Source organism: Coregonus lavaretus (assembly GCF_964263955.1).
Source record: "Coregonus lavaretus genome assembly, contig: HAP1_SCAFFOLD_1519, whole genome shotgun sequence".
Lineage (NCBI taxonomy): Eukaryota > Metazoa > Chordata > Actinopteri > Salmoniformes > Salmonidae > Coregonus > Coregonus lavaretus.
Window position 1 is genome coordinate 14,466 of NW_028157093.1, and position 72,089 is coordinate 86,554.

Sequence of the window (72,089 nt, forward strand, 5' to 3'; positions counted from 1 at the left end):
AGATTAGCTTATCGTTGGTATGATGCAATAACACCCATGTGTACACACATTCCCCTTCCATGGAAAGGTGAACCTCTGTTTGCAGATGAGTTTATATATAATTTAATACCTTCGCGTTTGTCTGTTGTTGAAGTCATTCAATTCATAGGTCAGAGGTCAAGCCGAGCCGGACCAAGAGTGGAAGAGTGGAAAAGGTTACTGGTGAGAAGTCAGTTATGAAAAGATATTCAGTTGACTGCGTGTTAGTCTGTCAGCCCTATCTCTTTTGACATCTCTCTCTCTCTACTCCTCTTCTCTCTCACTCTCCATCTCCCCTCCCGTCCTCCTCTGTCCTGTAGCCGCAGGAAGTAGTTTGGGGGTGTAGAAATACAGCTAAACCTAGGGTTTGGCTAAATGGGGTGTGTAGAAATACAGCTAAACCTAGGGTATGGCTAAATGGGGTGTGTAGAAATACAGCTAAACCTAGGGTATGGCTAAATGGGGTGTGTTGAAATACAGCTAAACCTAGGATATGGCTAAATGGGGTGTGTAGAAATACAACTAAACCTAGGGTATGGCTAAATGGGGTGTGTAGAAATACAGCTAAACCTAGGGTATGGCTAAATGGGGTGTGTAGAAATACAGCTAAACCTAGAGTATGGCTAAATGGGGTGTGTAGAAATACAGCTAAACCTAGGGTATGGCTAAATGGGGTGTGTAGAAATACAGCTAAACCTAGGGTATGGCTAAATGGGGTGTGTAGAAATACAACTAAACCTAGGGTATGGCTAAATGGGGTGTGTACAAATACAACTAATCCTAGGGTATGGCTAAATGGGGTGTGTAGAAATATAGTTAAACCTAGTGTATGGCTAAATGGGGTGTGTTGAAATAGAGCTAAACCTAGGGTATGGCTAAATGGGGTGTATTGACCGATGGCCTATACAGGTCAGGACTGATAAACTCATTTTTATATAGTTAAGAGAGGAGAAATGAACATCAACATCACCTTTCATGATGTGATGGGGAAGATAGACTTATCGTTGGTATGGTGCAACAACACCCATGTGTTCACATATTCCCCTTCCATGTGAACCTCTCTTTGCAGATGAGTTTAAAGTTTATCTAATTTAATACATCAGCTTTTCCTCAATCGTTCAGTTCCAGAGGTCAGAGGTCAATCTGAGCTGGGCCAATAGTGGAAGAGTGGAAAAGATTACTGGTTAGGATGACATCACTGGTGAGAAGTCAGTTATAAATATATATTTCCCTTCCCTTAATCTTTCTCTCTCCTCCACAAATCTCTATCTCCCCTCCCCTCCCCTCCCCTCCCCTCCCCTCTCTCTCCACTACGCTCCCCTCCGACCCCCACCCCTCCTCTCATCTCTCGCAGCCCTTTGACATCTCCCTCTCTATCTCCCCTCCCGTCCTCTGTCCCCTCTTCTCTCTCTCCACTACCCTCCCCTCCTCTCTCTCTCTCTCTCTCTCTCTCTCTCTCTCTCTCTTCCTGACATATAGCATCAGGCTTGTTGAGCTTGACTCAGTTGACTTGGGTAACAGACCTCTAGCTACCCCCCTTCCTCTTGCTCTATTGAACCTTTAATTAAACCTTTATTTAACTATGGGAGGCCATAGAAAACATAAGACGAATATTAAATAGATACATAATATATACTCTCATTCATTTCCATAGGGACAGATACAATCAATCATTGACACACTGAATATACAACAGTCAGATGCATGCCATCATCACAACTTAACTGACATTAGTGCCTGTCCCCAGATGGACAGTTATGCTACAGTAAAGTACATTTACAGGTGATAACATCATTGTCCTGCTTTAAGACAGATTTTTACTGTCTTGTTTCCGGTTGCATGTTATTTACTAGCCCTGCAAATGATCATATATCTTACAATATCAAATAATCTCTCAGTAATTGTCATAAGTGTATATCAGTATAACAGCATCCTACCTGTTCTCCAGAACAAGATCATCAATATCACTGCAGGTATCATATCTGTCTCTAACTGGGGCTCCACTGAGCTATACAAGTCTGCTGTCATGAAGAGTGGACTGAAGAGTGGAAAAATACTGGTAGGCTATATGACTTCTATCTCATTAGTTCCTTACTTCAATGATGTGAGATAAACTTCTTAGCAAGTTATCTTCGATCAGTAGTTGAACCCAGCTACCTACAGGAAACTGATTTATTTTGAAAACCCCCCACAGGAAACTGCTGACAGAGCAGCAAAGTTACACATAGTGTGTGCTTTAATATCACCTCTAACTTTCTACTGCTTGAGTTCACCTCTTATAAGTTTATACTGGGCAACTTTAATAACGTCTGGATGCCTTATATGGAAGTCTGTATTGCCCACGTCATGTTTTCAATAGCTACTGTGTTGCTCAGTCCTGCCCTGGGGGTCTGCCGTCCTGTGAGTTGTCCCTCTGGCCTTGGCCTAACACACCTGAAACCAATAATGAATGTTTCACTAAGACCCTAAAGCTGAGTGGGGTGTGTTGGGTTGGGGCGCTGCAGGGCCGTGGACCCCTAGGGACAGGACAGGGTGACCCAGCTATATTGTGTGGATGTAAAAAAAGCTCTACAGTATTACTAGGCCATATGAGATGAATTATATGACTGTCACACAGTACACGCTTTAAGTTTTTGTTGTTCTAGGCTACCTGGCTAAAATGCTTGCTCGCTAGCCTAACTTCCTTTCAAGGGCAACGTTAGCTAGTTAACATTAGCATACTGCATCTAGCTAAATGTTGAACTTCCATCCTCTCAGCCTAGGTGCACAATGTATGAATTTATGGTTGTATCAGAATCACCATTAGAATCAGGTAGAGGTGGAGGTGGAGGATTAGGAGGAGGAGGAGGAGGAGGAGGAGGAGGAGGAGGAGGAGGAGGAGGAGGAGAGGGAGAGGAGGAGGAGGAGGAGGAGGAGGAGGAGGAGGAGGAGGAGGAGGAGGAGAGGGAGAGGAGAGGAGAGGAGAGGAGAGGAGAGGAGAGGAGAGGAGAGGAGAGGAGAGGAGAGGAGAGGAGAGGAGAGGAGAGGAGAGGAGAGGAGAGGAGAGGAGAGGAGAGGAGAGGAGAGGAGAGGAGAGGAGAGGAGAGGAGAGGAGGAGGGGATGAGGAGGAGGAGGAGGAGGAGGAGGAGGAGAGGGAGATGAGGAGGAGGAGGAGGAGAGGAAGAGGAGGAGGAGGAGGAGAGGAGGAAGACAGAGAACAAGAAGAGTAATCTCCGATGAAAGAGTGTGGGGTGACTGTGGTGGACCATGTGGTCACCATGGTTTGACCTTGATAGAGGCTGGGATGGAGGAGAGGAGAGGAGAGGAGAGGAGAGGAGAGGAGAGGAGAGGAGAGGAGAGGAGAGGAGAGGAGAGGAGAGGAGAGGAGAGGAGAGGAGAGGAGAGGAGAGGAGAGGAGAGGAGAGGATGAGGGGATGAGGAAGAGGAGGAGAGGAGGAGGAGGAGGAGGAGGAGGAGGAGGAGGAGGAGAGGAGAGGAGAGGAGAGGAGAGGAGAGGAGAGGAGAGGAGAGGAGAGGAGAGGAGAGGAGAGGAGAGGAGAGGAGAGGAGAGGAGAGGAGAGGAGAGGAGAGGAGAGGAGAGGAGAGGAGAGGAGGAAGAAAAGAGGAGGAGGAGGAGGAGGAGGAGGAGGAGGAGGAGGAGGAGGAGGAGGAGGAGGAGGAGGGGATGAGGAGGAGGAGGAGGAGGAGAGGAGAGGAGAGGAGAGGAGAGGAGAGGAGAGGAGAGGAGAGGAGAGGAGAGGAGAGGAGAGGAGAGGAGAGGAGAGGAGAGGAGAGGGAGATGAGGAGGAGGAGGAGGAGGAGGAGGAGGAGGAGGAGGAGGAGGAGGAGGAGGAGGAGAGGAGGAAGACAGAGAACAAGGAGAGTAATCTCTGATGAAAGAGTGTGGGGTAAATGTGGTGGACCATGTGGTCACCATGGTTTGACCTTGATAGAGGCTGGGCAGAGAGTGCAGCCCAATATGAGCCGTTTCACTGTAGCATCCATCATCCAGACGTCCCAAAATGACAATAGGTATGTACTGCAGACTTGGACCTGTCTACTACTTTTACTACTGGACAGTAGCACTACAAAAGCACAGTAAAGACTGTAGATTCCAATACATACTGTAAGGGGAAACAAAGTCAAGGTTTCATGTATTACTGGATGGAGGAAACTGGGAGCGATACTACTTTGGAACATGTTTATCTTGTATCCTGTATTACTCTAGTGGTTACTGTACTGGAAGCTATTTGGTTTTAGTAGAAACAGTTGTTTTAGCTCCCGACTAACAGTTATTACGCTGACGTTGCTTCCAGAGGCAGTTTGGAACTCGGTAGTGAGTGTTGCAACCTGGGACAGACCATTTTTACATGTAACGAGATTCAGCACTCGGCGGTCCCGTTCTGTGAGATTGTGTGGCCTACCACTTCGTGGCTGAGCCGTTGTTGCTCCTAGATGTTTCCACTTCACAACGGATTTGTTTTGAAAACCCCCACAGGACACTGCTGACAGAGCAGCAACGTTTCACATAGTGTGTCCTATAATATCACCTCTAACTTTCTACTGCTTGAGTTCACCTCTTATAGAATATTGGTTAATGTTCCAGCACCTAAATATAAACAGTACCAGCACCCAAAATGAGTACTGATGATGTCTCATGTTAGAGCAGGAGAAGGGGGGATGTGGTGTAGAAGCTAGAGGTCTGTTACCCAAGTCAACTCAACAGGCCTGATGCTATATGTCAGGGTCAGGCTGGGCTGGGCCAAAAGTGGGTAAGGTTACTGGTTATGATGACATCACTGGTGAGAAGTCAGTGATAATAATATATTATCTCTCTCTCCCATCTCTCGCTCTCCTCCCTCTCTCCTCCCCTTTCCCTCCCCCTTTCTCTCTATCCTTCCCCTCCTCAAATGTATATTATATAATATAAGGAGAGGGGGGAGAGAGGGAGAAGAGGAGAGGTGGAGAGAGGGAGAAGAGGAGAGGGGGAGAGGGGGATAAGAGGAGAGGGGGAGAGGGGGAGAAGAGGAGAGGGGGAGAGGGGGAGAGGGGGTACTGTTCGTCTCCCACCGTTCCACCCGTGGGACTATACCTTCTGTGATCAAGTGGGAGTTTCCACCATATTTAGTATACCAGTCATTTCAGTTTAGGGAAGTGAACAAGTGCACACTTTAAGAGAAAGGAGACATAATTGGGACAATGCATCGTTCTAGACTGCAGTCATGCGTCTGTGACACCAGATTACCACCTAGTGGCCATAATAGGAACTGTCCTGTCAGTATGTTTTTACTGCTTCCTCAAAACAACACATGACCTGCATACATGATATGATTCATGTGTGAGTACTAAAAGCATATGAATATAGTATATTATATTCTAGTATATTTATTATATATGTGGGTCTGATAAGTAAACACTCTTAATGTTTGCTGTTTTATCACTAAGAAGAACATTGGGCACTATGTAACCAAACACATGTGGAACCTCATGATATGAGAGATAAGGACTAAGGAGTGTTTAAAAAGGTGAGTCCTGAACCCTGTAGACTACTACACTACTTCTGAAGAAGACCAGACTCCTTTCAGAATGAAGACTGCTATTGTTCTGACGGTGTGGCTGTTGGGTCATGGCTAGAAAGGATCCAGCTTTTGTCAGATTAACGTCAGATTTGACTTTTCGTAGCAGGTTAGGAGAATTTGTGCAGCAGTTTAGGAGAATTACCGTAGCAGGTTAGGAGAATTAGGTTAAAGTTAGGAAAAGGGTTAGGATTAGCTAAAATGCCTCAACAAAAAATATACTTTTGACATTCATTTGACAAAATCTGGATCCCTAATTGCCATGTGGTCCTCTGTAGCTCAATTGGTAGAGAGCATGGCGCTTTTAATGCCAGGGTAGTGAGTGTTTTGAGTTTTGAGTATCTGAGATGTAGTTTCATCATACGTGTGTTAACAATTGGGGAAAACTGTAATGGTTAATCACTTAACCGTTTGGTAAAGCTATATATTTTAAACTGGTTTGTCGACTATATATGGATTTAGAGAACTACAGAAATTACATCTGTTTGTAAAGTATAAACATTTAAATTACATGTATGATACATGATGAACATACATAATGACTACTCATTATTACTAATTGATTTCACATAGTGGGAACCACAATTAGTCACCATATAAAAGGGTGTGTGAACACTTCCAGTGTCTTTCAATATGGAGCAGGACAGACAGCAAGGGAGAGGAAGACACCAAAGAGCTGGTGGACAAGAGCCCCATCAGAGAGGAGGACAAGGGGCCCGTCAGAGAGGAGGACATGGGCCACGTCAGAGAGGAGGACATGGGCCCCGTCAGAGAGGAGGACATGGGCCCCGTCAGAGAGGAGGACATGGGCCCCGTCAGAGAGGAGGACATGGGCCCCGTCAGAGAGGAGGACATGGGCCCCGTCAGAGAGGAGGACATGGGCCCCATCAGAGAGGTGGACAAGGGGCCCCGTCAGAGTGGAGGACAAGGGGCCCGTCAGAGAGGAGGACATGGGCCCCATCAGAGAGGTGGACAAGGGGCCCCGTCAGAGAGGAGGACAAGGGGCCCGTCAGAGAGGTGGACATGGGCCCCGTCAGAGAGGAGGACATGGGCCCCATCAGAGAGGAGGACATGGGCCCCGTCAGAGAGGAGGACATGGGGCCCGTCAGAGAGGAGGACATGGGCCCCGTCAGAGAGGAGGACAAGGGGCCCGTCAGAGAGGTGGACATGGGCCCCGTCAGAGAGGAGGACATGGGCCCCATCAGAGAGGAGGACATGGGCCCCGTCAGAGAGGAGGACATGGGCCCCGTCAGAGAGGTGGACATGCGCCCCGTCAGAGAGGAGGACATGGGCCCCGTCAGAGAGGAGGACAAGGGGCCCGTCAGAGAGGTGGACATGAGCCCCATCAGAGAGGAGGACAAGGGGCCCGTCAGAGAGGAGGACAAGGGGCTCATCAGAGAGGTGGACATGGGCCCTGTCAGAGAGGTGGACAAGGGGCCCCGTCAGAGAGGAGGACAAGGGGCCCGTCAGAGAGGAGGACATGGGGCCCGTCAGAGAGGTGGACATGGGCCCTATCAGAGAGGAGGACAAGGGGCCTGTCAGAGAGGAGGACATGGGGCCCGTCAGAGAGGTGGACAAGGGGCCCCGTCAGAGAGGAGGACAAGGGGCCCGTCAGAGAGGAGGACATGGGCCCCGTCAGAGAGGAGGACATGGGCCCCGTCAGAGAGGAGGACATGGGCCCCGTCAGAGAGGAGGACAAGGGGCCCGTCAGAGAGGAGGACAAGGGGCCCGTCAGAGAGGTGGGCATGTGCCCCGTCAGAGAGGAGGACATGGGCCCCGTCAGAGAGGAGGACATGGGCCCAGTCAGAGAGGCGGACATGGGCCCTGTCAGAGAGGTGGACAAGGGGCCCCGTCAGAGAGGAGGACAAGGGGCCCGTCAGAGAGGAGGACATGGGGCCCGTCAGAGAGGTGGACATGGGCCCTGTCAGAGAGGTGGACAAGGGGCCCTGTCAGAGACGAGGACAAGGGGCCCGTCAGAGAGGAGGACATGGGGCCCGTCAGAGAGGAGGACAAGGGGCCCACAAGAGAGGAGGACAAGGGGCCCACAAGAGAGGTGGGCATGTGCCCCGTCAGAGAGGAGGACATGGGCCCCGTCAGAGAGGAGGACATGGGCCCTGTCAGAGAGGTGGACATGGGCCCCGTCAGAGAGGAGGACATGGGCCCCGTCAGAGAGGAGGACAAGGGGACCGTCAGAGAGGAGGACATGGGCCCCATCAGAGAGGAGGACATGGGTCCCGTCAGAGAGGTGGACATGGGGCCCGTCAGAGAGGAGGACAAGGGGCCCGTCAGAGAGGTGGACATTGGCCCCGTCAGAGAGGAGGACATGGGGCCCGTCAGAGAGGAGGACATGGGCCCCATATGAGAGAAGGACAAAGGGCCCGTCAGAGAGGTGGACATGGGCCCCGTCAGAGAGTGTCTGGGTAATGGTGTAACTGGCTGAGATTCTCCCAGAGTGTCTGGGTCATGGTGTAACTGGCTGAGATTCTCCCAGAGTGTCTGGGTCATGGTGTAACTGGCTGAGATTCTCCCAGAGTGTCTGGGTCATGGTGTAACTGGCTGAGATTCTCCCTGAGTGTGTGGGTAATGGTGTAACTGGCTGAGTTTCTCCCAGAGAGAAATATTTCAATGTTCATCTTTCATACTCCACCAAACTGCAGTGAAGAAAGTACAGGTAAAGTTTCCCCGAGGTACAGATCTAGGATCAGCTTCTCCTCCCCCAATCCTAACCTTATCCATTAGTGGGGGAAATGCAAAACTAACCCAAGATCAGCGTGTAGGGAAAACTTCACCCTATATTCAATGGTACCCTGTTCCCTATATAGAGCACTCACTACTATTGACCAGGGCCCACGGGGCTCTACACTATACAGCTAAATGCTAATAGGTCACTATACAGCTAAATGCTAATAGGTCACTATACACCTAAATGCTAATAGGACACTATACAGCTAAATGGAGGAACTAATGACATTGGTATAATTGAACATTTATGTCCCACAACATCTAATCTGTCTTTGTTTTAAGAATTTAAAAACAAAACTTGCTTTTGGAACGACAATCAAAAGGTGTGTGTGTGTGTGTGTGTGTGTGTGTGTGTGTATGTGTGTGTGTTAATGCTGAGAAATTTGTGCTTTTTTAGGTCTGTTCGGTTTCGGTTCGTTTACTACAAAAAAATTACGGTTTTCGAATTCGATAATTAAAAAAAACATGAAATGCATTATCAAACAATTGCATTACAATGGTTTTAGAGCTTTTTAAGGGAAATTTCAAAGCAAAAAACAGTGAACATTAAATTGCCAAAAAAAAAAAAAGGAAATGACTATGAAATAATCAAATATTTCAGTTGTGTACAGTGTCTTGCGAAACTATTCACCCCCCTTGGAATTTTTCTTATTTTGTTGCCTTACAACCTGGAATTAAAAATGATTTTTTCGGGGTTTGTAACATTTCATTTCCACAACATGCCTACCACTTTGAAGATGTAAAAACATGTTTTATTGTGAAACAAACAAGAAATTTGCCCATTCTTCAAGGCAAAACTGCTCCAGCTCCTTCAAGTTGGATGGGTTCCGCTGGTGTACAGCAATCTTTAAGTCATACCACAGATTCTCAATTGGATTGAGGTCTGGGCTTTGACTAGGCCATTCCAAGACATTTAAATGTTTCTCCTTAAACCACTTCAGTGTTGCTTTAGCACTATGCTTAGGGTCATTGTCCAGCAGGAAGGTGAACCTCCATCCCAGTCTCAAATCTCTGGAAGACTGAAACAGGTTTCCCTCAAGAATTTCCCTGTATTTAGCGCCATCCATCACTCCTTCAATTGTGACCAGTTTCCCAGTCCCTGCCGATGAAAAACATCCCCACAGCATGATATTGCCACCACCATGCTTCAATGTGGTGATGGTGTTCTCGGGGTGATGAGAGGTGTTGCGTTTGCGCCAGACATAGCATTTTCCTTGATGGCCAAAAAGACCAGAGTACCTTCTTCCATATGTTTGGGGAGTCTCCCACATGCCTTTGGCAAAAACGAAACGTGGTTGCTTATTTTTTTCTTTAAACAATGGCTTTTTCTGGCCACTCTTCCATAAAGCCCAGCTCTGTGGAGTGTATGGCTTAAAGTGGTCCTATGGACAGAGACTCCAATCTCCGCTGTGGAGCTTTGCAGCTCCTTCAGGGTTATCTTTGGTATCTTTGACAACTTAATGTAGACCCTAAAAGTTTGTGGGCACCTTTTGTCACCGTTATAGTGCATGTAATGTATTGTTTAGATTAATTAATTATTATTATTATTATTATTATTATTATTATTATTATTATTATTATTATTATGTTTATTGTGTTGTGGTGTCGCTAGCATGCATCTCCCCCCAAAAAAATTGTTGTTTGCCCCACCAAGATTGGGGCGGCAGGTAGCTTAGTGGTTAAGAGCATTGTGCCAGTAACCAAAAGGTCGCTGGTTCTAATCCCCGAGCCGACTAGGTGAAAAATCTGTCGATGTGCCCTTGAGCAAGGCACTTAACCCTAATTGCTCCTGTAAGTCGCTCTGGATAAGAGCGTCTGCTAAATGACGTAAATGTAATGTAAATGTAAGATTGACATGCTAAAATCACCACTGCAAACGAGCCATCAATTTGTTTAACCACCTAACAAGCGACCACCACTCCTACCACTACAAAGACCTGAAATGCCAAGAGATAAACATAGAGAAAAGTCCCTTCTTCCAGCTTGTCCTGAAGCCAAGTTCACAAACCACTACTAACCCAACAATGCCTCAAGACAGCCCTCAGACAATCTGGCCCAAACAAATCATAACCAAACAAACATAAAATTATACTGGAAAACATTACAAAACCTCAAAGTGACCTTAAATGCTATTTGGCCCTAAACAGACAGTATACGGTGGCAGACTATCTGACCACTGTGACTGATAGAAAACGGAGGAGACAATGAACAGACTCAGTGAGCATCGCCTTGCTATTGAGAGAAGTCACCATAGGCAGAGAGGAGACAGGCTATGTGCCCACTGCCCACAAAATGAGGTGGAAACTGAGCTGCACTTCCTAACCTCCTGCCAAATGTACGATGATATGAGAGACACATATGGAAAAAGTTACTGGTTATGATGACATCACTGGTGAGAAGTCAGTAATGAAAAGATATTCAGTTGACTGCGTGTTAGTCTGTCAGCCCTATCTCTGTTGACATCTCCCTCTCTCTCCTCTTCTCTCTCACTCTCCATCTCCCCTCCTCCTCTGTCCTATAGCCGCAGGAAGTTGTTTTGTTGTGTTGAAATACAGCTAAACCTAGGGTATGGCTAAGTGGGGTGTGTAGAAATCCCCCCACCAGTTGAAGCTCATTTACTGTACTTAAAAACTCTCAAATACTATTTGGAGAACATCAGAAACTAAAAAAAATGCCCCCAGACTCTAAAACTCACTGCAATGTTAGGTTTATATTAGGTTTAAAGGTCTGTGGAATGGAGTGTACAATGTACTACTCAACTTCAGTTTTTTTTGCATGGGCTGCATTTCAATCTACTTCATCCGCCTGTATGTCTGCCTTCCACATCCCGAAAATCACCATAGGTAGAGAGAAGACAGGCTATGTGCCACACTGCCCACAAAATGAGGTGGAAACTGAGCTGCACTTCCTAACCTCCTGCCAAATGTACAATGATGTGAGAGAGACATATTTCCCTCAGATTACAAGGACCCCCAAATAATTTGAAAACAAATATAATATTGATAAGCTCCCGTATCTGTTAGGTGAAATACAGCAGCGTGCAATCATGGCAGCAAAATGTGTGACCTGTTGTGATAAGAATAGGGTAACCAGTGGAGAACAAACACCACAGTAAATAAAACCTAGGCCTAGATTTATCAGTTTATTTCATTTCCCTTGCCATTTGTACTTCTACTTTTTGCACAAGCTCACACTCTCCTACAAACACCAGTTGGCTGAGATGACCCTAGTGGAGCCACCTGGCTGAGAGGGCCCTAGTGGAGCCACCTGGCTGAGAGGGCCCTAGTGGAGCCACCTGGCTGAGAGGGCCTAGTGGAGCCACCTGGCTGAGAGCACCCTAGTGGAGCCACCTGGCTGAGAGGGCCTAGTGGAGCCACCTGGCTGAGAGGGCCTAGTGGAGCCAGCTAGTTTATATTTCATTTACAGTGTATTGACCGACGGCCTATACAGGTCAGGACTGATACACTCATTTTTATTTTTTGTTTTTTTATATAGTTAAATTATTAACATTTCAAATGACTTTCTCTTTTGAAACTTTTGTGTGTTTAAAGTTTACTGTTTGTGATTGTTTATTTCACTTGCTTTGTCAATGTTAACATATGCTTCCCATGTCAATGAAACCCCTTTGAATTGAACTGAGAGAGAGAGTGAGAGAGAGAGAGGGGGTGAGGGGCCTGTCACGCCCTGGCTCTGGGGACTCTTTAATGTTGAGCCAGGGTGTGTAGGTTTCATTGTTTAGTTTTCTATGTTTGTGTTCTAGATCGTTTAGATCTATGTTGGCCAGGGTGGTTCCCAATCAGAGGCAGCTGTTGCTTGTTGTCTCTGATTGGGGACCATACTTAGGCAGCCTGTTTGGCACTGTTATTTTGTGGGATCTTGTTCCGTTTGGTTTGTGTTATGACCTAGGACTTCACGTATCGTTTGGTTTATTGTTTTGGTTCGTGTGTGTACTAAATAAAGTATGTACGCCTATCACGCTGCGCCTTGGTCCGCTTCCGTCAACGATCGTGACAGTTATGCTACAGTAAATTACATTTACTGGTGATTACATCATTGTCCTGCTTTAAGACAGATTTTTACTGTCTGCATCCAGTTGCATGTTATTTACTAACCATGCAAATGATCATATATCTTACAATATCAAAACATATGCTCGAGAACAGGATCATCAATATCACTGCCGGTATCATATCTGTCTCTAACTGGGGCTCCACTGAGCTATACAAGTCTACTGTCATGAAGAGTGGACTGAAGAGTGGAAAATACTGCTAGGCTATATGATTTCTATCTCATTAGTTCCTTACTTCAATGATAAAATAATAATAATATGCCATTTAGCAGACGCTTTTATCCAAAGCGACTTACAGTCATGCGTGCATACATTTTTGTGTATGGGTGGTCCCGGGGATCGAACCCACTGGCTCCACTAGGCCCTCTCATGATGTGAGATAAACTTCTGAGCAACTTATCTTGGATCAGTGGTTGAGCCCAGCTAAACACAGCAAACTGATCTGTCTTGCAGCAATGTTTCACATAGTGTGTTATATAATATCACCTCTAACTTTCTACTGCTTGAGTTCACCTCTTATAGAATATTGGCTTAAAGTTCCTTAATGTTGAAAGGCAGTGAAAATACTTTAATCTTTCTTTTATATAGTTATCAAAACTCTCAGCCATTTGTACTTCTACTTTTTGCACAGACAGCTCACACTCTCCTACAAACACCAGCTGGCTGAGAGGGCCCTAGTGGAGCCACCTGGCTGAGAGGGCCCTAGTGGAGCCACCTGGCTGAGAGCACCCTAGTGGAGCCAGCTGGCTGAGAGGGCCCTAGTGGAGCCACCTGGCTGAGAGGGCCTAGTGGAGCCAGCTGGCTGAGAGGGCCCTAGTGGAGCCAGCTGGCTGAGAGGGCCTAGTGGAGCCAGCTGGCTGAGAGGGCCCTAGTGGAGCCAGCTAGTTTATATTTCATTTACAGTGTATTGACCGACGGCCTATACAGGTCAGGACTGATACACTCATTTTTATTTTTTGTTTTTTTATATAGTTAAATTATTAACATTTCAAATTACTTTATCTTTTGAAACTTTTGTGTGTTTTAAGTTTACTGTTTGTGATTGTTTATTTCACTTGCTTTTTCAATGTTAACATATGCTTCCCATGTCAATGAAACCCCTTTGAATTGAACTGAGAGAGAGAGAGGGAGATGGGGAGGGGCAAAAGAGAGGAGAAATGAACATCAACATGACCTTTCATGATGTGATGGAGAAGATAGGCTTATAGTTGGTATGGTGCAACAACACACGTGATGTGATGGGGAAGATAGGCTTATAGTTGGTATGATGCAATAACACCCATGTGTACACACATTCCCCTTCCGTGGAAAGGTGAACCTCTCTTTGCAGATGAGTTTATATATAATTTATTACCTTTGCTTTTGTCTGTTTTTGAAATCATTAATTTCATAGGTCAGAGGTCAAGCTGAGCTGTACCAGGAGTGGAAGAGTGGAAAAGATTACTGGTTATGATGACATCACTGGTGAGAAGTCAGTTATGAAAAGATATTCAGTTGACTGCGTGTTAGTCTGTCAGCCCTATCTCTTTAGACATCTCCCTCTCTCTACTCCTCTTCTCTCTCACTCTCCATCTCCCCTCCCCTCCCCCTCTGTCCCATAGCCGCAGGAAGTAGTTTGGGGGTGTAGAAATACAGCTAAACCTAGGGTATGGCTAAATGGGGTGTGTTGAAATGCAGCTAAACCTAGGGTATGGCTAAATGGGCTGTGCAGAAATCCCCCCACCAGTTGAAGCTCATTTACTGTACTTAAAAACTCGAAAATACTATTTGGAGAACAGCAAAAACTAACAAAATGACCCCAGACATGAATTATCACTGCAATATTAGGTTCATATTAGGTTTAAAGGTCTGTGGAATGGAGTGTACAATGTACTACTCAACCTCATCTCACTACTCAACCTCCCCATTGACTCATTTAGCCTACTTGTGGAACAGTGCATACAGTGCAATGAAATAGATGCATAATACACGATTCAAAGGCTGACTTCAAATACTGACATCAATGGGAAAGTAACTGGAGCATAAAACAGCTGACTGTGAATGCAAACTATCCCAGATAAATCCTACACATGCATTGAAATATAAGGCATACATCAAAGGAATTACTTTGGCCTACAATCAACAAGGAAGTATAAAGACAAACAAACTCAACCAAAGAATGAAGAAAATCATGACATACAAAATGAAAATCTACACATTAAAGGAGAAATCCACACAAAGCCACTCATTCCTTTAATTTACAGTGTTAAATAACACTAATATGTGCAAACAATTTTTGTAAACAAATGTTTCATTTTGGCGTTATAATAATGTTGGTAGCAACATGGAAACTCGTTGTGGAAATCTGTTGCAGCTCAAGTAGACTACAAAATCCACAATGCAATGCTCTCTCTATGGGCTATGGTAATAAATTATGTATCATTAAGGCAAAAAGTTGGGAAATGTCAAAGGTAAAATATAGTAAACATGATTGACATTTTGTAATCCAGATGCAGCTCAAATACGGAATATAGCCAATACAGTGTGTAAACATGCATTAATGTATGTATGTGTATTGTTTTTAAGAAAGGGTCTGCCACCAATATAATGAGATTAGGGAAGAGGCCTCATATGGAAAAGCGCCCATGGCCTTTTGGAGTAAACCACATGTGACCTCTGGACATTGAAAGATAAGGGTAGAGTGGCACTAAAATGAGTTAATAATTTGCCCTAAGGGGAGTGACTTTATATGCTATGTAACATGATTATGCATTTGTGTATAAAAGGGAGCTCTAAGCCAAAGGAAGACAGTTGCTCCATGGAGCAAGCTCGGCTTTGTTATGCGAATAATAAAAGTATAATTTCTAAATTCACAAGTTGCAGTCTCTTGAGAAATATTTTTAAGTTGACTAATTTTTGAGTCAAATATTTATACAACAGGGCTGGCTACACAAATAATAAAAATACAATATTAGCATGTGAAGTAGCTAGCTAGCTGTAAAATCGCCTAAACAAACTGCACAATCAATTTAGGAGTCTACAATCTCCTGCAGATCGATGTCGCTCACAGAGTGGAGTCTAACATTCACAACAGCAGATATACTTGGAGGAGATGGGAAACGATGCCCATACTAGGTCAATGGGCTGTGCGGTGCATTCTGAGCGATTCTGGGACAAGGAGAGCTCCCTCCTTTCTCTCCCCCTCCCCTCCTCTCTCTCCCCACTCCCTCCTCTCTCTCCCCACTCCCTCCTTTCTCTCCCCCTCCCCTCCTCTCTCTCCCCACTCCCTCCTCTATGTCCCCTCCCCTCCTCTCTCTCCCCACTCCCTACTCTCTCTCCCCACTCCCTCCTTTCTCTCCCCCTCCCCTCCTCTCTCTCCCCACTCCCTCCTCTCTCTCCCCACTCCCTCCTCTATGTCCCCTCCCCTACTCTCTCTCCCCACTCCCTCCTCTCTCTCCCCACTCCCTCCTCTCTCTCCCCACTCTCCTACTCTCTCTCCCCACTCCCTCCTCTCTCTCCCCCTCCCCTCCTCTCTCCCCCCACTCCCTCCTCTCTCTGCCCACTCCTTCCTCTCTCTCCCCACTCCCTCCTCTCTCTCCCCATTTCCCTCCTCTATGTCCCCTCCACTACTCTCTCTCCCCACTCCCTCCTCTCTCTCCCCCTCCCCTCCTCTCTCCCCCCACTCCCTCCACTCTCTCCCCACTCACTCCTCTATGTCCCCTCCCCTCCTCTCTCTCCCCACTCCCTCCTCTCTCTCCCCACTCCCTCCTCTTTGTCCCCTCCCCTCCCCTCCTCTCTCTCCCCACTCCCTCCTCTATGTCCCCTCCCCACCTCTCTCTCCCCACTCCCTACTCTCTATTCCTCTCCCTCCTCTCTCTCTCCACTTTTACTTAATTTTTTTTTATTTCACCTTTATTTAGCCAGGTAAGCGAGTTGAGAACAAGTTCTCATTTACAACTGCGACCTGGCCAAGATAAAGCAAAGCAGTGCGATAAAAACACATAGTTACATATGGGGTAAAAACAAAACAAAAAGTCATAAATACAACAGAAAATATATATACAGTGTGTTCAAATGTAAAAGTTATGGAGGTAAGGCAATAAATAGGCTATAGTGCAAAATAATTACAATTAGTATTAACACTGGAATGATAGATGTGCAAGAGATGATGTGCAAATAGAGATACTGGGGTGAAAATGAGTAAAATAAATAACAATATAGGGATGAGGTAGTTGGGTGGGCTAATTTCAGATGGGCTGTGTACAGGTGCAGTGATCGGTAAGGGGCTCTGACAACTGATGCTTAAAGTTAGTGAGGGAGATAAGAGTATCCAGCTTCAGAGATTTTTGCAATTTGTTCCAGTCATTGGCAGCAGAGAACTTTAAGGAATGGCGGCCAAAGGAGGTGTTGATTTTGGGGATGACCAGTGAGATATAGAGTGGGGAAACAAAGTATTTAGTCAGCCACCAATTGTGCAAGAGAGGCCTGTAATTTTCATCATAGGTACACGTCAACTATGACAGACAAATTGAGAAAAAAAAATCCAGAAAATCACATTGTATAATTTTTTATGAATTTATTTGCAAATTATGGTGGAAAATAAGTATTTGGTCACCTACAAACAAGCAAGATTTCTGGCTCTCACAGGCCTGTAACTTCTTCTTTAAGAGGCTACTCTGTCCTCCACTCGTTACCTGTATTAATGGCACCTGTTTGAACTTGTTATCAGTATAAAAGACACCTGTCCACAACCTCAAACAGTCACACTCCAAACTCCACTATGGCCAAGACCAAAGAGCTGTCAAAGGACACCAGAAACAAAATTGTAGACCTGCACCAGGCTGGGAAGACTGAATCTGCAATAGGTAAGCAGCTTGGTTTGAAGAAATCAACTGTGGGAGCAATTATTAGGAAATGGAAGACATACAAGACCACTGATAATCTCCCTCGATCTGGGGCTCCACGCAAGATCTCACCCCGTGGGGTCAAAATGATCACAAGAACGGTGAGCAAAAATCCCAGAACCACACGGGGGTACCTAGTGAATGACCTGCAGAGAGCTGGGACCAAAGTAACAAAGCCTACCATCAGTAACACACTACGCCGCCAGGGACTCAAATCCTGCAGTGCAGACGTGTCCCCCTGCTTACTGTGAAGCATGGGGATGGAAACATCATGCTTTGGGGCTGTTTTTCTGCAAAGGGACCAGGACGACTGATCCGTGTAAAGGAAAGAATGAATGGGGGCATGTATCATGAGATTTTGAGTGAAAACCTCCTTCCATCAGCAAGGGCATTGAAGATTAAACGTGGCTGGGTCTTTTAGCATGACAATGATCCCAAACACGCCACTCGGGCAACGAAGGAGTGGCTTCGTAAGAAGCATTTCAAGGTCCTGGAGTGGCCTAGCCAGTCTCCAGATCTCAACCCCATAGAAAATCTTTGGAGGGAGTTGAAAGTCTGTGTTGCCGAGCGACAGCCCCAAAACATCACTGCTCTAGAGGAGATCTGCATGGAGGAATGGGCCAAAATACCAGCAACAGTGTGTGAAAACCTTGTGAAGACTTACAGAAAACGTTTGACCTGTGTCATTGCCAACAAAGGGTATATAACAAAGTATTGAGAAACTTTTGTTTTTGACCAAATACTTATTTTCCACCATAATTTGCAAATAAATAAATTACAAATCCTACAATGTGATTTTCTGGAGAAAAAAATTCTCATTTTGTCTGTCATAGTTGACGTGTACCTATGATGAAAATTACAGGCCTCTCTCATATTTTTAAGTGGGAGAACTTGCACAATTGGTGGCTGACTAAATACATTTTTTCCCCACTGTACCTGCTGGAGCGCATACTACGGGTGGGTGTTGCTATGGTGACCAATGAGCTAAGATAAGGCAGGGATTTGCCTAGCAGTGATTCATAGATGGCCTGGAGCCAGTGGGTTTGGCGACGAATATGTAGTGAGGACGAGCCAACAAGAGCGTACAGGTCACAGTGGTGGGTAGTATATGGTGCTTTGGAGACAAAACGGATGGCAGTGTGATAGACTACATACAATTTGCTGAGTAGAGTGTTGGAGGCTATTTTGTAAATGACATTGCCGAAGTCATGGATCGGTAGGATAGTCCGTTTTACGAGGGCAAGTTTGGCAGCATGAGTGAAGGAGGCTTTGTTGCGAAATAGGAAGCAGATTCTAGATTTAACTTTGGATTGGAGATGCTTAATGTGAGTCTGGAAGGAGAGTTTACCGTCTAACCAGACACCAAGGTATGTGTAGTTGTCCACATATTCTAAGTCAGACCCGCCGAGTGATTCTAGTCGGGCGGGCGGGTGCAAGCAGCGTTCGATTGAAGAGCATGCATTTAGTTTTACTAGCATTTAAGAGCAGTTGGGGGCTGCGGAAGGAGTGTTGTATGGCATTGAAGCTCGTTTGGAGGTTTGTTAACATAGTGTCCAATGAAGGGCCAGATGTATACAAAATGGTGTCGTCTGCGTAGATGTGGATCTGAGAGTCACCAGCAGCAAGGGCGACATCATTGATATACACAGAGAATAGGGTCGGCCTGGGAATTGAACCCTGTGGGACCCCCATAGAGACTGCCATAGGTCCAGACAACAGGCCCTCCGATTTGACACATTGAACTCTAATTGAACACCACTCACTCCTCTCTCTCCCCACTCCCTCCTTTCTCTCCCCACTCCCTCCTCTCTCGCTCCACTCCCTCCTCTCTCCCACAACTCCCTACTCTCTGTCCCCTCACCTCCTCTCTCTCCCCACACCCTCCTCTCTCCTCGTTCTCTCTCCTCTCTCTCTCACACTCTCTCTCTCTCTCTCTCTAGTTCTCTCTCTCTTCCTGACATATAGCATCAGGCTTGTTGATCTTGACTCAGGTCACAGACCTCTATCATTGGAACAGACCTGAGTCTGTGACCTGATCACTCACACAACAGAGGACAGAACAGAAAAAGGTCTGATAAACTACAGTTCCTCACAATAAAATGAGAGCTCTTAAGATTGTTTAAAAAGAAAGAGCAGCTCTATACGACATTCAAACTAATTGTTTTGAGCTGATAGGAACTCCAGGTCCAATTCATTAAGACAGGCCTTGGAAGGCATTAAAAAAGTCCCTTGTTGTGGATCTCATCAAGGAGTTAGTCCAAAGTGTCTCAGTGTGGCTTTGTGTAAAGACATTCCCCTGAATGTGTGTGTGTGTGCGGGGTGTGTGTTTTGTGGCATCTAGCATTTACCCCCCCCCCCTCCAACAGATGACCAATATAAAATATATAATATATACTCTCTTTCATTTACATAGAGACATATACAATCAATCATTGACACACTGAATATACAACAGTCAGATGCATGACACCATCACAACTTAACTGACATTAGTGCCTGTCCCCAGATGGACAGTTATGCTACAGTAAAGTACATTTACAGGTGATAACGTCATTGTCCTGCTTTGAGACTTTGAGGTTTTTACTGTCTGCTTTCAGTTGTATTTTCTTTTACTAGCCCTGTAAATGATCATATATCTTACAATATAAATCATATCTCAGTAACTGTCACAAGTGTATATGGCTATGCTCTGTCCCCTCCCCTCCCATCTCTCCCCACTCCCTCCTCTCTCCCCTCCCCTCCCCTCCCCTCCTCTCTCTCGCTCTCTCTACTCCTCTCTCTCTCTCTCTCTCTCTCTCTCTACTCCTCTCTCTCTTTCTATCTCTCTCTACTCATCTCTCTCCCCCCTCTCTCTCTCGCTCTGCTCCTCTCTCTCTCTCTCCCCACTCCCCACTCCCTCCTCTCTCCCTTCCCTCCTCTCTCTCCACACTCCATCCTCTCTCCCTTCCCTCCTCTCTCTCCCCACTCCCTCCTCTATCTCAGTAACTGTCATAAGTGTATATCAGTATAACAGCATCCTACCTGTGCTCCAGAACAAGATCATCAATATCACTGCAGGTATCATATCTGTCTCTAACTGGGGCTCCACTGAGCTATACAAGTCTACAGTCATGAAGAGTGGACTGAAGAGTGGACAATACTGCTAGGCTATATGACTTCTATCTCATTAGTTCATTAGGTCTTTGATGTGAGATAAACTTCTTAGCAACTTATCTTGGATCACTGGTTGAACTCAAAATGAACGCAAAATGATCTGTTTTGAAAACCCCCACAGGAAACTGCTGACAGAGCAGCAAAGTTCACATAGTGTGTGCTATAATATCTTACATTATCATCAGTGCTTGACTTGGGAAAGTCACATAAAACTTTCTACTGCTTGAGTTCACCTCTTATAGAATATTGGTTAATGTTCCAGCACCTAAATATAAACAGTACCAGCACCCAAAATGAGTACTGATGAGGTCTCATGTTAGAGCAGGAGAAGTGGGGATGTGGTGTAGAAGCTAGAGGTCTGTTACCCAAGTCAACTCAACAGGCCTGATGCTATATGTCAGGGTCAGGCTGGGGTGGGCCAAGAGTGGAAAAGGTTACTGGTTATGATGACATCACTTGTGAGAAGTCAGTGATAATAATATATTCTCTCTCTCCCATCTCTCCCTCTCCTCCCTCTCTCCTCCCCTTTCCCTCCCCCTCTCAACGTCTGCCACATTACTCTCTTCCTCCTCCCTCCCTCCCTCTCTCTCTCTCTCTCCCTCCCCTCCTCAAATATATATTATATAATGTAAGGGGAGGGAAAAGAAGAGGGGAAGAGGGAGGGAGGGAGGAGGAAGAGAGTAATGTGGCAGAGGAGAGGAGAGTGGGGAGAGGAGGAGAGAGGGAGAGGAGGTTGAGAGAGGGAGATGAGAGGAAGGGGAGAGGAGGAGAGGAGGAGAGGAGGAGAGGAGATGGGGGAGAGGGGGAGAGAGGGAGAAGAGGAGAGGGTGGAGAGGAGGAGAGAGGGAGAAGAGGGGAGAGGAGGAGAGGGGGAGAAGAGGAGAGGGGGAGAGGGGGAGAGAGGAAGAGGAGAGGGGGGAGAGAGGAAGAGGAGGAGAGGGGGAGAGGGAGAGAGAGGCACCAACGATGTTAGGATGAAACAGTCAGAGGTCACCAAGTGCAACATAGCTTCAGCGTGTAAATCAGCTAGAAAGATGTGTCGGCATCGAGTAATTGTCTCTGGCCCCCTCCCAGTTAGGGGAAGTGACGAGCTCTACAGCAGAGTCTCAGCACTCAATCGCTGGTTGAAAACTGTTTTCTGCCCCTCCCAAAAGATAACATTTGTGGATAATTGGCCCTCTTTCTGGGACTCACCCACAAACAGGACCAAGCCTGACCTGCTGAGGAGTGACGGACTCCATCCTAGCTGGAGGGGTGCTCTCCTCTTATCTACCAACATAGATAGGGCTCTAACTCCTCTAGCCCCACAGTGAAATAGGGTGCAGGCCAGGCAGCAGGCTGTTAGCCAACCTGCCAGCTTAGTGGAGTCTGCCAATAGCATAGTCAGTGTAGTCAGCTCAGCCATACCCATTGAGACTGTGTCTGTGCCTCGACCTAGGTTGGGCAAAACTAAACATGGCGGTGTTCACCCTAGCAATCTTATTAGGATAAAGACCTCCTCCATTCCTGCCATTATTGAAAGAGATCGTGATACCTCACATCTCAAAATAGGGTTACTTAATGTTAGATCCCTCACTTCAAAGGCAGTCATAGTCAATGAACTAATCACTGATCATAATCTTGATGTGATTGGCCTGACTGAAACATGGCTTAAGCCTGATGAATTTGCTGTGTTAAATGAGGCCTCACCTCCTGGTTACACTAGTGACCATATTCCCCGTGCATCCCGCAAAGGCGGAGGTGTTGCTAACATTTACGATAGCAAATTTCAATTTACAAAAAAAAAATGGCGTTTTCATCTTTTGAGCTTCTAGTCATGAAATCTATGCAGCCTACTCAATCACTTTTTATAGCTACTGTTTACAGGCCTCCTGGGCCATATACAGCGTTCCTCTCTGAGTTTCCTGAATTCCTATCAGACCTTGTAGTCATAGCAGATCATATTCTAATTTTTGGTGATTTTAATATTCACATGGAGAAGTCCACAGACCCACTCCAAAAGTCTTTCGGAGCCATCATCGACTCAGTGGGTTTTGTCCAACATGTCTCTGGACCTACTCACTGCCACAGTCATACTCTGGACCTAGTTTTGTCCCATGGAATAAATGTTGTAGATCTTAATGTTTTTCCACAAAATCCTGGACTATCGGACCACCATTTTATTACGTTTGCAATCGCAACAAATAATCTGCTCAGACCCCAACCAAGGAGCATCAAAAGTCGTGCTATAAATTCTCAGACAACACAAAAATTCCTTGATGCCCTTCCAGACTCCTTCTGCCTACCCAAGGACGTCAGAGGACAAAAATCAGTTAACCACTTAACTGAGGAACTCAATTTAACCTTGCGCAATACCCTAGATGCAGTTGCACCCCTAAAAACGAAAAACATTTGTCATAAGAAACTAGCTCCCTGGTATACAGAAAATACCCGAGCTTTGAAGCAAGCTTCCAGGAAATTGGAACGGAAATGGCGCCACACCAAACTGGAAGTCTTCCGACTAGCTTGGAAAGACAGTACCGTGCAGTACCGAAGAGCCCTCACTGCTGCTCGATCATCCTACTTTTCCAACTTAATCGAGGAAAATAAGAATAATCCAAAATTTCTTTTTGATACTGTTGCAAAGCTAACTAAAAAGCAGCATTCCCCAAGAGAGGATGGCTTTCACTTCAGCAGTAATAAATTCATGAACTTCTTTGAGGAAAAGATCATGACCATTAGAAAGCAAATTACGGACTCCTCTTTGAATCTGCGTATTCCTCCAGGGCTTAGCTGTCCTGGATCTGCACAGCTCTGCGAGGGCCTGGGATCGGGAGAGACACTTAAGTGTTTTAGTACTATATCTCTTGGCACAATGATGAAAATAATCATGGCCTCTAAACCTTCAAGCTGCATACTGGATCCTATTCCTACTAAACTGCTGAAGGAGCTGCTTCCTGTGCTTGGCCCTCCTATGTTGAACATAATAAACAGCTCTCTATCCACCGGATGTGTACCAAACTCACTAAAAGTGGCAGTGATAAAGCCTCTCTTGAAAAAGCCAAACCTTGACCCGGAAAATATAAAAAACTATCGGCCTATATCGAATCTTCCATTCCTCTCAAAAATTTTAGAAAAAGCTGTTGCGCAGCAACTCACTGCCTTTCTGAAGACAAACAATGTATACGAAATGCTTCAGTCTGGTTTTAGACCCCATCATAGCACTGAGACTGCACTTGTGAAGGTGGTAAATGACCTTTTAATGGCGTCAGACCGAGGCTCTGCATCTGTCCTCGTGCTACTAGACCTTAGTGCTGCCTTTGACACCATCGATCACCACATTCTTTTGGAGAGACTGGAAACCCAAATTGGTCTACACGGACAAGTTCTGGCCTGGTTTAGATCTTACCTGTCGGAAAGATATCAGTTTGTCTCTGTGAATGGTCTGTCCTCCGACAAATCAACTGTACATTTCGGTGTTCCTCAAGGTTCCGTTTTAGGACCACTATTGTTTTCACTATATATTTTACCTCTTGGGGATGTTATTCGAAAACATAATGTTAACTTTCACTGCTATGCGGATGACACACAGCTGTACATTTCAATGAAACATGGTGAAGCCCCAAAATTGCCCTCGCTAGAAGCCTGTGTTTCAGACATAAGGAAGTGGATGGCTGAAAACTTTTTACTTTTAAACTCGGACAAAACAGAGATGCTGTCACGATCGTCAAGCATAGAGGAGGACCAAGGCGCAGCGTGTGCAAAATACATCTCTTTAATTTTGGAAGAGAGAAAAACACGAAACCGAACACTATCCAAAACTTACAAAACAACAAACGACCGTGAAGCTAAATAACGTAAGTGCACAGACAAGCAACAAACGTTCAACATAGACAATTACCCACAAACACATGATGCCCATGGCTGCCTTAAATATGGCTCCCAATTAGAGACAATAAACCACAGCTGTCTCCAATTGAGAACCAATCTAGGCAGCCATCAACATACAAACACCTAGACAAGACATTACCCCATAAACCTACAAACCCCTAGACAAACCAAAACACATACTTCACCATGTCACACCCTGACCTAACTAAAATATTAATGAAAACAAAGATAACTAAGGCCAGGGTGTGACATAACCCCCCCCTTAAGGTGCGAACTCCGGGCGCACCAGCATAAAGTCTAGGGGAGGGTCTGGGTGGGCGTCTGTCCACGGTGGCGGCTCTGGCACTGGTCGTGGTCCCCACCCCACCATAGTCACTACCCGCTTTCGTAGCCTCCTCCAAATGACCACCCTCCAACTTAACCCCACTGGATTAAGGGGCAGCACCGGACTAAGAGGCAGCACCGGACTAAGGGGCAGCACCGGACTAAGGGGCAGCACCAGGATAAGGGGCAGCACCAGGATATGGGGCAGCACCAGGATAAGGGGCAGCACCAGGATAAGGGGCAGCACCGGGCTAAGGGGCAGCACCGGACTAAGGGGCAGCACCGGACTGAATGGCGGATCCTGGCTGGCTGGCTCTGGCGGATCCTGGCTGGCTGGCGGATCCTGGCTGGACGGCTCTGGCGGATCCCGGCTGGACGGCTCTGGCGGATCCTGGCTGGACGGCTCTGGCGGATCCTGGCTGGACGGCTCTGGCGGATCCTGGCTGGACGGCTCTGGCGGATCCTGGCTGGACGGCTCATGGCTGGCTGACGGATCTGGCTGCTCATGGCTGGCTGACGGATCTGGCTGCTCATGGCTGGCTGACGGATCTGGCTGCTCATGGCTGGCTGACGGATCTGGCTGCTCATGGCTGGCTGAAGGATCTGGCTGCTCATGGCTGGCTGACGGATCTGGCTGCTCATGGCTGGCTGACGGATCTGGCTGCTCATGGCTGGCGGAAGGCTCTGGCTGATCCTGTCTGGCGGAAGGCTCTGGCTGATCCTGTCTGGCGGAAGGCTCTGGCTGATCCTGTCTGGCGGAAGGCTCTAGCGGCTCCTGTCTGGCGGAAGGCTTTAGCGTCTCCGGTCTGGCGGACGGCTCTGAAGGCTCATGGCAGACGGGCGGCTTAGCAGGCTCAGTACAGACGGGCAGTTCATGCAGCGCTTGGCAGACGGACAGTTCAGACGGCGTTGGGCAGACGGGCAGTTCAGGCGCCGTTAGGCAGACGGCAGACTCTGGCCGGCCGAGACGCCCTATAGGCCTGGTGCGTGGTGCCGGAACTGGAGGTACCGGGCTGAGGACACGCATCTCAGGTCTAGTGCGGGGAGAAGGAACAGGGCATGCTGGACCCTGGGGACGCACATAAGGCCTAATGCGTGGTGCCGGAACTGGTGGTCCCGGGCTGAGGACACGCATCTCAGGGCTAGTGCGGGGAGCAGCAACAGGACGCACAGGACTCTGGGGACACACAGGAGGCTTGGTGCGTGGTGTAGGCACTGGTGGTACTGGGCTGGAACGGGGAGGTGGCGCCGGAAATACCGGACCGTGCAGGCTTACTGGCTCCCTTGAGCACTGAGCCTGCCCAACCTTACCTGGTTGTATGCTCCCCGTCGCCCGACCAGTACGGGAAGGTGGAATAACCCGCACCGGGCTATGTAGGCGAACCGGGGACACCATGCGTAAGGCTGGTGCCATGTAAGCCGGCCCGAGGAGACGCACTGGTGGCCAGATGCGTTGGGCCGGCTTCATGACATCCGGCTCAACGCTCAATCTAGCCCGGCCGATACGTGGAGCTGGAATGTACCGAACCGGGCTATGCACGCGTACAGGAGACACCATGCGCTCTACTGCGTAACACGGTGTCTGCCCGTACTCTCGCTCTCCACGGTAAGTACAGGGAGTAGGCGCAGGTCTCCTACCTGACTTCGCCACACTCCCTTTAAGGCCCCCCCCAAGAAATTTTTGGCTAGTGCTCACGGGCTTCCAGCCTTGCCTCCGTGCTGCCTCCTCATATCGCCTCCTCTCGGCTTTAGCTGCCTCCAGCTCTTCACGAGGGAGGCGAACTTCTCCCGGTTGTGCCCAAGGACCCTTTCCATCCAGTATCTCCTCCCATGTCCATGAATCCTGTGTAGGTGGGTCCTGTTGCCGCTTGACACGCCGCTTGGTCCTAGATTGGTGGGTAATTCTGTCACGATCGTCAAGCATAGAGGAGGACCAAGGCGCAGCGTGTGCAAAATACATCTCTTTAATTTTGGAAGAGAGAAAAACACGAAACCGAACACTATCCAAAACTTACAAAACAACAAACGACCGTGAAGCTAAATAACGTAAGTGCACAGACAAGCAACAAACGTTCAACATAGACAATTACCCACAAACACATGATGCCCATGGCTGCCTTAAATATGGCTCCCAATTAGAGACAATAAACCACAGCTGTCTCCAATTGAGAACCAATCTAGGCAGCCATCAACATACAAACACCTAGACAAGACATTACCCCATAAACCTACAAACCCCTAGACAAACCAAAACACATACTTCACCATGTCACACCCTGACCTAACTAAAATATTAATGAAAACAAAGATAACTAAGGCCAGGGTGTGACAGATGCTTGTTCTAGGTCCCAAGAAACAAAGAGATCTTCTGTTAAATCTGACAATTCATCTTGATGGTTGTAAAGTCGTCTCAAATAAAACTGTGAAGGACCTCGGCGTTACTCTTGACCCTGATCTCTCTTTTGACGAACATATCAAGACTGTTTCAAGGACAGCTTTTTTCCATCTACGTAACATTGCAAAAATCAGAAATTTTCTGTCCAAAAATGATGCAGAAAAATTAATCCATGCATTTGTTACTTCTAGGTTAGACTACTGCAATGCTCTATTTTCCGGCTACCCGGATAAAGCACTAAATAAACTTCAGTTAGTGCTAAATACGGCTGCTAGAATCCTGACTAGAACCAAGAAATTTGATCATATTACTCCAGTGCTAGCTTCCCTTCACTGGCTTCCTGTTAAGGCAAGGGCTGATTTCAAGGTTTTACTGTTAACCTATAAAGCGTTACATGGGCTTGCTCCTACCTATCTTTCCGAGTTGGTCCTGCCGTACATACCAATACGTACGCTACGGTCACAAGACGCAGGCCTCCTAATTGTCCCTAGAATTTCTAAGCAAACAGCGGGAGGCAGGGCTTTCTCCTATAGATCTCCATTTTTATGGAACAGTCTGCCTACCCATGTGAGAGACGCAGACTCGGTCTCAACCTTTAAGTCTTTACTGAAGACTTATCTCTTCAGTAGGTCATATGATTGAGTGTAGTCTGGCCCAGGAGTGTGAAGGTGAACGGAAAGGCTCTGGAGCAACGAACAGCCCTTGCTGTCTCTGCCATGCCGGTTCCCCTCTCCACTGGGGTTCTCTGCCTCTAACCCTGTTGCAGGGGCTGAGTCACTGGCTTGCTGGTGCTCTTTCATGCCGTCCCTGGGAGGGGTGCGTCACTTGAGTGGGTTGAGTTACTGACATGATCTTCCTGTCTGGGTTGGCGCCCCCCCCCTTGGTTTGTGCTGTAGTGGAGACCTCTGTGGGCTATACTCGGCCTTGTCTCAGGATTGTAAGTTGGTGGTTGAGGATTTCCCTCTAGTGGTGCGGGGGCTGTGCTTTGGCAGAGTGGGTGGGGTTATATCCTTCCTGTTTGGCCCTGTCCGGGGGTTTCTTCGGATGGGGCCACAGTGTCTCCGGACCGCTCCTGTCTCAGCCTCCAGTATTTATGCTGCAGTAGTTTATGTGTCGGGGGGCTGGGGTTAGTTGGTTATACCTGGAGTACTTCTCCTGTCTTATCCAGTGTCCTGTGTGAATTTAAGTATGCTCTCTCTAATTCTCTCGTTCTCTCTTTCTCTCTGAGAACCTGAGCCCTAGGACCATACGTCAGGACTACCGGGCATGATGACACCTTGCTGTCCCCAGTCCGCCTGGCCTTGCTGCTATTCCAGTTTCAACTGTTCTGCCTGCGGTTACGAAACCCCTACCTGTCCCAGACCTGCTGTTTTCAACTCTTAATGATCGGCTATGAAAAGCCAACTGAGAGACCTGAGCCCTAGGACCATACGTCGGGACTACCGGCCGTGGTGACTCCTTGCTGTCCCCAGTCCGCCTGGCCTGCTGCTATTCCAGTTTCAACTGTTCTGCCTGCGGTTATGGAACCCCTACCTGTCCCAGACCTGCTGTTTTCAACTCTTAATGATCGGCTATGAAAAGCCAACTGAGATTTATTCCTGATTATTATTTGACCATGCTTGTCACTTATGAACATTTTTGAACATCTTGGCATGGTTCTGTTATAATCTTCACCCGGCACAGCCAGAAGAGGACTGGCCACCCCTCATAGCCTGGTTCCTCTCTAGGTTTCTTCCTAGGTTTTCGCCTTTCTAGGGAGTTTTTCCTAGCCACCGTGCTTCTACACCTGCATTACTAGCTGTTTGGGGTTTTAGGCTGGGTTTCTGTACAGCACTTCGAGATATTAGCTGATGTAAGAAGGGCTATATAAAATAAAATTGATTGAGAGGGAGAGGAGGAGAAAAGGAGAGGAGGAGAGAGAGAGGTAGAGGAGGAGAGGGGGGAGAGGAGCAGAGAGGGAGAAGAGGAGAGGGGGAGAGGGGGAGTGGAGGAGGGGGGGAGAGCGGGAGAGGGGGAGAGGAGGAGAGGGGGAGAGTTAGCAAAGAGAAGAGGGAGAGAGGGGGAGAGAGGGAGAGGAGGAGAGGGGGGAGAGGAGGAGAGAGGCAGAGGAGGAGAGGGGGGAGAGGGTGGAGAGGGGGAGAAGAGAGGAGAAGGGGGATGGGAGAGAGGGAGAAGAGAAGAGAGGAGAGGGGGAGCGGGTGGAAGAGGGAGAAGAGGAGAGGGGGAGAGGGGGAGAGGGGAGAAGAAAAGAGAGAGGGGAGAGATGGCGAGAGGGAGAGGAGGAGAAGGGGAGAGGAGCAGAGAGTGAGAAGAGGAGAGGAGGAGAGGAGAGGAGGGGGGAGAGGGGGAGAGACGAGAAGAGGAGAGGGTGGAGAGGGGGAGTGAGGGAGAAGAGGAGAGGGGGAAAGGGGGAGAGGGGGAGAGGGGGAGAGGGGGAGAACAGTAGAGGTGGAGAAGAGGAGATGGGGAGAGGAGAAGAGAGGGAGAGGAGAGGGGGAGAAGGGGAGAGAGGGAGAAGGGGAAAGGGGGAGAGGAGGAGATATGGAGAGGAGTGGAGAGGGGGAGGGGGGAGAAAGGGAGAAGAGGAGAGGGTGGAGAGAGGTAGAGAGGGAGAAGATGAGAGGGGGAGAGGGGGAGAAGGGGAAAGAGGAGAGGGGAAGAGGGGAAGAGAGATGGAAAAGAGTAGAGGGGGAAAGAAGGAGAGAGGGAGAGGAGAGGGGGGAAAGGGGGAGAGAGGGAGAGGAGGAGAGGGGGAGAGGAGGAAAGAGGAAGATGAGAGAGGGGGGAGAGGGGTAGAGGGGAGAGGAGAGGAGAGGTGGGAGAAGTTGAGAGAGGGAGAAGAGGAGAGGGGGAGAGGGGGAGAAGAAAAGAGAGGGGGAGAGAGGGAGAAGAGGAGAGGGGGAGAGGGGGAGAGAGGGAGAGTAGGAGAGTGGAGAGAGGGGGAGAGATGGAGAAGAGGAGAGGGGGGAGAGGGGAGAGAGGGAGAAGAGGAGAGGGGTGAGAGGAGGTGAGGGGGAGAGGAGAGAGGGACAGGGGGAGAATGGTAGAGGAGGAAAGGGTGGGAGAGGTGGAGAGAGGGAGAAGGAGTAGAGGGAGGAGAGGGGAGGAGAGGGAGAGGGGGAAGAGGAGGAGAGGAGGTGAGAGGGGGGAGAGGGGGAGAGGGGGAGAAGAAAAGAGAGGGGGGAGAGGGGGAAAGAGGGAGAAAAGGAGAGGGGCAGAGGGGGAGAAGAAATTAGAGGGGGAAAGTGGGAGAGTGGGAGAGGAAGAAAGGGGGAAGAGAAGGGGAAAGGGAGAGGAGGAGAGAGAGAGGTAGAGGAGGAGAGGGGGGAGAGGAGCAGAGAGGGAGAAGAGGAGAGGGGGAGAGGGGGAGTGGAGGAGGGGGGGAGAGCGGGAGAGGGGGAGAGGAGGAGAGGGGGAGAGTTAGCAAAGAGAAGAGGGAGAGAGGGGGAGAGAGGGAGAGGAGGAGAGGGGGGAGAGGAGGAGAGAGGCAGAGGAGGAGAGGGGGGAGAGGGTGGAGAGGGGGAGAAGAGAGGAGAAGGGGGATGGGAGAGAGGGAGAAGAGAAGAGAGGAGAGGGGGAGCGGGTGGAAGAGGGAGAAGAGGAGAGGGGGAGAGGGGGAGAGGGGAGAAGAAAAGAGAGAGGGGAGAGATGGCGAGAGGGAGAGGAGGAGAAGGGGAGAGGAGCAGAGAGTGAGAAGAGGAGAGGAGGAGAGGAGAGGAGGGGGGAGAGGGGGAGAGACGAGAAGAGGAGAGGGTGGAGAGGGGGAGTGAGGGAGAAGAGGAGAGGGGGAAAGGGGGAGAGGGGGAGAGGGGGAGAGGGGGAGAACAGTAGAGGTGGAGAAGAGGAGATGGGGAGAGGAGAAGAGAGGGAGAGGAGAGGGGGAGAAGGGGAGAGAGGGAGAAGGGGAAAGGGGGAGAGGAGGAGATATGGAGAGGAGTGGAGAGGGGGAGGGGGGAGAAAGGGAGAAGAGGAGAGGGTGGAGAGAGGTAGAGAGGGAGAAGATGAGAGGGGGAGAGGGGGAGAAGGGGAAAGAGGAGAGGGGAAGAGGGGAAGAGAGATGGAAAAGAGTAGAGGGGGAAAGACGGAGAGAGGGAGAGGAGAGGGGGGAAAGGGGGAGAGAGGGAGAGGAGGAGAGGGGGAGAGGAGGAAAGAGGAAGATGAGAGAGGGGGGAGAGGGGTAGAGGGGAGAGGAGAGGAGAGGTGGGAGAAGTTGAGAGAGGGAGAAGAGGAGAGGGGGAGAGGGGGAGAAGAAAAGAGAGGGGGAGAGAGGGAGAAGAGGAGAGGGGGAGAGGGGGAGAGAGGGAGAGTAGGAGAGTGGAGAGAGGGGGAGAGATGGAGAAGAGGAGAGGGGGGAGAGGGGAGAGAGGGAGAAGAGGAGAGGGGTGAGAGGAGGTGAGGGGGAGAGGAGAGAGGGACAGGGGGAGAATGGTAGAGGAGGAAAGGGTGGGAGAGGTGGAGAGAGGGAGAAGGAGTAGAGGGAGGAGAGGGGAGGAGAGGGAGAGGGGGAAGAGGAGGAGAGGAGGTGAGAGGGGGGAGAGGGGGAGAGGGGGAGAAGAAAAGAGAGGGGGGAGAGGGGGAAAGAGGGAGAAAAGGAGAGGGGCAGAGGGGGAGAGGGGGAGAAGAAATTAGAGGGGGAAAGTGGGAGAGTGGGAGAGGAGGAAAGGGGGAAGAGAAGGGGAAAGGGAGAGGAGGATTGGGGAACCAGCTGACTGAGAGGGCCCTAGTGGAGCCACTTGGCTGAGAGGACCCTAGTGGAGCCACCTAGGCAAAAGAGAGGAGAAATGAACATAAACATGACCTTTCATGATGTGATGGGGAAGATAGGCTTATCGTTGGTATGGTGCAACAACACACGTGATGTGATGGGGAAGATAGGCTTATCGTTGGTATGACGCAACAACACCCATGTGTACACACATTCCCCTTCCGTGGAAAGGTGAACCTCTCTTTGCAGATGAGTTTATATATAATTTAATACCTCTGCTTTTGTCTGTTTTTGAAATCATTCATTTCATAGGTCAGAGGTCACGCTGAGCCATACCAGGAGTGGAAGAGTGGACAAGGTTACTGGTTGTGATGACATCACTGGTGAGAAGTCAGTTATGAAAAGATATTCAGTTGAATGCGTGTTAGTTCTATATCGTGGAGCTCCGCCCCATAGGGGAGCTCTGCTCCTATTGGTTTACCCACTGCCCTAAGGCAGCATCAGCCTGAGACAAAATTATGCACACACCTGCAGCCAATAGGAGTACAGGTGTCCCTATTAGAGGGGATGCCTCCCCTCAATCAGCCTCCCTTTATCTTTAGCGACTGGACTAGACTGAAGAAGCCAAGAAGAGACGATGAGAAGACTCAGGACGAAGAAAACGCCGTTGATTTCCAGATCATCGACGTCGTCCTACAATGAGCACACCAAGCTTATCCATAGGGTAAGTATTTAACAAAAGCTCTTTTCAGAGCTCAATGTCGCTGTTTCCCTTGGTGGCTGTCGACCCCCCCCCCCCCCCGACTTATGTTTCGTGGGTTGAGGGACACAGCACGCCAGGGACGGCCTCATTAAATCCCCCACTATGCGCCAGCTGCGCCCTCCTTTTTTGAAGGAGAGGAAGCAGCGTTGGGCATTTTTAGGGAGGATATTCTTCTTGAGGATGTGCTATCAGTGTTAGCCTCAGCTTCTGAGGCATCATCTGAAGGCGCTGACTCAGGGGATGACAGGGCTATTGGGGAAGAAATGAATATTCTATTGGAACAATTCATTCCACTGACCCAGATGTTTAACACCCCTTTTCCCTCAGGAAAGTGTGAGGTCATTTACATCCCTGGATGATGACGCCATAGCCTCTCTGTGCTCTGAATTTTCAGGTCTCATTGAGTGGGCTGCTAAACAGCGGGAGATTAAGCTGCCCCCCATTCCCTCCAACCCGGAAGTGGACATGATGGAGGGCGGCCGTTACTCTCGCTACAGCATGGCGTCAGACGGCGGCCTCCAGCAGCAAGGGAGCGGGCCTCCCCCCCCCCCCCCCCGCAGCGCCAGAGGGGCCGACCATTCCGCCGGCGAGAGAGGTCATTAAAGCGTCATCCTGGCATCACCCGAAGGGCGGCCAGAAGAGACGCCGTTTATGACACGGCGAGGGGGAGAGAACGGAAGACGGCACAGCGCCTGGTGTGACTGAGCCCACTGTTCCCCGCCACCCTACCGTTGAGTGTATGGAGGAGAATGTTTTTTGTTGATGTGTAATAAAGAGTTGGCTCTACCTGACTTTGTCAAAAAAAGAGCCCCTTTTCCATAATACATCCGAGAGCGTTCGACCTTCCTCACTCTTGCTCTCTCTCTTACCACTCGAGTGCAGCTCAGCCCACCACGGTGCGTTGCTGAGCGCACACATAAGGTAGGTATAAAAAAGGATATTAATTTTAAGATGTTACCTCATAGAGACCTCCCATTACAGACTCCTAGGAGTGCTGTAGTGAGTGTGTCACATAGCAGGCTGCAGTCTCAGTCAAATAGTGACAGGATGATGCAACCGCTATTCGGGGATGGCGCACTGTCTCAGGCTAAGGCCTCTGTCAGTGCAGTTCAGACCCGTGCTGCATTCAAGGAGGGCCGGAATACTACGGTTACGGGTTTAACCAACATATCGGCGGCCCCGTTTCTCTCAGAATGCGCTGATGCTCACCACACTGAGTGTAGCTCAGCCCACCAGGGGTGCAGAGCTGAGCACACACAGGAGGTGAATGTAAATAAGGTATCAAGGCGCCGCCTTGTGTTACCTCATAGAAACCTCACATTACAGACTCCTAGGAGTGCTGTAGTGAGTGTCTCACATAGCAGGCTGCAGTCTCGGTCAGACACTGACATGATGACACAGCCGCTATTTGGGGATGGCGCACTATCGCAGACTAAGGTCTCGGTTAGTGCGATTCAGACCCATGCTGCGTTCACGGAGGGCCGGATTACTAAGGTTACGGGAATAACCAACGTATCGGCGCCCCCACCTCTCACAGAACGCGCTAATACTCACCACACTGAGCGTGACTCAACCCATCAGAGGTGCAGAGTTGAACACACACAGAAGGTGAAGGTTAAGAAGGTATCAAGGCGCCGCCTTGTGTTACCTCATAGAGACCTCATATTACAGACTCCTAGGAGTATTGTAGTGAGGGGCTCTAATAGCGAATTTCAGTCATCTACGATGACGCAATCGCTTGCTGGGGATGGTGCCCTGTCGCAGGCTGTGGCCTCGGTCAGTGCAAATCAGACCCGCGCTGCGTTCACGGAGGGCAGGAATACGACGGTTACGGGTTTAACTGACGTCTCTGCCCCTCCTTCTGGTTCAGAACACACTAATGAAACGTCAGCGTCTCTGACTGGATGGGGAGGGACATGTCAGACCCAAGCGATAGGAGGTGTGTGGCCTCTTTCGAGTCGCCACGTCAACCTCTTGGAGTTGGAAACGGTTCGACTGGTTTTGACCCACTTCGCGTCTAGCCTTCGGGGTTGCGATGTGCTGGTCTGGTCAGACAACCGGACCACAGTAGCCCACATAAATCGCCAGGGAGGAGTCAGGTCTCTTGCTCTCCATCGGGCGGCAGAGGAATTGTGGCTGTGGGCTCACGAGCACCTTCGCTCATTGAGAGCAGCACACATTCTGGGCTACTTGAACGTAGGAGCAGACCTCATGTCAAGAGGGGGTCCACGAGACGACGAGTGGTGTCTGCATCCGGACATTGTTCTCCAAATTTGGGAACAGTTCGGGAGAGCCGAGGTGGATCTATTCGCGTCACGTGTGAACGCGCAATGTCCCCTATGGTTCTCTCTGAGGGAACAGGAAGAACCGCCACTAGGAAGAGATGCCTTTGCGCACCACCCGTGGCAGAGAGTTCTTCTGTATGCATTCCCTTCGCTGTCCTGCATTCTCCCACTGTTAGCCAGGGTGAGGTCAGGAGGGCTGTCAGTGATACTGGTAGCCCCCGATCGCCCAGGGGCTCCTTGGTTTGCGGAGATGAGTCAGATGTTGATTGCGCCACCTTGGCCAATTCCACATCGACGGGACGCGTTGTCTCAGGCGGGGGGCACGAAAGAGCAGTTGCCCATAATCGGCCAACCACTGAAGGCCTGGCTGCTGAGAGGGACAGGCTAGAGCGCCGTGGGTTATCTGATGCGGTGATCAGGACCATACAGGGTTCACGTGCCAGTTCCACTTCTAAGATGTATGCCAGTAGATGGAACGTGTTTTCACAATGGTGTGTCACACAAGGTGTAGACCCCATGAGCTGTCAGGTTGAGAGTATTCTCTCTTTCCTACAACTTATGTTTGACAAGCAGAGATCGCCCGCCACCATTAAGGTGTTTGCAGCGGCGATTTCAGCTTGTCACGAGGGGTTTGGCAGAGACAATGTCTTTAGCCACCCTCTAGTGAAACGTTTCCTATTAGGAACGCGGCGGCTTAGGCCAACACCTAGAGCCACGCTTCCTCAGTGGGATTTGGCTTTGGTACTCGAAGCGCTATGTAAGTCGCCGTTCGAGCCATTGAATCAAATACCCCTCAAGATGCTGTCTTTGAAGACAGCACTGTTGCTCGCTTTGACTACGGCTAAGCGTGTTAGTGATTTGTGTGCTCTTTCGACGAGACCCAACTGCCTGGCCATTAATGGCGATCTGAGCAGAGCGGTGTTACGTCCTAACCCGGCATTTGTGCCGAAGGTTATTAGGAGTTCATATAGATCACAGACCGTGGAGCTGTGGGCTTTTTCTCCCCCTCCTCATAGGGAGAGGAGTGAGGAAAGGCTCCATCGCCTGTGCCCAGTACGCGCCTTGGCGTGTTACGTCGAGCGCACAGCAGCGATTAGGTCATCGCCTCAGCTGTTTGTGTGTCATGGTGCTGCTGCACTAGGTAGACCACTGTCGAAACAGCGTCTGTCTCATTGGCTCTGTGAGGGCATTGAGACAGCTTATGAGGCAGCGGGGCGACAATTGCCTCAGGGTATCAGAGCTCACTCCACTCGTGGAGTAGCAGCTTCTACTGCCCTTTTCAGAGGAACAGGGGTAGAGGATATATGTAGAGCGGCGTCATGGTCAACACCGTCTCCATTTATCAGTTTCTATCTCTTGGATATGTCTTCTAACTCTTTGGCTCAGTCTGTGCTCAGCGTGGCTGAAGGGAGACTTTGAGATAGGAGGAGAGGAATGCAGGACTGTGGAGACAGGGTCTCTATCAGGTCCGCTTCTGATAGAAGGACATATTTTTTGCATGACTCCTGACTGACAGGTTCAGTACAGTAGAGGGCATGTATTGATCTGCCCACCAGTGATTCACTGGAGTGAGGCGGAATGATGGGGGATAATAGTAGTAACTTGGTTACGATACTATTAGACCGGTCATGACAATTTGACGGAATGTGACGTCATCTATCTGCTTGTTCAGATTAGTATGAATCATGTTCTGGGATCTGCCCACTAATCTCTGGGGTTCCATTGATTGAGTGAGGCGGCCTACCGTGTACACAATGTAGAGTGACACTTTGTGTCATTCCATTAGTGGTCGGTAGTATTGTAACAGGATATTGAGGTACCATCTATCTGCTAGTACAGATTAGTATGGCCTGTATTCTCAACCAAGATGGCGTAGTAGTGCAGTTCTGTTTTTGTTGTGTGTCTGTAAATAGCCTGTAAATACCCTGTTTTTTTGTATTTTTTGTACATATTTCCCTATCAGACTTTTCATCCTTCTACAAAATATACTTTCCTGCAACCCGCCTCACTCAATGTGGAACGGATTCTATTATTGACTTACCTTTATCTGGAGTCTCCAGTTGAAACTAGCTAGCCAGCTGACTGGCTACTTGCTATTAGCCACAGCTGGCGGTATTTCACCCAGAGCATTGGATTTTTTTTCTGCGGGATTGATTTGGTCACTGGACATTAATCACCGGATATTCGGCCAGTCTGCACAGCGCGTTGTCGACCCAGAACATATCGGTTTTTCCGCCGGAATCACTGAATCACTGGACCTTTAACTCCGGATTCATCGCTACCAGCTAGCTGCAACGGAATGGACGCTGTGGTCTGGCTAATCATCCTGAGCTAGGCCCATCTCCCGGCTATCAACCTCTCTGTCAACCGGACGGGACCACCTAGTGTTGACACGGAGCCCCGCCGATCCTACACGACTGGTCTGCCGACGAAATCGTCTGATGTGGTTACGACGTTAACCACGAAGATTCCATCTGCTAGCCCCGGCCCGCTAGCCGTGGCCTCTTACTCTAACTATCCTATTGCTGTTCACCGGACCTTATGATAACTCAGCTATACAGCTGATGTCTGCTGGACTGTTCCTTTTTACGGTACTACATCCTGTTTATGTTTAGCCTCAGCCCAAACATGGTTAGCTTATTGTTGTTTCGGTTATTTCTAATTGTACTATTTCACTGTAGACCAGTGGCGGTTTTACACGGAGGCCGGGGGAGGCCCGTGCCTCCCTGGAAATGTCCCTGGCCACCCCTGTGGCCCCCCCCGTGCTGACCAAATAAAAAATTATGAATTTATAACTATTTTACACGCGAGCGCCAAAAGCGGAACTAATGCAACGCTCTACACGGCAACGTTCTACACGGGTAAATTAGAGTGGCGCACCGTTTTGCCAGACAGCACAACCGCGGTATCCTGTTGCTGTAGTGTATCTATATGATATATACGCTCGTAGCGTATGAGTGCCGCTGTGAGGAAAAAGAGATATAATGAACAATAAAACAACAAGCTTGAGCTTCTTAAGACACGGTGGGTTTATCTGTTCTCAATACCACCGGTAAAATGAATGGAGTTAGTCTGGTGTCCACATGAAGTTACGTGTGTAGACAAAGAGTCTGGTGCCCATATGAAGTTAAATGTGTAAACAAAGACAGTCTGGTGTCCATATGAAGTTACATGTGTAGACAGAGACAGTCTGGTGCCCATATGAAGTTAAATGTGTAAACAAAGACAGTCTGGTGTCCATATGAAGTTACATGTGTAGACAGAGACAGTCTGGTGCCCATATGAAGTTACATGTGTAGACAAAGAGTCTGGTGTCCATATGAAGTTACATGTGTAAACAGAGACGGTCTGGGGTCCATATGAAGTTAGATGTGTAGACAAAGACAGTCTGGTGTCCACATGAAGTTACATGTGTCTACTTAGATGAACCCACCGTGTCTTAAGAAGCTGAAGCTTGTTTTATTTTTCATTTTACATCATCTATCTTTTTTTCCTCACAGTACCAGTAGTTCCACACACTACTAGAGTGTATGTATGTTTGTATGTATGTATATATATCCCACCAATCCTCTCTCAAGAGGTTTTCAAAAAGGGGCAAACTCATGTCTCAAGACCTGCTTCTGTTTGTTCCCCTCTCCTGCCTGTAACTTTCCATCCACATCCCCAAAGTTTTGTGGCCCATTATGACATCACTCCATTAAGTGATTGCTGCATGTACTGCTCTAAGGAAACACTTCTCTCTCTCTCTCTCTCTCTCTCTCTCTCTCTCTCTCTCTCTCTCGATAGATAGATAGAGTTTATGATTTTATTCTTTTGAATTATCTCTGCCAAACATCTATGTACTACAAATCTTCAAGCTCCACAGATGTTTTATGGCATCCACTAAACCTCTTTAGATATTTGTAAATTATACAGTGTGATACCTTTCAACGAAAGTTTATTTTATTTTTTACCAACTATGATTTTTCCTTTTGAAAACAAGCAAAGCAAGAAAAAAAAGAAACAAAATCACTCCAATCATTGCACACTTGTGTCGTTCAGACTTTGCAGGTCCAGCTTTGACATGATGATCTAACTAACACTAATATTGTAACTAATATTGTAACTGAAATATGTATGATCCTATGATGAGCGATTGCTTACTTCCCTTTCACTCTTAAAAAATTACTGAAAAAAAATGTGTATAAAAAGGTATATGTAGTATATGTTTGTTTAGTGAGCATTCATGCTGTCATTTTTTCCTAATGTGAACTATGGTGGAAATGTGCTGTCCTAAATGGACTTGCCCATATATGTTGTAAAGCCTTTTTTTGTACACCTGCTCATCAACTGACAGTGAAGTACACAAAGACACAGACACACACACACACACACACAGCTGTAATATTCTTGTTTTCATGTTGTTGCTGATATCCATCAGTGTTGTTCATATTGCTACATTGTGTTGACATGATTGTTGCTTTTAAACGAATGTTAACTTAATGTTTATTGTCTGCATCCTATTGGACTACTGGATGTTAATGTGTAACACGTTTCCCTGTTTATGTGCTTTAGCAATACTGTATGTCAATATGGTCATGCTAGTAAAGCCTCTTTGAATTGAATTTCTTTTCTGATTTGGTTTATTTTACCTAAATGGATACAGGGTAGTGTGTTTTGTTTATAAATCACTCAAAGTTTTCTTTCTTAAAACAAAATGTGGAATCAACTGTCCACAGTAGTGGGGCTTCCATAAATAGGAAATGGCACATTGTTGTACCCTTTGTTGTATCCTGGAGTTTTGTTCACATTGAATATGAACCCTGTATTTGTACCCTGTACTTTTTATTTTTTATTTTTATTTTTATTTTTTTCATTTTTATGGCACTATCTCTCTTGCATCTGCACTCTTGTACAAAATACGTGTTATAATAAATGTCATATGATTTTAAAGTAAAATAAAGTTTATAATCTTTGAATATCATGTGTTGCCAGTTTTTTTATGTGTGCCCCCCTGATTAAACACTGGCCCCTCCTTGGCCCCCCTAGTAAAATGTGTCTAGAACCGCCACTGCTGTAGACCCCCCAGCCCAGCTAAACCTGCCTTAGATAGCTCCTTTGTCCCACCCCCTATACACGCGGAGACCGACTCAATTGATGCCTCCAGCGATGATATCTCTTTCATTGTTACCCAACGCTTAGGTTTACCTCCACTTTACTCATATCCTTCCATATCCTTGTCTGTACATAATGCCCTGAATCTTTTCTATAACACCCGGAAATCTGCCCCCTTTATTCTATGTACCCAACGCACTAGAAGACCAGTTCTTAAAGCCTTTAGCCGTATCCTTATTCTAGTCCTCCTCTGTTCCTCTGGTGATGTATAGGCTAACCCAGGCCCTGCAGCCCTCAGTATCACTCCTACTCCCCAGGCGCTATCATTTGCTGACTTCTGTAATCGCAAAAGTCTTGGTTTCTTGCACATAAATATCAGAAGTCTACTTCCTAAGTTTGAGTTATTCACTGCGTTAACACACTCCGCCAACCCTGATGTTCTAGCAGTGTCTGAATCCTGGCTCAGGAAGGCCACCAAAAATTCTGAAATTTCCATCCCCAACTATAACATTTTCCGTCTAGATAGAACTGCCAAAGGGGGTGGAGTTGCAATCTACTATAGAGATAGCATGCAGAGCTCTATCATACTATCCAGGTCTGTGCCCAAACAGTTTGAGCTTCTACATCTAAAAATCCACCTTTCCAGAAATAAGTCTCTCACTGTTGCCGCTTGCTACAGACCCCCCTCAGCCCCCAGCTGTGCCCTGGACACCATATGTGAATTGATTGCCCCCCATTTATCCTCAGAGTTCGTACTGCTTGGTGACCTAAATTGGGATATGCTTAATCCCCCAGCCATCCTACAATCCAAACTAGATGCCCTCAACCTCACGCAAATTATCAACGAACCTACCAGGTACAACCCTAAATCCGTAAACATGGGTACCCTCATAGATATCATCCTGACTAACATACCCTCTAAATACACCTCAGCTGTCTTCAACCAGGATCTCAGCGATCACTGCCTTATTTCCTGCGTCCGTAACGGGTCCGCGGTCAAACGACCACCCCTCATCACTGTCAAATGCTCCCTAAAACACTTTAGCGAGCAGGCCTTCCTAATTGACCTGGCCCAGGTATCCTGGATGGATATAGATCTCATTCCGTCAGTAGAGGATGCCTGGTTGTTCCTTAAAAGTAATTTCCTCTCAATCTTAAATAAACATGCCCCATTCAAAAAATACAGAACTAAGAACAGATATAGCCCCTGGTTCTCCTCAGACTTGACTGCCCTTGACCAGCACAAAAACATCCTGTGGCGTACAGCATTAGCATCAAATAGCCCCCGCGATATGCAACTTTTCAGGGAAGTTAGGAACCAATATACACAAGCAGTCAGGAAAGCAAAGGCTAACTTTTTCAAACAGAAATGTGCATCCAGTAGCACTGACTCCAAAACGTTTTGGGACACTGTAAAGTCCATGGAGAATAAGAGCACTTCCTCCCAGCTGCCCACTGCACTGAGGCTAGGAAACACTATCACCACCGATAAATCTACAATAATCGAGAATTTCAACAAGCATTTTGCTACAGCTGGCCATGCTTTCCATCTGGCTACCACTACCCCGGCCACCAACTCTGCACCCTCTGCTGCAACTTGCCCATGCCCCCCCCGCTTCTCCTTCACACAAATTCAGACAGCTGATGTTTTGAAAGTGCTGCAAAATCTGGACCCCTACAAATCAGCTGGGCTAGACAATCTGGACCCTTTCTTTCTAAAACTAGCCGCCGAAATTGTCGCAACCCCTATTACTAGTCTGTTCAACCTCTCTTTCATAACGTCTGAGATCCCCAGAGATTGGAAAGCTGCCGCGGTCATCCCCCTCTTCAAAGGGGGTGACACTCTAGATCCAAACTGCTACAGACCTATATCCATCCTGCCCTGCCTTTCGAAAGTATTTGAAAGCCAAGTTAACAAACAGATCACCGACCATTTCGAATACCACCGTACCTTCTCCGCTATGCAATCCGGTTTCCGAGCTGATCATGGGTGCACTTCAGCCACGCTCAAGGTCCTAAACGATATTATAACCGCGATTGATAATAGACAGTACTGTGCAGCCGTCTTCATCGACCTGGCCAAGGCTTTCGACTCTGTCAACCACCGCATTCTTATTGGCAGACTAAATAGCCTTGGTTTCTCAAATGACTGCCTCGCCTGGTTCACCAACTACTTCTCAGAGTTCAGTGTGTCAAATCGGAGGGCCTGTTGTCTGGACCTATGGCAGTCTCTATGGGGGTGCCACAGGGTTCAATTCTTGGGCCGACACTTTTCTCCGTGTATATCAATGATGTCGCTCTTGCTGCTGGTGACTCTCAGATCCACCTCTACGCAGACGACACCATTTTGTATACATCTGGCCCTTCATTGGACACTGTGTTAACAAACCTCCAAACAAGCTTCAATGCCATACAACACTCCTTCAGTAGCCTCCAACTGCTCTTAAACACTAGTAAAACTAAATGCATGCTTTTCAATCGAACACTGCTGGCACCCGCCCACCCGACTAGAATCACCACTCTCGACGGGTCTGACCTAGAGTATGTGGACAACTACAAATACCTAGGTGTCTGGTTAGACTGTAAACTCAACTTCCAGACTCACATAAAGAATCTCCAATCCAAAGTTAAATCTAGAATCGGCTTCCTATTTCGCAACAAAGCCTCCTTCACTCATGCTGCCAAACATGCCCTCATAAAACTGACTATCCTACCGATCCTTGACTTCGGCGATGTCATTTACAAAATAGCCTCCAACACTCTACTCAGCAAATTGGATGTAGTCTATCACAGTGCCATCCGTTTTGTCTCCAAAGCCCCATACACTACCCACCACTGTGACCTGTACGCTCTTGTTGGCTGGTCCTCACTACATGTTCGTCGTCAAACCCACTGGCTCCAGGCCATCTATAAATCACTGCTAGGCAAATCCCTGCCTTATCTTAGCTCATTGGTCACCATAGCAGCACCCACCCGTAGTCTGCGCTCGAGCAGGTATATCTCACTGGTCATTCCCAAAGCCAACACCTCCTTTGGCCGCCATTCCTTCCAGTTCTCTGCTGCCAATGACTGGAACGAATTGCAAAAATCTCTGAAGCTGGAGACTCTTATCTCCCTCAATAACTTTAAGCATCAGTTGTCAGAGCACCTTACCGATCACTGCACCTGTACACAGCCCATCTGAAATTAGCCCACCCAACTACCTCATCCCTATATTGTTATTTATTTTGCTCTTTTGCGCCCCAGTATCTCTATTTGCACATAATCTCTTGCACATCTAGCATTCCAGTGTTAATACTACTGTAATTATTTTGCACTGTAGCCTATTTATTGCCTTACTTCCATAACTTGCTACATTTGCACACACTGTATATATATTTTCTGTTGTATTTTTGACTTTATGTTTTTTACCCCATATGTAACTCTGTGTTGTTTTTATTGCACTGCTTTGCTTTATCTTGGCCAGGTCGCAGTTGTAAATGAGAACCTATTCTCAACTGGCTTACCTGGTTAAATAAAGGTGAAATAAAAAAAATAAAAAAATAAAAAAATCTGCCCACTAGTCATTGGCATTGCCATTGGACTAGGTGGGGCGGGTCTTTAACCGATGACGCGGTATATTGTGACACCCGTATGGGTTCAGTAGTTGCAGTACTGCGGGACTTGGTTGCAGCCATTGCTAGGCCTGATCTTTTCATTTTGATGGGAAGTGTTGGGCTCGGCAGGGAGTACATTTTGGAGCGCTACGCTCCGCCTTAAACCACTAGGAGCAGAGCTCCCCTATGGGGCGGAGCTCCACGATATAGAACGATTAGTTACCGGAGTGTAACTCCAGTTCTATGAGTGAAGCGGAGCCCCATAGGACTTAAGGCCCTGCCAACCCTCTCTAGTCTCGCTGAATATAAATATCTCGGGAGGCTGATTGAGGGGAGGCATCCCCTCTTATAGGGACACCTGTACTCCTATTGGCTGCAGGTGTGTGCATAATTTTGTCTCAGGCTGATGCTGCCTTAGGGCAGAGGGTAAACCACTAGGAGCAGAGATCCCCTATGGGGCTCCGCTCCACTCATAGAACTGGAGTTACACTCCGGTAACTAATCGTTCTGACGGTGTTGCTGTTGGGTCATGGCTAGAAGGGATCCAGCTTTTGTCAGATTAACGTCAGATTTGACTTTTCGTAGCAGGTTAGGAGAATTTGTGCAGCAGGTAGGATAATTAACGTTGCAGGTTAGGAGAACTAGGTTAAAGTTAGGAAAAGGGTTAGGATTAGCTAAAATGCCTCAACAAAAAATATACTTTTGACATTAATTTGACAAAATCTAGATCCCTTATTGCCTTGACCTTGGGGTTGGGGAAGCTGATCCTGATCTGTGCCTAGGGACAACCCTGGAGCTTAGGCCACAGTAGGACAGTCTATTTCCAATAGCAACATCCCACCCCTAGGGGGCAGCATGAGCCAGATGCTTGGACTGCCAGCATGGTTAATAGTGTTAACATAATGACGTTTCCCCTATGGACTCGGGTAAACATAACCCTGACCCTGCTAATTATCCTGACCCTGCTTAATAGCCATAAGACTGAGAAATAGTTAATTAACGTTACCTGGACTATCTGCACTGACCCTACATACACTCACAATACTATATATTTATACTATATACACACTACTATATATTCACACTATATACACACTCACTCACACTACTATATATTCACACTATATACACACTCACTCACAGTACTATTTACACTTTTACACTCATCTGCTCTTTAGTTTACTTTTATTTTATTTTACTTTTATTTATTTTATTAAAAATCGCTTTGGTACTATTTGCTATTTTCACAAGTATGTGGTAACATTTAACAAGTCTTAGTACAAAACTCAAAACTGATCATCAAAAAGGCTGTTTTCTCAAAACTTTAAGCCCACTTTCAATTGAGTACAACACACAACATCACACAGTAACTTTTTCACCAAACCTAATCAGTGTTTCATCTAGAAATACCTTTCATATAAAGTAATAGCCTTTCACAATTTAATGCTCACAATACTTTACATATGATTCTCATTTGTTTAAATACATTTGACCATCACTAAATCCAACTGAGTTTACAGTTTTTCCCAATTGTTTACACGCTAAAACGGGCTCACGAGGCCCAATGACCCAAACCTGTAACTCATTCAGCAGAACCAGACACCAAATCTGCAATGCTACTGGACCATGAGGCCCAATGACCCAAACCTGTAACTCATTCATCAGAACCAGACACCAAATCTGCAATGCTACTGGCCCATGGTTTGCTCTACACTCAGATTGCAATTCTATAACAAACATTTGGCAAAACACAACACACAATTCTCTACCTTTGACACAACCTTCACAACTAAAATATATTGTTTGTAAATGAAAAGCAACAATATTCAACAAGCTAAGCTCAATTACCCATTGATCACTTTCTCTCTTCACATGTCCAAACACTAATTGAGTAAATGTTCACTTTGCAATCAGACCTTTGATATGGACAAAAAGACTACAGGTGAGTACTCCTGTGTTTAGAGAACAATAGAAGGAAACTTGGCAGAGATCAAGCTGTCTGGTCAAGGAGAATATCGCCTGGGATGTTGATTGAAATCTGTAGCTAAAAAAACAGACATGAGTGATTTTGTTTTCACAATGGAGTATTTGTTTCTTGTCTTATGATTTAGATTTGACTGTATTTTGACAGTTTCTTTATATTCTGTTCAATTGATCTAACATACAGTTCAGTAGTACAAATAGGACTGTTTTTCTTCCTTTGCATATGCAAAATATATTTACTGTACGTTTGCATTTTTACTGTTTGTGTGCTTACAGTATGCTGTTTGACATGTATTGAGTCATGTTAAAATATACAACTTAAAGTTTTGCGTTTGTGTTCCTTTCTTGTCTCAGTACGCAAACAATATACAGTGTAGCAAAAACATCTTAGTCTTTAAACTGAAATAGGTTCTGATAGTAGTGTTTTGAAAATGTCACATTAGTGTGATCTCGGTTGTCACTAAGTTAGATTCATTTGATGTGTGTGTGTGTCTCATTTGTATGCAGAGTTTCATTTTGAGCAGGGAGTATATGATTTTGATTGCTGTTTCATTTTGCAAGATGTTTGGGGAAATTGGCTAACATCAGAGATGTAGTTTCATCAAACGTGTGTTAACAATTGGGAAAAACTGTAATGGTTAATCACTTAACCGTTTGGTAAACCTATATATTTTAAACTCCTTTGTTTACTACATATGGATTTAGAGAACTACAGAAATAAAATGTTTTTGTAAAGTATAAACATTTAAATTACATGTATGCTACATGATAAACCCAAATAATGACTAGTCATTATTGCTAATTGATTTCACATAGTGGGAACCACAATTAATCACCATATAAAAGGGGGTGTGAACACTTCCAATTTCTTTCAACATGCAGCAGGATAGATTGCAAGGGAGAGGAAGAAACCAAAGAGCTCGTGGACAAGGGGCCCGTCAGAGAGGTGGACATGGGCCACGTCAGAGAGGTGGACATGGGCCACCGTCAGAGAGGAGGACATGGGCCCCGTCAAAGAGGAGGACATGGGCCCCGTCAAAGAGGAGGACATGGGCCCCGTCAGAGAGGAGGACATGGGCCCCGTCAAAGAGGAGGACATGGGCCCCGTCAGAGAGGAGGACATGGGCCCCGTCTAAGAGGTGGACATGGGCCCCGTCAAATGTGGGCATGGGTCCCATCTAAGAAGTCAAAGAGGTGGACATCAGAGACACACTGTTGTCTAATGAAGTCCGGGCCATCGTCATTGACCATGTGGTAAACAGAGGACATGGCAGATGCTGCCAGGTTAGTTCACCCCAATCTGAAAAGATCAACCATCAATTCTATCATGAGAACATTTCACCAAGAATACCGGTAAGTCTGCAGGACTTAATGATGTAACTGGCTGAGATTCTCCCAGAGTGTCTGGGTCATGGTGTAACTGGCTGAGATTCTCCCAGAGTGTCTGGGTCATGGTGTAACTGGCTGAGATTCTCCCTGAGTGTGTGGGTCATGGTGTAACTGGCTGAGATTCTCCCAGAGTGTGTGGGTCATAGTGTAACTGGCTGAGATTCTCCCAGAGTGTGTGGGTAATGGTGTAACTGGCTGAGTTTCTCCCAGAGAGAAATATTTCATTTTTTATCTTTCATACTCCCACCAATCTGCAGTGAAGAAAGTACAGGTAAAGTTTCCCCGAGGTCCAGATCTAGGATCAGCTTCTCCTCCCCCAATCCTAACCTTATCCATTAGTGGGGGAAATGCAAAACTAACCCAAGATCAGCGTGTAGGGAAAACTTCACCCTATATTCAATGGTACCCTGTTCCCTATATAGAGCACTCACTACTATTGACCAGGGCCCACGGGGCTATACACTATACAGCTAAATGCTAATAGGACACTATACAGCTAAATGCTAATAGGACACTATACAGCTAAATGCTAATAGGACACTATACAGCTAAATGGAGGAACTAATGACATTGGTATAATTGAACATTTATGTCCCACAACATCTAATCTGTCTTTGTTTTAAGAATTTAAAAACAAAACTTGCTGTTGAAAAGACAATCAAAAGGTGTTTGTGTGTGTGTGGTGTGTGTGAGTGTGTGTGTGTGTGTGTGTGTGTGTGTGTGTGTGTGTGTGTTGTGTGTGTGTGTGTGTGTGTTTGTGTTAGTGCTGAGCAATTAGTGCTTTTTGAGGTCTGTTCGGTTTCGGTTCGATTAGAAAACAATAGTAACGGTTTTCGAATTCGATAATTAAAAAAAAACATGAAATGCATTGTGAAAAAATTGCGTTACAATGGTTTTAGCTTTTTAATGGAAATTTCAAAGCCAAAAAGAGTGAACATTCAATTGCCAAAACATTGAAAATATTCCATTGTCCCTGTCAGGTCCACACTGGGTAGTGATCAATAGAAAAATAGGAAATCACTATGAAATAATCAATTATTTCAGATGTGTATGTGTTCCCCATACTGTACTGTCTTTAGTCATCCTATTTAGCTAGCCTGTCTAAGTATACTGCACAACCGTCTGAACAAATCGTTTTACTAGTTCTTCAGAGTAGATGAGGTCCACTTTCACCAACTGTCTCTGTCCCTCTCGTAGTTGTGTTGTGGACATTCCTCTGTCATGTGGTCTGTGTGTATCTAACCTAACGTAGCAGGTGTAAAAGTGTATCCACCCGTCCAGAGATCTGTATATAGTGACAAGATGCTCATGTCTATGCCCCTAACAATGGGAGTCGTTGTCCTGTGTGAGCGATATTCATACCACCTCCAGATACATTAGAAAGCTGTTATTGTGATATGAAGATGCAGAATTCTGCCTCTGACATTCTGTCTGTCTGTCTGTCTGGGGGAGAGGTCACTAAGGGTCAAGGTGCTGAACCTCTGGGCTGAGCTGATGTTTGGTGTCACTGATGGAATCACTAATGATCAATAAACCCTTGACCATTGTGAAATAAAAACTGGAGGGGAAATCACACAAGACTGAGTTTATTAAAAGCATTCAGTGATTCCATGGCAGTTTAGAGAGCAACAGGTCTTTATCTGGAAAGGGTAAGTCATGTAACAGCTACATAATCTGAACTCACATCAACTATCCACTGAGTGTACAAAACATTAGAAACATCTTCCTAATATTGAGTTGCACCCCCACCTTTTGCCCTCAGAACAGCCTCAATTTGTCAGGGCACGGACTCTACAAGGTGTCGAAAACATTCCACAGGGAAGCTGGCCCATGTTGATTCCAATGCTTTCCACAGTTGTGTCTGTCAAGGTGACTTGTATGCGGTGAACGAAGTCAAGCGCAGGACACCGAGCCACTGGCAGACGTACTTTACTAGCACAGTAAAGGAACATACAAAACAAAACCTCCTAACAGGGAGGAACAATACGCGCATACAAAACAGCAGCTGCAGACCTCACGGAAAACAACCACACACAACAAACAATGAGAGACAGGGGTTAATATAGGGAACACAATCCAACATAATGGGAAACAGGTGTAAACAATAAAGACTAAACTAGACAAACACCGAAACATCGATCGGCAGCAGCTAGTACTCCAGGGACGACGAACGCCGAAGCCTGCCCGAGCAAGGAGGAGGAGCAGCCTCGGCTGAATCCGTGACAGTGTCAAGTTGGCTGGATGTCCTTTGGGTGGAGGACATTCTTGATACACACGGCAATCTGTTGAGCGTAAAATACCCAGCAGCGTTGTAGTTCTTGACACACTCAAACCGGTTTGCCTGGCCCCTACTTCCATATTCTGTTCAAAGACACTTAAATCTGTTGTCTTGCCGATTCACCCTCTGAATGGAACACATACACAATCCATGTGTCAATTGTCTCAATCCTTAAAAATCATTTTTTTTAAACCTGTCTCTTCCCCTTCATCTACACTGATTAAAGTGGATTTAACAAGTGACATCAATAACGCTTCATAGCTTTCACCCAGATTCAACTGGTCAGTCTATGTCTGGGAAAGAGCAGGTGTTCTTAATGTTTTGTATACTCAGTGTAGAATTAGCACTTGTCAACAATAACTTTAATGTCATTGATATAATACAAAACAATAGTCATTTACGTTACTTATTGATTGATTGATTTGTACAACACCATCTATTGTATATCAGACCTGCACTAAGTACTATACTTTCTCTGTAACCCACAGATCATAAGAGAATAACATCATTATCTCTATATACTACTAACAACATCACAACAATAATCTACATCATAATCAATATCATAACACTTATAATCAATAACATGATGAGAGGTAAACAACACAACAATCCCCAACAATGAACCAAAATGACTTGAGAAAAAGATGACCCCTTTATTCAAATGTTTCAAAATACAACAGAATGAACAGATGATTATAATAATACATGGACTAATAATGGAAACATTAAGAGAAACACTAAATAAGATAAAGACATAAAGACAAAAGCTAAAAGCAGCAATACATTCTGGAACACAAAACAGACGTAATTGAGCTACTCTCTAAAAATAATCAAAACCCCATGTTACCAAAACCCCATGTTACCAAAACCCCATGTTACCCAAAACCCCATGTTACCAAAACCCCATGTTACCCAAAACCCCATGTTACCCAAAACCCCATGTTACCCAAAACCCCTTGTTACCCAAAACCCCATGTTACCCAAAACCCCATTTACCCAAACCCCATGTTACCAAAACCCCATGTTACCCAAACCCCATGTTTCCCAAACCCCCATGTTTCCCAAAACCCCATGTTACCCAAAACCCCATGTTACCAAAACCCCATGTTACCCAAAACCCCATGTTACCCAAAACCCCATGTTACCCAAACCCCATGTTACCAAAACCCAATGTTACCCAAACCCCATGTTTCATAAACCCCATGTTTCCCAAAACCCCATGTTACCCAAAACCCCATGTTACCCAAACCCCATGTTACCAAAACCCCATGTTACCAAAACCCCATGTTACCCAAACCCCATGTTTCCCAAAACCCCATGTTACCCATAACCCCATGTTACCCAAAACCCCATGTTACCAAAACCCCATGTTACCAAAATCCCATGTTCCCCTGGTAGCAAAAAACTAACTATTAGGAATAATGGTGGTTGCAGTCACTCCTTTTAGATTTCTTCCAAGGTTCTAGAAAGATAAACTAATTCTGAACATGTTGTTAAAATTAGAACCACTTAAGGTTTGTCACCACATTTTAAACACCAGTCCACTGCTGACCATAGATGTAAAACACAAAACTGACCTAAGATCAGCATGTAGGGTCAGCATCATTCTACTCCTACTCAGTCCCCTGGGCTGCTCTCTCCTCTTCCGGTCCAGCTTCAGCTCTGGAGCTCAGAGAGACCATCTCCATGGCATTGGCATCAACATAAAGATCCATGCTGCTCACCCTGTTCACTCTCTTCTGCCTCCTGGTGGTCTAGGGAGGCACAGCACCAAGAGTCAGACATTTCAAATCAAATCAAATGTATTTGTCCCAGATTTGCAGGTGTTATCGAAGGTGCAGCGAAATGCTTGTATTTCTAGCTCCATCAGGGCAGTAATACCTAGCAACAAAATAAATAATCACATAATCCATCAAAATACAATAAATAAAGAAATCAGTGTCAGAGTCTGGAATATAAATATATATATACTGTAAATATGTGTTCCTAATGTTTGGTATACTCAGTGTATATACACATATAATGGTTTGTAAAGACAGTATAGACAGTATGTGGATAGAAAAAGTGTGTACAGCAGTAGTTATATAGGATGAGCCATGACTAGAATACAGGATATACAGCGCTTTCAGAAAGTACTAAGACCCCTTGACTTGTCCCACATCTTGTTACGTTACAGCCTTATTCTAAAATGGATTAAATAGTTTTTTTTCTTCATCAATCTACACACAATACCCCATAATAACAAAGCAAAAACTGATTTTTAGACATTTAGCAAATGTATTAAAATAAGAAACGGAAATATCACATTTACATAAGTATTCAGACCCTTTACTCAGTACTTTGTTGAAGCACCTTTGGCAGCGATTACAGCCTTGACTCTTCTTGGGTATGAAGCTACAAGCTTGGCACACCTGTATTTGGGGAGTTTTTCCCATTCTTCTCTGCAGATCCTCTCAAGCTCTGTCAGGTTGGATGTGGAGCATCACTGCATAGCCATTTTCAGGTCACTCCAGAGATGTTAGATCTGGTTCAAGTCCAGGCTCTGGCTGGGCCACTCAAGGACATTCAGAGACTTTCATGAAGGATCTCTGTACTGTGCTCTGTTCCTCATCTTTCCCTCAATCCTCACTAGTCTCCCAGTCCCTGCCACTGAAAAACCTCCCCACAGCATGATACTGCCACCACCATGCTTCACCGTAGGGATGCTGCCAGGTTTCCTCCAGACGTGACGCTTGGCATTCAGGCCAAAGAGTTCAATCTTGGTTTCATCAGACCAGAGAATCTTGTTTCTCATGGTCTGAGGTCTTTAGGTGTCTTTTGGCAAACTCCAAACGGGCTGTCATGTGCCTTTTACTGAGGAGTGGCTTCCGTCTGGCCACTCTACCATAAAGGCCTGATTGGTGGAGTGCTGCAGAGTTGGTTGTCCTTCTGGAAGATACTCCCATCTCCGCAGAGGAACTCTGGAGCTCTGTCAGCGTGACCATCGGGTTCTTGGTCACCTCCCTGACCAAGGCCCTTCTCCCCCGATTGCTCAGTTTGGCCGGGCGACCAGCTCTAGGAAAAGTCTTGGTGGATCCAAACTTCTTCCATTTAAGAATACTGGAGGCCACTGTGTTGACCTTCAATGCTGCAGATGTTTTGGTACCCTTCCCCAGATCTGTGCCTCTTGCCTCGACACAATCCTGTCTCGGAGCTCACAACAATTCCTTCGACCTCATGGCTTGGTTTTTGCGTTGACATTCACTGTCAACTGCGGGACTTTATGTAGACAGGTGTGTGCCTTTCCAAATCATGTCCAATAAATTGAATTTACCACAGGTGGACTCCAATCAAGTTGTAGAAACATCTCAAGGATGATCAATGGAAACAGGATGCACCTGAGCTCAATTTCGAGTCTCATAGCAAAGGCTCTGAATACATATGTAAATAAGGTATTTATTTTTTTCCCCTTTTCAATACATTTGCAAACATTTCTAAAAACCTGTTGTCACTGTTATTATGGGGTATTGTGTGTAGATTGATGAGGGAAAAAATAGATTTAATCAATTTTAGAATAAGGCTGTAACGTGACAAAATGTGTACAAAATTCAAGGGCTCTGAATACTTCCTGACTGCACTGTGCATATACAGTGGGTAAAACAGGATGTAAACATTATTAAAGGGACCAGTGTTCCATGACTATGTACATAGGGAAGCAGTCTCTAAGGTGCAGGGTTGAGTACCGGGTGGTAGCCAGCTAGTAACAGTCACTAAGGTTCAGGGCAGGGTACTGGGCGGAGGCCGGCTAGTGGTGACTGTTCAAGAGTCTGATGGCCTGGAGATAGAAGCTGTCGCAGTCTCTCTGTCCCAGTTTTAATGCACCTGTACTGTCTCCTCCTTCTAGATGGTAGCGGGGTGAACAGGCTGTGGCTCGGGTGGCTGACTTCCTTGATGATCTTCCTGGCTTTCCTGTGACACCGGGTGCTGTATATGTCCTGGAGGGCAGGCAGTGTGCCCCTGGTGATGTGTTGGGCTGATCGCGCCACCCTCTGGAGAGCCCTGCGGTTGCATTCAGTGCAGTTCCATACCAGGCGGTGATACAGCCCGACAGGATGCTCTCAATGGTGCATCTGTAGAAGTTCATGAGGATCTTAGGGGCCAAACCACATTTCTTCAGCCTCCTGAGGTTGAAGAGGTGCTGTTGCGCCTTCTTCACCACACTGTCTGTGTGAAGGGACCATTTCAGGTTGTCAGTGATGTGCACGCCGAGGAACTTGAAGCTTTTTCACCCTCTCCGCTGTGGCCCCGTTGATGTGGATGGGGGCGTGCTCCCTCTGCTGTCTCCTGAAGTCCACGATCAACTCCTTAATTTTGTTGACGTTGAGCGAGAGGTTATTTTCCTGGCACCACTCCGCCAGGGCTCTCACCTCCTCCCTGTAGGCTGTCTCCTTGTTGTTGTTAATCAGGCCTACCACTGTTGTGTCATCAGCAAACTTGATGATTGAGTTGGAGACGTGCGTGGCCACGCAGTCATGGATAAACAGGGAGTACAGGAAGGGGCTGAGCACGCACCCCTATGGGCCCCCTGTGTTGAGGATCAGGGTGGCAGAGGTGTTGCTGCCTACCTTCACCACACGCGTCGGTGGCACTGTGTTATCCTCAATGCGGGAGAAGGTGTTTATCTTGTCCGGGAGCGAGGCGTCGGTGTCCCATACGTGGCTAGCTTTCCCTTTATAATCTGGGATTGTCTGGAGTCCCTGCCACATACGTCTCGTGTATGAGCCGTTGAATTGCTCATACTTTGTCCCTGTACTGTCGTTGTGCCTGTTTGATACACATCCATGTTCACAGTCACCTTGCCACTGGTGTCTCTCCCCCTCTCGTTCTCTCCCCCTCTCGTTCTCTCCCCCTCTCGTTCTCTCCCCCTCTCGTTCTCTCCCTCTCGTTCTCTCCCTCTCGTTCTCTCCCTCGTTCTCGTTCTCTCATAATCAGTACAGTACTGAAGAACAAACCCAAGATAGTGCAACACAAGTCAAAGATACACATCTGGTTAATCACACACCTTAAACAGAGATATAGACCAATGTAGAATCTGAACCCTGCTCAAAGACACAAACATTTAAATGACTTGTAACGTCTGAGTAAATGTCTTTACCTTGTAGTACAGGTAGAAGGTGGTGATGGCTGTCAGTAGGATCAGCAGCACTACAACGTGTCTGATGATGAAGGCTGGCAGAGGAGAGGCTGCAAACAGAAACACCTTTGATGAGGGGACTGATCATCATCACATAGATCTGTGGGAAATCTGTCAATGACAAAGTTATAAGTCTGGATCATGTTCAGTTACCTGTGACGGTGAGGGAGAGGAGCTCACTCTCAGAGGAGAAGTTATGAGAGAAAACATAATTGTCATAAACACAGCTGTAGTTCCCTTGGTGGGAGTCATCTGCAGCAGGGAAGAGGAAGGCAGCAGAGTGATTGACAGCTGGCTGGGTCTGGGTTCTGTTGGAGCCGGTGAACGTGAGGAGGAAGGAGCCTCCTGGGTACTGTGGCTGAGTGGAGCAGGTGATGGTGAAGTTGTAGCCCCTAAAAACTTCAGGCCCCTGGTGGCCCCTGGAGATCCCTCCCATTGAGTCAGTCAGGAAGATATCAGGCTGGACCAGGAGATCTGTAACAATAAAAGAGAACAAGAAAAACCTCTTCAACTAGTTTCCTATAGATATGACAATAACATCAGCATGTAACAGTGCTAGCCACCCTCCCTCACAGGGCAACATGAGTAGTGGGCCTACAGTCACTGAGACAACATATGTTGATATCAGGCTGAAGCAGGACATCAGGAACAAGAGGAGAGAAAAAGAAAACGTAGCTCCTCAACTACTTTCCTCATTTAGATATGACAATAACATGACATGTGACAGTGGCAGTGAGTAGAGACGTTCACTGAGATAACACTCAAATACAAAAGCATTCTGGGATATTTAAGTCGTATTTGATTCCTACTTGACTGAGTGATCTGTTTTGCAATGCAGATTTACAAGCTAAATAGTCATCGTGAGAGGTGCAGAGGAAGTTGTATGAATGAAGGAAATCAGTTGAATATAATTATAATATCTTGATATTACCTGAGCAGATCACTGTGACTACAGGAAGGAGATAATTTGTTCCCCCACACTCCCTCAGTGAAGGCTCAGACCCAGAACAGTCAACTCCAAACCCTCTAGTGGTGTTTCCAGGTAGAACTGAAACAGTGGAGCCACAACCCAGCTGTCTACACACTACTGCAGCTACAGCCTCCTTGTTCCTGTCATCAGCTCCCACAGTCCTCCACTCTCCCTGGTCGTACCACTCCACTCCACCTGCACAGCGACTGCCTCCTCCCACCAGCCTCACATCATCAGGCTCTGAGAAAAGAAGAGAGAGAGACAGTAATCTTAGTATTTTCACACTAAAACACATCTACAGTGGGCTCCAAAATTACTGGCACCCCTGACTGCACAAACAATATTTTAGAAAATATAAACAATACTGTACTTTATTAATGTTTCAAAGGAACCAACCAAAATCATACAATTATTTAATACAAAATAAAAGTCACCTAAATCAAGGTTTCATAATTATTGGCACTCCTCATTTAGTACTTAGTGCAACCACCTCTGGCAAGGATAACAGCATGGAGTCTTTTCCTGTAATGTTTGACAAGGTTAAGGAACACATTTGGAGGGATTTTGGACCATTACTCTATGCAGATCCTTTCAAGATCCTTCACATTCTTGGGTTTGCACTTATCAACTGCCATCTTCAAATCAGCCCACAGATTTTCGATTGGATTGAGGTCTGACTGAGATGGCCATGGCAGAACATATATATTTTTTGCCACAGAACCATTTCTGTGTGGATCTTGAGGTATGTTTTGGGTCATTGTCTTCTTGGAAAGGGGATATTGTATGCGTGTAACCTCATTTTTATATCCTAGTGAAACAGGAAGTGATGTAATGGCTCAATATAGTTCCTTAAGACTTAGATACACTTAAATAAGTGGAATTTAATTCCTGGTTGATAGAATAATTATTAATGACTAATTATTACACCCTGAAACTGTGTGAAATGTGTTAGAATGTGTGAGTGTAGGACCAGTAAAGACTATGACATTGAGCTACTATTTAGCAATGTGATTAAGAGTTAGACCAGACAACAAAGGACAAGGAGAACTGGCTACAGACAACTGGGAAACCAAGATAAAGAGGCCTCCTAATTAAGGGAGGAGAGAAACGGTTAGGCTTTTTAAGGAGTATGAGGACGGCGATAACTAAGGAATGCAGCCTATGATAAGAACATGTGTGTGTGACCTGATGGTTAGGAGAGCAGAGGAAAACAGCCCGCCTAAAAGGGGTGGGGTTTTTGTATGATGTGTGAGTATAAAAGATGGACTCTGAAATTGTGATGAACAGAATTCTCAATGAATAAAGGCCTGACTATGCAGACCGGGACTCTGTCCGTTTCTTGATCCAAAAGCATTACAACCTTTTGGGAGACGCAGAGAGACACTGAAATAGAAAATATTCACTTAACACTGGTTTAATTTTTGTCATGAACCCTGCATCCTGAGTCTGTTCCTGCCTGTGTTGCCGTTTTTCTGCTCGGTATCTCCTGTTTCCTGTAGGTGCCTGAACGCACCCTGTCCGGTTGCCGGGCGACGTTGCTAGGCGGGTGATCTCTCGATTAACCGCACCTGCTTCTCATCAGCCTCGGCACACCTGGTCCTGATCATCACCCCTTCTTAAGCTCTGACCTGACATCCATTCCCTGCCGGATCGTTAGCCATTAACAGTATGTTTTGTCAGGGTATCAGCCTCTGAGTACTAGCGTTAGTTTTGTTGTTTTTGCACCTTGTTGACCTGCCTTGTACTTACCTCAGTTTTTTCTGTCTACAGTCATTCTCCCGGAACCTTCACCCAACCCCTGCCATGCCATCATTTAATCTGCCACTTCACCTCCATCTACTCATCTCCGCCACCCGCTCCGTCTCCTGGATTATTCTGCATCTTTTGAATCTGTAAATAAACACTCACCTTCATTCAACTCACCTTGTCCTGGTCTGCTTCTGGGTTCTGTCTTAGAGAACCGTGACAATTTTGGTAGATGTTTACAATCATCTTTAAGGGTGCAATTAATTGTGAAACCTTGATTTGGAGGACATTGATTTTTTATTTAATCAATAAATGATTTTGGTGGGATCCATTGGAACATTAAATATAGTACAGTATTTCTCACATGTTGGTATTTTCAGTTTCTCTCTATAATTATATTGTTTATATTTTTGTAAGTATTGTTTGTGCATTGCCAGACAGGGGTGCCAGTCATTTTGGAGCCCACTATATATTGCCTCTCATATTCTTCACTCCAGGTGAGAAACAATGTTGATTGAGTGACAAACTGTTTCTTACCTGAGCAGGTGAGTCCAACAGCATTACCAGGTAGGCAGGTGTTGTTTTTTCTGTCTGAGGTGTCACAGTCCAGGAGAAGAGACTCATTGCCTTTACACTGGAACTCTTTATCCCAGGTCTGACCCTTACCTTCTCCATAGAGCCCCCCCTGTAGAGCTGCAGGAGCCCCACAGCCAAGCTCCCCACAGACTACCTCTGCATCCTGCTGGTCAAAGTCAGCTTCACACACTGAGGCCCAGGACTGATTGGACTTCACCTCCAGTATCCCAGAGCAGAGACCAGCTCCATCCACAAGCTGCACAGACTCTGGAGAAAAAGAGTTGGTTGAACATTCAATCAGTTTTGTTGATGACACTGTCAAGGACTAAACACAAAAATGTTGGTTAAAAGATTGTAGTTTGCTATGTTTGATACTGTAAGAGGTAGAAATGGTTTCTTAGTCACTCAGGACAGGGTTAAGAATAATGCAGGCAGGAGACAGACTTCACTTTATAGAAAATAAACAGCTGGTCTTGCAAAAAAAATATGATACATGCAAATATTGTAGAATTTACAAATAACTCTCAATATTACCAGTGTCTTACCTGAACAGATCAGGTAATAATAATGTTTATATCCACCATTACAGACACCAGGTATTCCACCGCTGCTACACTCTCTAATAGTAGACTCTCCACTACAACTCCTCCATAGTGAGGCTCCTCTTCTTCCTTCTTCAACCAGAGGTCCTCTAGATTCAGCTACAGCATTCCCACAGCCCAGCTCTCTACACACAACCTTAGCCTCTTTCATGTCCCACCCCATATAACATGGACCTAACCACTCTCCTCTGTAGAAGATTTCCAGTGTCCCAGAACAGGAAGTGTTCCCATTCACCAGTCTGACTGATTGTTCAGCTGTAAACAGCAGAGAGGAAAACACAGTGGTGAGGACAGATTATGACAGGGCTTCTGTTATTCTAACAGCAGTAATGCTTTGTGGTTGACAAGTATTAGTAGTGCCATAAAACAGTACTTGTTATTGGGTTTTAGAATGGTGTGTATGGACACATGAATTTCTCCATGTGGGATAATAAAGTTGACAAATATTGAACTGCTATAATCACTGTAGATTTATACTCTACCTACCTGGTGGACTGATGCTTTGAGCCTGGATATCTGAGGAGAGAGAGAGAGAGAGAGAGAGAGAGAGAGAGGAGAAAGAGAGACAGAGACAGAGACAGAGAGACAGAGAGAGAGAGAGAGAGAGAGAGAGAGAGAGAGAGGCTGAGGTTAAATGAACATCAACATGACCTTTCATGATGTGCTGGGGAAGATAGGCTTATCGATGGTATGATGCAACAACACACGTGTGTACACACACTATAGATACAAAAGTATGTGGACACCCCTTCAAATTAGTGGATTTTATTTCAGCCACACCCCTTCCTGACAGGTGTATAAAATTGAGCACACAGCCATGCAATCTCCATAGACAAACATTGGCAGTAGAATGGCCCATACTGAAGACCTCATTGACTTTCAACGTGGCACCGTCACAGGATGCCACCTTTCCAACAAGTAATTTAGTAAAATGTCTGCCCTGCTGGAGCTGCCTCGGTCAACTGTAAGTTCTGTTATTGTGAAGGGAAACGTCTAGGAGCAACAACGGCTCAGCGTGAAGTGGTAGGCCACACAAGCTCACAGAACGGGACCGCCGAGTGCTGAAGAGGGTAGCGTGTAAAAAGCGTCTGTCCTCGGTTGCAACACTCACTACGAGTTCCAAACTGCCTCTGGAAGCAACGTCAGCACAAGAACTGTTAGTTGGGAGCTTCATGAAATGGGTTTCCATGGTTGAGCAACCGAACAAAAGCCTAAGATCACCATGTGCAATGCCAAGCATCGGCTGGAGTGATGTAAAGCCCGCCGCCATTGGACTCTGGAGCATTGAAAACGCGTTCTCTGGAGTGATGAATCACACTTCACCATCTGGCAGTCCAAAGGAAAAAATCCACGCAGCAATGTATATTTACCATTACCTCACTAATGCTCTTGTGGCTGAATGGAAGCAGGTCCCCGCAGCAATGTTCCAACATCTAGTGGAAAGCCTTCTCTGAACAGTGGAGGCTGTCATAGCAGCAAAGGGGGACCAACTTCATACTAATGGTCATGACTTTGGAATGAGATGTTTGACAAGCAGGTGTCCACATACTTTTGGTCATTTAGTGTACATTCCCTTTCCATGGAAATGTGTAACTCTCTTTGCAGATGAGTTTATATCTAATTTAATACCTTTGCTTTGTCTGTTTTTTAAATCATTCATTTCAGAGGTCAGAGGTCAAGCTGAGCCGGACCAAAAGTGGAAGAGTGGAAAAGGTTACTGGTTGTGATGACATCACTGGTTAGAAGTCAGTGATGAAAAGATATTCAGTTGACTGCATGTTAGTCTGTTGATGTTAATTTAACCTCTCTCTCTCTCTCTCTCTCTCTCTCTCTCTCTCTCTCTCTCTCTCTCTCTCTCTCCCTCCCTCCCTCCCTCCCTCCCTCCCTCCTGTTGATCTTGACTCAGGTAACAGACCTCTAACTTCTACCCCCCCTACTCCTGCTCTAACATACAGTATCTCACAAAACTGAATACACCCCTCGCATTTTTGTAATCAATAACATAATTATCTCTATACTACCAACAACATCATAACAATACTCTACATCATAATCAATATCATAACATTGATAATCAATAACATCATTATCTCTATACTACAAACAACATCATAACAATAATCTGACAGTTTGAACCAAGGAAGCCTTGTGGTAGACCAATGTGGTTGATTAACAGAGCATCTGACTGTGTCCCAATAATATCTCCTTTCTCCTGAAGTGTGCACTTGTTCACTACTTCCCATAATCTAAAAGCATTGGATTGGTGGAGGCATGGACTAGTGGGAGTTTCCACCATATTTATAATGTTGATGTAACCCTATCACCACAGGCTCAGATAAATCCATAGAGTAAAAGTATGGTGAAAAGGTCCACTCAGTACATAATAAACCTGGTATGACTAAACTCGCTAAAGAAAAACCAAAGAGACCGGGGTTCTTACCTACAGATAGAATGTGTATATAAAAATAATGAATGATCCACTTGCAAACAATTGGCAAAACACACAATACAATAATATTTTAAGATAACCTAAACCCGGGTGCTAAACTGAAAATGTTCGTTGGCGCCGTTGGAGCTATAAAAAACAAACAGTCTAACCCCACAGTTATCACGGTAGAAAGCCCTTGAAACCAACAGTTGACTATTTATAATCCAATAGGCAGAAAGTGCCCTGCATGCATCCGAAAAACGATGTCCAGTGTCCCCGAAGCCCTTAAATGACCTCAGACTAAACTGTCCTCTCCAGCTCCCGATCCGACGAACCCAAGCAGCTCCCGAAGCCACTGCCAGTGGCACTGGAACCTTCGTCAATACAGCCAAGCAGCAAGCGAATTGAGATGACTCATTTCTAAAATTTTCAACTATACATCTTATTTTGTTAAGGTAAGTAAAGTAGAGTGCAGTTAAAACCAATTCGGGGAAAAAAACGTACACAAAATGTTTTCCAACTTCACAAGCGCACCTCTACCCTCTGTTCAACCTTCCCAAGTTCTCTCACGTCACCCCGCTCCTCCGCACACTCCACTGGCTTCCAGTTGAAGCTCGCATCTGCTACAAGACCATGGTGCTTGCCTACGGAGCTGTGAGGGGAACGGCACCTCCGTACCTTCAGGCTCTGATCAGTCCCTACACCCAAACGAGGGCATTGCGTTCATCCACATCTGGCCTGCTGGCCCCCCTACCTCTGCGGAAGCACAGTTCCCGCTCAGCCCAGTCAAAACTGTTCGTTGCTCTGGCACCCCAATGGTGGAACAAGCTCCCTCACGACGCCAGGACAGCGGAGTCACTCACCACCTTCCAGAGACACTTGAAACCCCACCTCTTTAAGGAATACCTGGGATAGGATAAAGTAATCCTTCTACCCCCCCTTACCCCACCCCCCCAAAAAATAAAATAAAACATATTGTAAAGTGGTTGTTCCACTGGCTATTTGGTGAATGCACCAATTTGTAAATCGATAAGAGCGTCTGCTAAATGACGTAAATGTAAATGTAAATGATGTCACCATAGTCTAGGACCGATAGGAACGTTGACTGAATAATCTGCTTTCTACTGTTTAGCGAGAGGCAGGACCTGTTTCTATAGAAGAAGCCCATTTCTATTCTCAGCTTCTTAACTAACTCATCAATATGCTTTTTAAAAGACAGCTTTTCATCTATCCAGATTCCCAGATATTTATAAGCAGGGACACAATCAATATGGACAGCATTCAAAGTACACTAAATCAGTTATTTTGATGTGCACTAGAGAACAACATATACTGAGTTTTCCCTGCATTCAATGCTCATTTCAGGTCAATAAAGTTTTTCTGTAATTCCATGAAGGCAGACTGTAGTTCAGATAGAGCCTGGTCAACCGTGGGGGAAATAGCATACACAACAACTATCAACTGTATACAAGATAGCTGAGAATTAATTAAGGATTCTAATATTTTAGCTAGGCAAAAAAGTTTAGAAATAGAGCGATAATTATTTAGGTCACAAGGGGTCACCACCTTTGTGAAGGGGGAGTACATGGGCCGCCTTCCAAACCTTGGAGATAGTACCAGATATAACTGTCAGGTTACGGGTTGATGATTCAGCAATCAGGGGGGCAGAGCACTGCAGTAGAAATGGATCAAGCATATCAGCCCCAGTGGATTTTTTTTTTTTACATCAATCTTAAGCAAGACATCTAACACATCACAGATAGTAAATAGTTGAAATGAAACAAAGATTGACTAGAAGTTGACGGGTCAGCCGTTGAGTCAGCTAGAGGCTGGCAGAGGGAAGAGCAGTCGATTGGCTGACCAGGGTCAACTAAACCACCGTTTCTCTCAAATAAAAAGCCTGCCGAGGTAACATGATGATTAAAAGCATCCCTTATTCCATTCTTCTCAGTTATGATGCCAGAGTCAGGCAGAACTCCCTCCTAGCTCGAAAAACCTACCCTATTGTTTCAGTTTGTTAGGGACAAGAAACGTGTTCTACCTAAGCTACATCAACAGAATGTAATGAAGAATGTGTTGATAATCACAAGTTTACTGGAGAACTGAGACCAAGTAGAGACTTTGGACAGGGTGGATAATGGTATAATATAAGGCAGTTTATTCAGAGGTAAAGATATCTGGAATAGCGTGCACGGACTCGTTCGTCAAACTCGTAGGGAGATATCTGAAGAGAGCCCCGAAAACATTGTGTGCAGACATTTTATGCAATAAATGAAGTAGGTTGAATCTAGTAGTTCTGATCTTCTGATTGGTCCTGATGAGTTGGGCGAGGTCCCCTCCAGGCTAGTGTCACTGTTGCATTGGCTCTGAGTCGGGTTCTCTGTCTTCAAATGTTCAGCCTAAGAGAGGGGATTTTTGTGTGTGTGTGTGTGTGTTTAACAGTGATGATGTGTGTGTGTGTGTGTGTGTGTGTGTGTGTGTGTTATCAGTGATGATGTGTGTGTGTGTGTGTGTGTGTGTGTGTGTGTGTGTGTGTGTGTGTGTGTGTGTGTGTGTGTGTGTGTGTGTGTGTGTGTGTGTGTGTGTGTGTGTGTGTGTCCTCAGAGCAAGAACTCGTGAGTTTGAAGAACTGAGAGACCTATGGCGTGGGTGTTGTCCTTGGCCACCTGCTGACAAGGCTGACAAGATAGGACCCTTTTGTCCATTGTTATTGGATAGGAACAGCATTGATTGAAAACAAACGCCCAACACAAAATGGGTCATGCACAAGATTTTAGTCAGACCAAGCTATAACATTATATATTTACTACGACAAATGTTATTATTGTTTTCAAGTGAGTACACAACTCTAGTCTAGGCTGTAAACTGCAGTGAATGGCCCAGGTCATTTTAATAACCGCTCAAAAACCAGGCGTTTTGAATATTAATTTCAAAATAACTGCATCTAGCCTGTCTGATTTGGATCAGTTATGGGTTTTTACTCTGCAGTTTAGCCTAGAAGGTCCAGGAACATTAGCAGGACAGTAATATTCTCTATTTTGTCATGATGTATCATCTAACAGAAACATTCTAACGCATATTAATTATAATAATGCGCGAGCGCGGAGGAAGTTGGATCCCTTCTTTCCGTGTTTGGCGTCAGTGTTTTCAAAAGCGTTAGAAAATGAGGTGGATACTCCTGGGGTCCTCTCTTCTCTCTCCTCGCCTCCTTCTCTAAACCCATTGGAGAAGGTCTGAGGGGAAACCCTCCGGCTTTCTCATCTAATGGGTTTTGAGAAGGAGTCGAGGAGAGAGGAGTGAGGACGCAAGGATTATGCAATTGAGAATCTCCTCATTAGTGGAGAGGGAAAAACAAGTATGGATGTCTGAAGGTGGGTGTTGCTAAATAAGTGGGAGGATCAACATAAGTGGGTGTATGGAAACATAACAGCTAATTGGGTTGATTGGTTGCCACTCAAAACCGTTTTGCGTGGCTGCTTGCTGCTTCCTTGTTGCATTTTAGCTAAGCGGGTTAGGCAGGTTAGGATAATGAATGTGTCAGGTTAGGATAATTAACGTGGCAGGTTAGGATAATTAACATGTCAGGTTAGGATAATTAACGTGGCAGGTTAGGAGAACTAACTTAGCTGGTTAGGATAATTAATGTGGCAGGTTAGGATAATTAACCTGTCAGGTTAGGATAATTAACGTGTCAGGTTAGGATAATTAACATGTCAGGTTAGGATAATTAACGTGTCAGGTTAGGATAATTAACATGTCAGGTTAGGATAATTAACGTGTCAGGTTAGGATAATTAACCTGTCAGGTTAGGATAATTAAAGTGTCAGGTTAGGATAATTAACATGTCAGGTTAGGAGAACTAACTTAGCTGGTTAGGATAATTAACGTGGCAGGTTAGGATAATTAACATGTCAGGTTAGGATAATTAACATGTCAGGTTAGGATAATTAACGTGTCAGGTTAGGAGAACTAACTTAGCTGGTTAGGATAATTAATGTGGCAGGTTAGGATAATTAACCTGTCAGGTTAGGATAATTAACGTGTCAGGTTAGGATAATTAACATGTCAGGTTAGGATAATTAACGTGTCAGGTTAGGATAATTAACATGTCAGGTTAGGATAATTAACGTGTCAGGTTAGGATAATTAACCTGTCAGGTTAGGATAATTAAAGTGTCAGGTTAGGATAATTAACGTGGCAGGTTAGGATAATTAACGTGGCAGGTTAGGATAATTAACATGTCAGGTTAGGATAATTAACGTGTCAGGTTAGGATAATTAACCTGTCAGGTTAGGATAATTAAAGTGTCAGGTTAGGATAATTAACGTGGCAGGTTAGGATAATTAACATGTCAGGTTAGGATAATTAACATGTCAGGTTAGGATAATTAACGTGGCAGGTTAGGATAATTAACATATCAGGTTAGGATAATTAACGTGTAAGGTTAGGATAATTAACGTGGCAGGTTAGGATAATTAACGTGGCAGGTTAGGATAATTAAAGTGGCAGGTTAGGATAATTAACGTGGCAGGTTGTAGGAGTAACCTAGCAGATCAGGATAATGAGGTTAAGATTAGAAAAGAGTTAGGGTTAGGTTTAGCTAAAATGCTACAAGGAAGCAGCAAGCAGCCATGCAAAATGGTCTTGAGTGGCAACCAATCTGCCCAATTAGCTGTTATGTTTCCATACACCCTCTTATGTTGATCCTCCCACTTCTTTAGCAACACCCACTTTCAGACACACTCCATGTATGCAGTTACCCTCTGGGAGAATCTCAATTGTATACTCCTCGTGCCCTCTCTCCTCACCTCTAAACCCATTGGAGGAAAAGGTCAGAGGGGCGGGACCTCTGGCTTTCTCATCCAATGGGATTTGAGAAGGAGGCGAGGAGTGTGCAATTGAGATTCTCCCCATGACTGGGAAAGGGTGCCATAAAGTAGTGTGCACTATATAGAGCTCGCCAGCTTGTAGCCTAAATGAATGGGGAAAGACTAGGGTTTTGGGATAAACGCTGAAAATAAGGTCTGAGGTGAACACAGGCTTAGTAGATCTTATACGTTTTGTTCAATGAGATAATATCAGTCAGTTAACATGACCGTTATGAATTATGAAGCCGTTATGGGCTTTTTCTGATTACATAAATGCATCAAATTTCACAGAAAGTGACGTTAGCTGATGAAGATTATCTCATAGAATAAAACGTAGGCTATAAGATCTCCTAAGCCTGTATTTACCACAGACCTTATTGTCGGAATTTATCCAAAAACCCGACAAAAACTCCATTAATTTCCCCGTAGGATTTGTCCAATGAACCGAGGTGGAGTTTGTGCCTACAAAAAGTTTCCATTACTATTGCTCTGTATAGGGCAGTGGTCCCCAACCTTTTTCAGTTACCCAGAGGACCCTTTCATGTGCATTTTACCAGTAACCCTCTGGTCTCATGAGTCTTCTCAAGGACCCCCTGTGGATAGTCCAAGTACCCGCAGGGGTCCTAGTACCCCTGGTTGGGAAACACTGCTAGTGAATAGGGTCCCTTTGTCTTCCTGTCATACAGTCAAATGTCCACTAGATGGCGGTGTTAATCCAGTCTGGGCCAGGGTTGCACTACAGAACTAACACTGCTGAACCAGGACTACGGTGGAAAACAATCCTTTATCAAGGTTATGGGTCCATTCATATCTAGCTAGGCCTGTATTCATTTTTATATAGTATTTTAGTTCCTAATGAATAACATTACATGGACAATGGGGACCTGATCCTAGATTTTACATTTCCATTTGAGTCATTTAGCAGATGCTCTTATCCAGAGCGACTTACAGTTAGATCAGCAGCACTCCAATTTCTCTCCTGATTGATACGGCAAAACCTCACCACACGCACTTTACGTTAATTCTCCTAATCGGCTACGTTCATTATCCTAACCTGCTACGTTAGTTCTCCTATCCTGCCACATTAATGATCCTATCCTGCCACGTTAATTCTCCTAACCTGCTAAGTTAATTATCCTAACCTGCCACGTTAATTCTCCTAACCTGCTAGGTTAGTTCTCTTAACCTTCTCCGTTAGTTCTCCTAACCTGCAACATTAGTTATCCTAACCTCCCACGTTAATTATTCTAACCTGCTACATTAGTTATCCTAATCTCCCACGTTAGTTATTCTAACCTGCTACATTAGTTATCCTAACCTCCCACGTTAATTATCCTAACCTGCTAAGTTAGTTCTCCTAACCTCCGCAGTGGCGTGTATTCATGGATGCCAAAGGAGGCCAGGCTTCCCCAAAAAAATGACCAAGAAAAAAACATATAAAATAATGTATCTTTCATCTCTCTGTGTTTTATCATTTTCCTTCAATTAGCAAGAGGCTGAATGTATCTCACCGGAGAAAGCATCTGAGCGAGTGAAACAGTGCCCCTCTGTCTCTGTATGTGGAGGCCATTCTATCTGATGCTGTCTGGTTAAAAAGAGTATGACATTGCTGCCGCCCTGTAGCATTGAATGCTAACATTTGGCCTCCCTTGATCATAAAAAATTAATTAAAATGCCAATCAGCGTTGAGCTAAACTGTGAATGGTCCTGAAATAAATCAAATAAAATAACAAATTGCATAATGACCCCTGCGCCCACCCGACCCCCCATCCGACCCCTCGCACCGCCCCTAGGAGGCCGCCCCAGAGTTTGGGAACTACTGATCTATCTGATGCTGTCTAGTTCAAAATAATATGACACTGCTGCCGCCCTGTAGCATTGAATGCAAGGGATGTAGCCTGATTAGCCTAAAATGAAAAGCATTCCAAATAGGCCACTAAAGCATGATTTGGCCACAGAGGATCATTCATTAGCTTCTTTAAAATATATATATATGTTGTGGATTGTTTTAAATCTCATTGCCTACTGTCAGAAGGAAAGGCATCGTGCGCAATTTCGACAGATAATTGTTGAGTTGAGACTGTCAGCGAAAAGCAGAGGCCCAACCAGGCATATCGCAATATTTCCAAATACAATCGCGGGAAAACATAGTTTGGAAAGCAAATGTCTATTGCTGTAAAGAGAAGGCAGTGATAATACTTTAGTCTTTCTTTTATTTAGTTATCAAAATTCTCAACTTAATTGAGTGAACAACAGTAAGGCCTATCTTATTGGCACCAGCAGAGAGTATCATTGTTGGGTCAGTGCCACTTAAAAGTAATTTTTCTGAAAATAATGTACGTTTTAAAGTTAATTTCCTTCAATTTGGAACATTTTGCCATGGGGCATAGAGTAAATGTTGCCGTTCTGAAGCAAGTTTGCTGCAATTCTACACATTTTTCCAAAGGGTGGAGGTAAATGTTTGCCTTTTTTAATATGATAACTGATAATCAATGGGCCTCAACCGGGTCGGTAATTCGACCATTCTTACTACAAGACTAATTTACCAATCTAAAGAAAATGTTGCTGACATGGGTTAATTGAGTGACTGCTGATGCACACATTTTGAAATTTCCTAGTGGAAGGGAGAAGGCCCTAGTGGAGCCACCTGGCTGAGAGGGCCCTAGTGGAGCCACCTGGCTGAGAAGGCCCTAGTGGAGCCACCTGGCTGAGAGGGCCCTAGTGGAGCCAGCTGGCTGAGAGGGCCCTAGTGGAGCCAGCTGGCTGAGAGGGCCCTAGTGGAGCCACCTGGCTGAGAGGACCCTAGTGGAGCCAGCTGGCTGAGAGGGCCCTAGTGGAGCCACCTGGCTGAGAGGGCCCTAGTGGAGCCAGCTGGCTGAGAGGGCCCTAGTGGAGCCAGTTGGCTGAGAGGGCCCTAGTGGAGCCAGCTGGCTGAGAGGGCCCTAGTGGAGCCAGTTGGCTGAGAGGGCCCTAGTGGAGCCAGCTGGCTGAGAGGGCCCTAGTGGAGCCAGTTGGCTGAGAGGGCCCTAGTGGAGCCAGCTAGTTTATATTTCATTTACAGTGTATTGACCGACGGCCTATACAGGTCAGGACTGATACACTCGTTTTTATTTGTTTATTTGTTTATATAGTTAAATTACTAACATTTCAAATGTCTTTCTCTTTTGAAACTTTTGTGTGTTTAATGTTTACTGTTTGTGATTGTTTATTTCACTTGCTTTGTCAATGTTAACATATGTTTCCCGTGTCAATAAAGCCCCTTTGAATTGAACTGAGAGAGGGAGAGAGAGAGAGAGAGAGGGGGGGGGGGGGGCAAAAGAGAGGAGAAATGAACATCAACGTGACCTTTCATGATGTGATGGGGAAGATAGGCTTATAGTTGGTATGGTGCAACAACACACGTGATGTGATGGAGAAGATAGGCTTATAGTTGGTATGGTGCAACAACACACGTGATGTGATGGAGAAGATAGGCTTATAGTTGGTATAATGCAACAACACCCATGTGTACACACATTCCCCTTCCATGGAAAGGTGAACCTCTGTTTGCAGATGAGTTTATATATAATTTAATACCTTTGCGTTTGTCTGTTGTTGAAGTCATTCAATTCATAGGTCAGAGGTCAAGCTGAGCCGTAACAGGAGTGGAAGAGTGGAAAAGGTTACTGGTTGTGATGACATCACTGGTGAGAAGTCAGTTATGAAAAGATATTCAGTTGACTGCGTGTTAGTCTGTCAGCCCTATCTCTTTTGACATCTCCCTCTCTCTACTCCTCTTCTCTCTCACTCTCCATCTCCCCTCCCCTCCTCCTCTGTCCTGTAGCCGCAGGAAGTAGTTTGGGGGTGTAGAAATACAGCTAAACCTAGGGTATGGCTAAATGGGGTGTGTAGAAATACAAATAAACCTAGGGTATGGCTAAATGGGGTGTGTAGAAATACAGCTAAACCTAGGGTATGGCTAAATGGGGTGTGTTGAAATACAGCTAAACCTAGGATATGGCTAAATGGGGTGTGTAGAAATACAACTAAACCTAGGGTATGGCTAAATGGGGTGTGTAGAAATACAGCTAAACCTAGGGTATGGCTAAATGGGGTGTGTAGAAATACAGCTAAACCTAGAGTATGGCTAAATGGGGTGTGTAGAAATACAGCTAAACCTAGGGTATGGCTAAATGGGGTGTGTAGAAATACAGCTAAACCTAGGGTATGGCCAAATGGGGTGTGTAGAAATACAGCTAAACCTAGGGTATGGCTAAATGGGGTGTGTAGAAATACAGCTAAACCTAGGGTATGGCTAAATGGGGTGTGTACAAATACAACTAAACCTAGGGTATGGCTAAATGGGGTGTGTAGAAATACAACTAAACATAGGGTATGGCTAAATGGGGTGTATTGACCGATGGCCTATACAGGTCAGGACTGATAAACTCATTTTTATATAGTTAAGAGAGGAGAAATGAACATCAACATCACCTTTCATGATGTGATGGGGAAGATAGACTTATCGTTGGTATGGTGCAAAAACACCCATGTGTACACACATTCCCCTTCCATGTGAACCTCTCTTTGCAGATGAGTTTACAGTTTATCTAATTTAATACATCAGCTTTTCCTCAATCGTTCAGTTCCAGAGGTCAGAGGTCAATCTGAGCTGGGCCAATAGTGGAAGAGTGGAAAATATTACTGGTTAGGATGACATCACTGGTGAGAAGTCAGTTATAAATATATATTTCCCTTCCATTAAATCTTTCTCTCTCCTCCACAAATCTCTATATCCCCTCCCCTCCCCTCCCCTCCCCTCCCCTCCCCTCCCCTCCCCTCCCCTCCCCTCCCCTCTCTCTCCACTACGCTCTCCTCCGACCCCCACCCCTCCTCTCATCTCTCGCAGCCCTTTGACATCTCCCTCTCTATCTCCCCTCCCGTCCTCTGTCCCCTCCTCTCTCTCTACTACCCTCCCCTCCTCCCTCTCTCTCTCTCTCTCTCTCTCTCTCTCTCTCTCTCTTCCTGACATATTGCATCAGGCTTGTTGAGCTTGACTCAGTTGACTTGGGTAACAGACCTCTAGCTACCCCCCTTCCTCTTGCTCTATTGAACCTTTAATTAAACCTTTATTTAACTATGGGAGGCCATAGAAAACATAAGACAAATATTAAATAGATACATAATATATACTCTCATTCATTTCCATAGGGACAGATACAATCAATCATTGACACACTGAATATACAACAGTCAGATGCATGCCATCATCACAACTTAACTGACATTAGTGCCTGTCCCCAGATGGACAGTTATGCTACAGTAAAGTACATTTACAGGTGATCACATCATTGTTCTGCTTTAAGACAGATTTTTACTGTCTGCTTCCAGTTGCATGTTATTTACTAGCCCTGCAAATGATCATATATCTTACAATATCAAATCATATCTCAGTAACTGTCATAAGTGTATATCAGTATAACAGCATCCTACCTGTGCTCCAGAACAGGATCATCAATATCACTGCAGGTATCATATCTGTCTCTAACTTGGGGCTCCCTTGAGCTATACAAGTCTGCTGTTATGAAGAGTGGACTGAAGAGTGGAAAAATACTGCTAGGCTATATGACTTCTATCTTATTAGTTCCTTACTTCAATGATGTGAGATAAACTTCTTAGCAAGTTATCTTCGATCAGTAGTTGAACCCAGCTACCTACAGGAAACTGATTTATTTTGAAAACCCCCACAGGAAACTGCTGACAGAGCAGCAAAGTTACACATAGTGTGTGCTTTAATATCCCCTCTAACTTTCTACTGCTTGAGTTCACCTCTTATAAGTGTATACTGGGCAACTTTGATAACGTCTGGATGCCTTATATGGAAGTTTGTATTGCCCACGTCATGTTTTCAATAGCTGCTGTGTTGCTCAGTCCTGCCCTGGGGGTCTGCCGTCCTGTGAGTTGTCCCTCTGGCCTTGGCCTAACACACCTGAAACCAATAATGAATGTTTCACTAAGACCCTAAAGCTGAGTGGGGTGTGTTGGGTTGGGGCGCTGCAGGGCCGTGGACCCCTAGGGACAGGACAGGGTGACCCAGCTATATTGTGTGGATGTAAAAAAAAGCTCTACAGTATTACTAGGCCATATGAGATGAATTATATGACTGTCACACAGTACACGCTTTAAGATTTTGTTGTTCTAGGCTACCTGGCTAAAATGCTTGCTCGCTAGCCTAACTTCCTTTCAAGGGCAACGTTAGCTAGTTAACATTAGCATACTACATCTAGCTAAATGTTGAACTTCCATCCTCTCAGCCTAGGTGCACAATGTATGAATTTATGGTTGTATCAGAATCACCATTAGAATCAAGTAGAGGTGGAGGAGGAGGAGGGGATTAGGAGGAGGAGGAGAGGGAGAGGAGGAGGAGGAGGGGATGAGGAGGAGGAGGAGGAGGAGGAGGGGGAGAGGAGGGGGAGGAGGAGGAGGAGGGGGAGGAGAGGAGAGGAGAGGAGAGGAGAGGAGAGGAGAGGAGAGGAGAGGAGAGGAGAGGAGAGGAGAGGAGAGGAGAGGAGAGGAGAGGAGAGGAGGAAGAGAGGGGATGAGGAGGAGGAGGAGGAGGAGAGGGGAGGAGGAGGGGATGA